Source organism: Astatotilapia calliptera, chromosome 3 (genome assembly GCF_964374335.1).
Source record: "Astatotilapia calliptera chromosome 3, fAstCal68.1, whole genome shotgun sequence".
NCBI lineage: Eukaryota > Metazoa > Chordata > Actinopteri > Cichliformes > Cichlidae > Astatotilapia > Astatotilapia calliptera.
In genome coordinates, this window is record NC_137424.1 from 52997685 (window position 1) to 53066143 (window position 68459).

The 68459-nt window shown below is 40.5% G+C and overlaps 3 protein-coding genes and 1 long non-coding RNA gene across 7 annotated transcripts; 2 read left to right on the forward strand and 2 right to left on the reverse strand.

The window, feature by feature from the left end:
* Window positions 1–11682: 11682 nt before the first annotated feature.
* On the forward strand, window positions 11683–19076 carry LOC113012762 (uncharacterized). 2 transcript variants are annotated; one of them, XM_080298536.1, is made up of 2 exons: window positions 11683–13642; window positions 13772–14047. In XM_080298536.1, exons 1-2 carry the CDS (start codon window positions 12977–12979, stop codon window positions 13895–13897), a joined length of 792 nt encoding a protein of 263 aa, XP_080154662.1. In that variant the 5' UTR covers window positions 11683–12976; the 3' UTR covers window positions 13898–14047. The 2 variants fall into 2 exon arrangements, with proteins under 2 accessions (XP_080154662.1, XP_026008877.2); XM_026153092.2 differs by lacking the exon at window positions 13772–14047 and adding an exon at window positions 14085–19076 and having other exon boundaries at window positions 11697–13642.
* Window positions 19077–42246: 23170 nt separating this feature from the next.
* On the reverse strand, window positions 42247–49486 carry LOC145425478 (uncharacterized). Of its 3 annotated transcripts, none has more exons than XR_013906178.1 (3): window positions 49246–49486; window positions 48510–49136; window positions 42247–44596 (listed from the first exon to the last, which is right to left on the reverse strand). It is a non-coding gene; the product is annotated as an uncharacterized LOC145425478 (long non-coding RNA). The 3 variants fall into 3 exon arrangements; XR_013906176.1 differs by having other exon boundaries at window positions 48510–49113; window positions 49246–49481; XR_013906177.1 differs by having other exon boundaries at window positions 48916–49113; window positions 49246–49475.
* LOC113019051 (uncharacterized) lies at window positions 43015–45816 on the forward strand. The gene is made up of 2 exons (XM_080298537.1): window positions 43015–43671; window positions 44114–45816. Exons 1-2 carry the CDS (start codon window positions 43015–43017, stop codon window positions 44231–44233), a joined length of 777 nt encoding a protein of 258 aa, XP_080154663.1. The 3' UTR covers window positions 44234–45816.
* A 5226-nt stretch (window positions 49487–54712) lies between the features above and the next one.
* LOC113012740 (uncharacterized) lies at window positions 54713–56835 on the reverse strand. Its single transcript, XM_026153055.2, has 2 exons — window positions 56095–56835; window positions 54713–55708 (listed from the first exon to the last, which is right to left on the reverse strand). Exons 1-2 carry the CDS (start codon window positions 56788–56790, stop codon window positions 55526–55528), a joined length of 879 nt encoding a protein of 292 aa, XP_026008840.2. The 5' UTR covers window positions 56791–56835; the 3' UTR covers window positions 54713–55525.
* Between the last annotated feature and the right edge of the window lie 11624 nt (window positions 56836–68459).

A 68459-nucleotide genomic window follows, 5' to 3' on the forward strand; every position in this document is an offset into this window, starting at 1 on the left:
TTGTTTCATTATTAATTGAGGGTGCAAAAGTGATGTAAAATCAATGTCAGATTTCAATGTTGATTTAACAGAATTACCTCATATTGATTTAACATCATTTCAATGTCTTCTTGCTATCTTAGTCTGCTCTTAAGCAAACACAAGTACATTCACAACTAATTTCAAAGCCACAAAATCACCGGCAAACACAGCCTGGCAACCAAAAATCCCTCACGGTGATGAGTCACATCGGAGACCGAAAACCACACCAACACTGCAAACCATTACTGAAGTGAATATTCTGTATAACTCCCTTTTTCTGTTTCCTGTTCATAAAACTGTTGCTAAAGAGTGACCAAGGGTTACCTGTCACTATATTTTTGCATTAGCGCTGGGTGGGTTGCACGCTGCTGTAATGAGCACAGCAGTGAATTCCCAAGGTAGATAAAAGGGTCTGCATTGAACAATCAAAAACTCTACCAGCTATGAACAGTAATTAAAAAGTTCTTGCACCTTTCCAAGTTGATGTAGACACAGCAGCCACGATCACAAGTCTTACCGCTCAGAGCTGCATTTCTACCACCAAGACATGCAGTGAGCCATGTAGCTGTCCAGAACTCTGTCACTGATCCATGTTTCTGTGAAATCAAAGATGCAGCAGTCCCTAAATTTCCACTGAGAGACCGGTCAGAGGGTTTACTCTGGGGTTTTTTTTTCTCATCTTTGGTCTGCATGCCAAATATCCTTGGGCAAGATACTCAATACTTAAATATAAACTTTATCTAACTGCATAAAGGGTGAGGTGGTTTCATGCATGATAATAACCCAGTTTACTGCAGTAAAGACAACAAATGCACATCCACACTGACATTTGATCATAACTACGATGTGTCATAAATAAACAACACATATATGATAAAAAACAGACTAGGATTTAAAAGCCAGAATGAAACATTTTATAGCAGTTACATACCAGTTAATAAAAAATCAATTGCAGCTCCAAGGGGGTTTTCGAGTCTGTTTGTCCAGTGTGTTGACATGTTGTATATACAGCCGGACAGAAGAGCTTCAACTCCTTCGATAAGAGGTAGCTGGAATCACCCTTCACACACTGGCACTTTTTCTGTGAAATAATAAATAATAATAAGAAAAAAATCCCATAAGGGAGCACATTAAGCTATGATAGGTGTTATGAATAACTGAAGCCCAGAGTGAGCCCACCCAACAGACTTTCACAACATTTAACAGTGTTTCACAGGGGTATAACCCACCCACTGCTGGCCATGGGGTCTGTCCACAGTAGCATGTGCAGGGGTGGATCTACAGACATTTTCTCAGGGTTGCATGGAAATCAAATGGAGTGGCAAAATCAAAGCATTTTTTCCAAAACAACAACAGCAAAAACATGCAGGTGTTACATGTCGTTAAAATGATTCAAATGCAATATGTATACACATTTCATATAAATACAGTCTATAACTTAATTATTTTCTGTGGCCCATATAATTACCTGCCTATCTAGTCTACTTTCGGACTTTCAGTGTGCCTCCCAAGTTTGTGATCTGTGCACTTGGTTTGTTTATAATAGTGGCCCGGAAAACAGGACCCAGGGATCTGGTCATTTAAAAGGGTGGAGAAAAGTGTAAGAGCTATTTATATGTATGTAAACTTTTATACATCTGTAGTGTTTCAGAAAGGGTTAAAAAATAATGTTCACAGTTTATAATTTTTAAATGCAATATATTTTATTTAAGTAATTTAGCAGGTGCAAAGCAAAAGCTGAATCAAATAATCATATAGCCAAATTAATTGCACTATACTAAAATCTAATCTACTCTGAGCTAACGCTGGTTTCCAATACTAATGTTGGGGTGAAGGAGAGAGAGGAGGGTGGACACACTCGGGCCACTGGTGCATTTATCTCCCTTCTGTGTGATACAGTCCAACAGAAAAGCAGTCAAGTGGTCAAACAAGGTAACATTCCAGCATCGATACAGACAGAGAAACTCTGAGCCCCAAGGAAAGAGTCGTTCAGCGTCTAAAGAGATCCAGGTGTTATTCTGTTCATTTAATCTTTAGGTTTTCCTTTCTCAAATATTCAGTTTATCCACGTTAGCATGACTTTAGCATTTTATCCATCTGCCTTTGTATTTCTACTTATTCTGTCTCCAAATAAACTCTTTGGTTGCTCCAGTGTCTTCTTTGCTCCCTTCAGTCTAAATGCAGTCCTTCTCTTTACATTATCAGGAGCTGTTTAGCTGCTCTATCACAGAGCCTCTGTCCACACAAAGGTTACACATGAAAATTAAATCACACCAACATTTAATAATAAGAATAATAATAAGAATAAGAATAATAATAAATAACAATAATAATAATAATAATAATAATAATAATAATAATAATAATAATAATAATAATAATAATAATAATAAGTGTTTTCGGTGAACATAATGACAAACCACAAGAGCTATTATTATTATTATTATTATTATTATTATTATTATTATTATTAATAATAATAATAATAATAATATTCATTAAATTAATAATGTAAAGCAACTTTCAGTGTTTTAGGATTTCACGGAATCAGTATTTTGTGCCACATTTTTGAAGAGGAGTTTAAAAATGAATTTCAGATGTAAACTGGAAGCATGAACTTAACATTACAAGGGAAAATGGCCCAGCACTGACTTCAGTGAACAAACCTAATAAACAATTTAATAAAATACTCTCAACAGTTCATTTCCTTATTTTAACGTTTACTAATTTCTGCTGCCCAGAATTTTCTTCCCCTGTTAAAACAAGTTTGCAATAAAGAGCCAACCAGAGAACAAATATTTCATATTTGAATTTACTTATTTTTTATTATTTAAAAGTGAAATCACCCCTAATTTCCTTTGTTCTGTTTGTCTTTACTGCAAAGTTCCTTCATGTATAATGTCTCAGCACCAGCAGCACAGTCCTGATGTTTACATCACTTACATCAGTGTGAGACTGAAGAGACAGAAGACAAAGATAAAAAACAAATAAACTGTTGCTGAGCTACACGTTGCACAGATGTTACTGTTAACTGTTCATGTCACTGATACAGCCTTGAGTAACTCCAGAGTGTAAACACTAAATCAAAGCTGAGAGAAAAATAAATACATCTTAAAAAGGCAGTTACATGTGGTCACTGCTCGGACACGAGCACTCCTTAACAAACTAGCTCAAACCATGCAGGGAAATCTTATAATGTTGCCACGTTCCTTTTAATTAAAAACAAAAAAGAAAAACTCAGGCAAATGCATTGTTTAAGTATCAGGTTTCTTTATTGCTGATATCAATGTTAATACAATAATCTACTCATGTCTTCCTAGTCAGGATTCCTTTGATCAGTTTCTGAAAATATCTGCCCCCCTTCTTCCTGAATAAAATGTGTTAGAAATGTCCCCAACCTTCTTCTTCTTCTTCATTCTTCCCGTTTAAGGTCACCACTGCGGATAATCTCCATCTCGCTCTATCCCAGCATGCTTCTCTGCCACACCAACCCTTTGCATGTCCTCCTTCACTCCATCTGTGGTTCTCCACTGTGGCCTTCCACAAGAAATGACAACATTTTAAACTCTGCACCTTCAGCTATTCCTTCTGTTTTTTTCTATATGTCACAGTGTCCAAACCAAACATCGCAGCAGCTCTCACCATCTTGTAAACCTTCCTTTTGAATTTTGGGCATGGAGCATAAAAATCATTGCTGACTTAAACATACAGACCTTCAACAATGAGAAAACATGAGTCCTTGTTTCCTTTTATAAGTATTTGAGTCAACACAGTGTGGCAATGTGACCACAAGACAGAGCTTGAGCAGAGTTGCTATTGTGTATTTCCTCTGTTTGTCAATTCAATTCAATTTTATTTATATAGCGCCAAATCACAACAAAAGTCGCCTCAAGGTGCTTCATAGATACAGAGAAAAACCCAACAATCATATGACCCCCTATGAGCAAGCACTTTGGCAACAGTGGGAAGGAAAAACTCCCTTTTAACAGGAAGAAACCTCCGGCAGAACCAGGCTCAGGGAGGGGCGGCCATCTGCTGCGACCGGTTGGGGTGAGAGAAGGTAGACAATAAAAGACATGCAATGGAGGAGAGACAGAGGTTAATAACAGATATGATTCAATGCAGAGAGGTCTGTTAATACATAGTGAGTGAGAAAGGTGACTGGAAAGGAAAAACTCAATGCATCATGGGAATCCCCCGGCAGCCTACGTCTATTGCAGCATAACTAAGGCAGGATCCAGGGTCACCTGGTCCAGCCCTAACTATATGCTTTAGCAAAAAGGAAAGTTTTAAGCCTAATCTTGAAAGTAGAGATAGTGTCTGTCTCCTGAATCCAAACTGGAAGTTGGTTCCACAGAAGAGGGGCCTGAAAACTGAAGGCTCTCCCTCCCATTCTACTTTTAAATACTCTAGGAACAACAAGTAGGCCTGCAGAGCGAGAGTGAAGCGCTCTAATAGGGTGATATGGTACTACAAGGTCATTAAGATAAGATGGGGCCTGATTATTGAAGACCTTGTATGTGAGGAGCAGGATTTTGAATTCAATTCTGGATTTAACAGGAAGCCAATGAAGGGAAGCCAAAACAGGAGAAATCTGCTCTCTCTTTCTAGTCCCTGTCAGGACTCTTGCTGCAGCATTTTGGATTAGCTGAAGGCTTTTCAGGGAGTTTTTAGGACATCCTGATAATAATGAGTTACAGTAGTCCAGCCTGGAAGTAATAAATGCATGAACTAGTTTTTCAGCGTCACTCTGAGACAGGATATTTCTAATTTTAGAGATGTTGCGCAAATGGAAGAACACAGTCTTACATATTTGTTTAACATGTGCATTGAAGGACATGTCCTGGTCAAAAATGACTCCAAGGTTCCTCACAGCATTGTTGGAGGCCAAGGTAATGCCATCCAGAGTAAGAATCTGGTTAGATACCATATTTCTAAGATTTTCAGGGCCGAGTACAATAACCTCAGTTTTATCTGAATTAAGAAGCAGAAAGTTAGCGGCCATCCAGGTCTTTATGTCTTTAAGACATTCCTGCAGTTTAACTAATTGGTGTGTGTTATCTGGCTTCATGGATAGATAGAGCTGGGTGTCATCTGCATAGCAGTGAAAATGTATGCTATGTCTTCTAATGATGCTGCCTAAGGGAAGCATGTATAATGTAAACAGAATTGGTCCTAGCACTGAACCCTGTGGAACTCCATAATTAACCTCAGTGTGTGAAGAGGACTCTCCATTTACATGCACAAACTGGAGCCTATTAGATAGATATGATACAAACTACTGCAGCGCAGTACCTGTAATACCTACAGCATGTTCTAATCGCTCTAATAGGATATTATGGTCAACAGTATCGAACGCTGCACTGAGGTCTAGCAGGACAAGCACAGAGATGAGTCCACTGTCAGAGGCCATAAGAAGATCATTTGTAACTTTCACTAAAGCTGTTTCTGTGCTGTGATGAGCTCTGAAACCTGACTGAAACTCTTCAAATAAACCATTCCTCTGCAGATGATCTGTTAGCTGTTTGACAACTACTCTTTCAAGGATTTTTGATATGAAAGGAAGGTTGGAGATTGGCCTATAATTAGCTAAGACTGCTGGGTCTAGAGATGGCTTTTTGAGTAAAGGTTTAACTACAGCTAGCTTGAAGGCCTGTGGTACATAGCCGATTATTAGAGATAGGTTGATCATATTTAAGATCGAAGAATTAATTAATGGCAGGACTTCTTTGAGCAGTTTTGTAGGAATGGGGTCTAAAAGACACGTTGATGGTTTGGAGGAAGTAATTATTGAAGTTAACTCAGAAAGATCAATTAGAGAAAAAGAGTCTAACTTAACATCAATGGTACTAAAAGTAGCTGTAGATAATATTACATCTGTGGGATGATTACTGGTAATTTTTTCTCTAATGATAAAAATTTTATTTGTGAAGAAGTTCATGAAGTCATTACTAGTTAACGTTAAAGGGATGGTTGGCTCAAAAGAGCTCTGACTTTTTGTCAGCCTGGCTACAGTGCTGAAGAGAAACCTAGGGTTGTTCTTATTTTCTTCAATCAGTGATGAATAGTAAGATGTTCTGGCTTTGCGGAGGGCTTTCTTATAAAGCAGCAAACTATTTCTCCAGGCTAAATGATGATCCTCTAAATTTGTGACACGCCATTTCCTCTCCAGATTACGAGTCATCTGCTTTAGGGTACGTGTTTGTTATATTTTACAATTATACCACGGAGTCAGGTACTTCTGATCTGAGACCTTAGTTTTCACAGGAGCTACAGTATCCAGAGTTGTACGTAGTGAGGAGGTAAAATTATTATTAACAAGATAATCGACCTCTGTTGGGGTAGCGTTCAGATAGCTGCTCTGCTCTGTGTTGGTACAGGGCATTGAAGATGATAACAGTGGGTGGATTATATTCTTAAACTTAGTTACAGCACTTTCAGAAAGACATCTACTCTGATAAAGTCTACTCTCCACCGCTGTGTAATCAATTATTGTAAATGTAAATGTTATCAGGAAATGATCAGACAGGAGAGGGTTTTCAGGAAACACTGTTAAATGTTCAGTTTCTATGCCATATGTTACAGTTTTTCTCAGTCGCTTTGGTGCGTTTCTCAGAACACCATTAACATTTGCACAGCAGTTAGTGCATTTCCCAAAACAATTAGTGCAAACTGCAAAACCTAGTGGATAGCCTGCAAAAGCACGTCACATGCACAGAATTGATTATCCATACCTCAAAAGCAAGTATCCATGTCAATGAAACTGTCAGTGCCATCAAAATGAAAAGTCTTGACACCATCTTTATGAACAAGATAGTCAAATGGCATTGTCATGTTTCCACTATGACAGTTTATAATTTCAGTGTTTCCCATTTCAAAAACAATTGGTGACACCTGAAAATGCTGACGACAGCACTATGGCCTACCTGTACAGCCATCTGAAATGTGCAGTAAAGTCACTGTAGATGTTATGGGAGTCTTGGGAGTAACTGAGACACTGAATACGTACGTTTCACATTTCCATTGTGTAGAAGTGTTTGTAATCCTACAGAATTGTGCAAAAGAAAAATATGCTACAGTCACTTGTGCACTGTAGAATACATGTAAACATAAAATCACCCATTTGGTAGAGCTGTGCACTAATGTGAACAATAAACAGCACATGTAACAGTACAGTAAATCATTCTGGCACATCCAGACGTTCCTGTCTGTCTGGCCACATATTTTCATCTACATCACAACAGATGTTATCCCTCGCAATGCAGCGAGGAAAGTATCTCCTGGAGTGGCGAATCCATCCTCTGCAGGACCCTGCTGTGATGTCGTCACATGCTGCATCCATGGCTGCTAGCAGGGCCATTTTCTCATGTGGATTTCATTTTTCTTGAGTACTCTGTCAATTGTTGAAATTGGAACAGATTCAATATTGCCAAATACCGTGTAATTCTCTATGACAGCGCTTTGTATGTCTCTCAGCTTTATTGCATTGTTTGCAATGACCATTGCACAAATGGCTTCTTCTTGCTGTGGGGTAAAAAGGGGCCCTCTTCCGCCTCCGCGAGGTTGTCTTACAATCCTATGTGGTGCAGAGTGAACTTCTTGTGAAATTGCAAATACAGTACAGTAACATGTGATGTGTCTGAGATGGCACAGTACAGTACAGTGTATTACTGTTTGCATACCTGTTTTCCCTACGGAATGTTTGAATGATTGAACTGACAGTAGTTCTTCCAATATTGGGTTGCACCCTTCGACCAGCCTCCTCCATGGTGAGGCCGTGATTGACAACATGGTCCACAATTGTAGCCCTTATTTCATTAGGAATCCGCCTATATCTGCCTCTTCTCCCTCTTCCCCTTCCCCTTCCTCCCCGCATCCTCACCCCTCTTCCACGGTGCTGACCTTCCATTTTGTGTCACAGAAGTGTAGAAATGGTACACACTAGCTCCTGCGCAGTTTATATATGCTTGCCAATTGGGGATTCACAGGATTCATCCATAATTGACAGTGAACAAGTTGTTTGTCATTGGTTACAACTAAACTTTCACACGCCTCCTCATGAGTGACAGCTGTAATTCACCCGAGATCAATTGTTCAATTTCCAGGAACAATGATACAGAAAGGTATAGGATTTGCTTGACAGATGGCCAATATTTGGCATGTGATAACTAGTTCAACAATTTTGTGTGTGATGACTCAAGCAATGGATGTATGACTATTAGTTTTATTGGGAACGACTATTCAGCATCCATAGGTATGATTACTTTTGACTGACATGACATAAGCAAATGGAAATGTCAGAAAGCAGCAGGGAAATGTATGGAAGCAACTGATTCATGTCCAAAATCATTTGCAGTTTGTTCAGAGAGAGGAGAAATTGCTACTATGATGTGCACAAATGACTGAGTGTTGTGGAGGTTGAACTAATAGTTATGAGAATTTCAATTCTGATCTGAGAAACGCACCAAAGCGACTGAGAAAAACTGTAAAACAAGATCTAGAGTGTGATTAAAGTGGTGGGTGGGTTCTTTTACATTTTGAGAGAAGCCAATTGAGTCTAATAACAGATTAAATGCCATGTTGAGGCTGTCATTTTTAGCATCTACATGGATGTTAAAATCACCCACAATAATTATTTTATCTGAGCTCAGAACTAAATTAGATATAAAGTCTGAGAAATCAGAGAGAAACTCTGTGTAAGGCCCAGGTGGACGATAGATGATAACAAGTAAGACTGGTTTCTGAGTTTCACAGCTGGGGTGGACAATGTTAAGCATCAGGCTTTCAAATGAATTAAAAGTCTGTCTTGGTCTTTCATTAATTAATAGGCTGGTGTGAAAAATTGCTGCCACACCACCCCCTCGGCCTGTGCTTCGAGATTTCTGGTAGTTAGAATGACTCGGGGGTGTTGATTCATTTAAACTAACATAATCATCCTGCTGCAACCAGGTTTCTGTAAGGCAGAGTAAATCGATTTGTTGATCAATTATTAAGTCATGTACTAACAGAGACTTGGAGGAGAGAGACCTAATATTTAATAATCCACATTTCACTGTTTTACTCTTTGGTTCAGATGTGGATACTGTATTGTTCTTTCTTTGTAATTGTTTATGTTTAAGTTGTTTGTTGCTGGTTTTTAGTTTGTTTTTTGTCCTTTTGGGAGCTGACACAGTCTCTATGGAGATGGGTTTTTGGGGGGGGGGGGGGGGGGTAGCAGGAGGAGAGAAGCTGCAGTGAGGCATGTAAGACTGCAACTCTGCTTCCTGGTCCCAACTCTGGATAGTCATATTTTGGGGGGTTTAATAAATTTGTCCATATTTCTAGAAATGAGAGCTGCTCCATCCAAAGTGGGATGGATGCCGTCTCTCCTAACAAGACCAGGTTTCATCCAGAAGGTTTGCCAATTATCTATGAAGCCCACATCGTTTCTGGGACACGTCCTGCTGTATAAAACACAAACTGCTTTCATGTTTAAACTGGACAGAAAATGTTCATACTGGTGCCTTGAAGACTACAAGAATGAGATACATGTCTGTTTCTTAGCAGCCAAACACACCTGATGAGCCACACCATCCTCAGCCTCCACCTCTGCTGCCTCTCCAACTACATAGCTGAAGATGAAGATGAGCAGCATCATCGTGTCAGCTGAATACAGCACCTGCAGAGAGGGAGCACAGACATGTGAACCAGCTTAGAGCTGAGCTCAGCTTTGGACCAAAGCATAGAAAACAAGCAGTGAGAACAACAGATCAGTACAGCTTTGACCTGATGTGGGGCCTCAGATTGCTAAGATCATTGCTGAGGGATTCCCAAGATGCATTGGGTATTTCTTCTTCAGTCACTTTTCTCACTCACTATGTGTTAACAGACCTCTCTGCATTGAATCATACTTGCTATTGATCTCTGGCTCTCTTCCACAGCACGTCTTTTATTGTCTTTCTTCTCTCAACCCAACTGCTCACAGCAATTGGGAATTGAGAGACCTGATGACCAGTGATGGACATTAGATCAATGTTAAAATTGGATGCAGTTTGTTTGCACTAACCAAAACAACTACCGTCTTCGTCTCATACAGCTGCCCTGGCGCCAGCTGGATGCTCGCGGCCAAAGCTGACAGGAATAACAATTCTCGCTTAGATAACAAGACTGTTGTTGTGACAATCTTCCTTCCAGGCCACCTGCATTCACCAAAGATTGACTTTTGCCTAACCAGCTGAAGGGACACTTTCTCTCGGCTAAACATGGAATTCACACACGCGTGTACACTGTTACAGACCTTCACTCCCCCCCTCCAAACGTTATGTTGTGAGATGTGACGATTCATGTGCTATGTGCTGAGGTGTTTTTTTTCTGTTCTCAGACTGATTTCCCTGTTGGAGCTCAGTCTGGGGGGAGTTCTTATTTTCTCCTCGCTTCTCCTGTTCATTTCATTTCACTACATGTTGTACTCTGTATGATTGTGTATGTGACAAATAAAGGTTGTTTGTTCGCTCAAGGCTCACTTTCTGTCAGGGGCTTTCCCATGTTGCACAGGAGCACGTTCAGTGAGAGACTGAGATTACCAAAAAGCAACACTGACCGATGGAGGAAGTCATTTGTTAAATATCAACACTTCACCAAGTTCTTTTGATTCCTCAGAGGCATCCGATGGAAGACACACTGTTCATAGGCCATTTCACACTTTATTCTATCACAAATTTACTTCTAGAAGGGAGATGCGTCCTGCATGACACAGTGCCGCGGATCTCAAAATGGTGACGCAAGCTTAACAGTTTTATTACCAGCTCTCTTATTCTAGTCTAAACAACAGTGATCCAGTAACTTTCCACTAGAAAATGGTCCCGTGTTATGTACTTTTTCCCAGACAAGTGTGAGTGAGAGTCTACAGCATTCTACCCCCCAAGGACACGTAGTCTAATGCCTTTATTTTTCAGGGCTGTGTCCACTTAATACTACACTATATAACTTTACAGCACTTATTAATAAAAAGCATAGCATTATTGAGGCACTTCAAATAATTACTTCTCAACACTCCTGCCTGTGGCCATAATAATGTATTGTTTGGAGTTGTCGGAACCATGCTGAATTTCTCCAGAGAAACACACACATATGAAGTTAGAGAGAGTATGCATAGTATGCAAACAGCTACCAAACAGCCATCATAATTCGTCATACAATGAGAACAGAACAAATCAACAATTGACAATGACTCATTAATATTAAAATCTGTAACATAATGTATTGTTTGGAGTTGAGTCTGTTACTGTTGCTATTTTTACCATTTCTTTTTGGAGCAACTGTAACCCACATTATTTCCTTAGGGATTAATAAAGTATTCTGACTCTGATTGTTTCAGGATTCATGACCTGCCATTATCCAATGACACATCTGTTTACCTGTATCTTTTGCTCGTTTCTCCTCCTCTTCTTTTCTCTTTTTTCTAAACTGAGCACCTGATGACTTTGAACTTTTCTTGTCCATCTTCCATTGGTTTTAGTTTTACACTCCAGTATGAACACCCATCCCCCAACCCGATGATCACCACAACATAACCTAATAGACCTACACCTTAGTTCACAGATTCACTTTGTCTAAGGTGTGTTTCTGGGATTTCGCACAACCCAGGATTCAAATCATGAATACACAATGAGCTTGGATTTACAACATTATGAATGAAATGTACTCTATTTGGAAGCAGCAGGGCCCCTCCCCTGTCGACGGGTTGTGTGTGAGACTTTAAATCATCAAACTGTAAATTATAAATTGTTCTTAATCCCTTTACCTCTAGTCATAAAGTGTATATTTATTTTCTTACTCTTCTTATATTTAATGTTTACTTGCACTGCTGTAACTGGAGCCTCGTCGTCTCGTCTCTCTATATACTGGACTGTAGCGGAGATGACAATAAAGTTTACTTTGACTTCAGCAGCAAGCAGGCGCACCGAGGGCTCTCGAGCCGCTCACGCATAAAGAATTTAGAAAAACATACAATGCAAGGACACATTAAGTGCAAATTATAAGTCTTTATCATAATTTCTGGTGGTTTTTTTTTGTTTATTTTACGAGCTAGTTATAAGATGCTGCTTCAGCCACCCAGCCTCCCCCTGGTGCCCGCCCTGTCCTCCCTGTGCCGCAAGCAGCAGGCGCACCTCGCACACGGAGACGCCCTTACTCCTCGCAAAACCGACCGGTGCCTATTCCATCCCCACAATTCGCTGGCATGATGTCGGGCAGCATGTGTGCGAACAACTTTTTTTTTGCTCGTAATGCGCCCCCACCTGGATGCCACCCTGGGCCATCGCCCATATCAAAAACCGCTACTGCTTTCCGATTAGTAGAGAATCTGCTGACCTCCTGAGCCTCAGTCACCAACACATTAGCAGAAGTCACATGACCCCCTTTTTTTTTTTTTGCTCTGATGGGGTGTTAAACGTTCTTGATTAATCAGACCCAGTCGTATCAATGACCTCATAGTACTGTAAAACCCCAATAGAGCATCGGAAGTCTCGCACTGCAGGCTCCTCCAGTCAAGTCTGGCCAACACATTTTAAAAGTTGGCTCACCGTAATTTTTCCCACGTAAATTAATGATAACAAACTATTACGATTATTACGATTATTATTATTATTATTATTATTATTAGTAGTAGTAGTAGTAGCAGTAGTAGTACTAGTATTGTCTACAGTGTTTATAGCATCACTGAACAGAAAGTGATGATCAGAATATGTTTGTTAATATTAGCACCTTGTGTTACGTCTTATTGCCAGCTTCAGTTACACGGGGCAGAAATCTATTTAGGCTAGCGCCATTTACAATGCGGTGTATGCCGGTTGGGCGGACCCTGACATCACATCAGTTCATGCGCATGTAGCAAGCCTTTCTCTCAGTTTCTAAACCTCACGGAGCTTCGCGATAACGCAGAAGAAGGTTGATAACGGAAACACTTCACTGTCAGATGGTCAGGATGAGCCTTTCATCAGTGTTTGTGTTCTTTCTTCCTTTTATCTGTGAGGGGTTGGGAGCACTGATCCAAACCACTGTGGGGGCAGATGTGGAGTTTCCACTCTCAGAGGAGTGCAGGAAGGGAGAGGGCACACTGTATCAGCGGCTGGATGATGCCAGCACTCAGCTCATCGCATCTCTAAATGGTTACTGGAAGCCAGGACGAGATTACACTGACCGCGTGGTCGTAGGACGCGATTCGTTAATCTTAACAAATGCTAACTTCAATGACAACGGACATTATGAGTTTACCTGCAACAGGAAACACTTGGAAGCTTACAAGCTGGAGGTATTTGTGCCCTCTGAAGTTGCTGTATCCCAGGGTGGGGATGCCATCCTCCCGTGTCGCTCCGTCACAGCGGGCCAGTCGGTGAAGTCTGCGCGCTGGAGGAGAAACGGGGAAGTACTGCTGGAGCTGAATGGTCGGACAGGGGAAATCACATACGGGGATGACTTTAACAGAAGCCGGGTATCGATACCATCTGACTGGGACCGACGGGCAGACCTGTCCGTCACCATAAAGGGAGCTCAGCAACAAGACGGAGGAGTTTATTACTGCGACATAGAGAAGGCCGAGAAACACCGCTCTGCTGTCCGCCTGCGAGTGCGCAAACCACCGGTAAGTGCACCACACCCTGCTCTGTCTTGCAAACCGATTGATTTAGAGCAGAAACGCTTTAAATACAACATCTGCACTTGATGCCTTGATGACTTTCTGAGTGTGAATAACTTTACCATACTGTGTCAGGGTGACTCTGCTGTGACAGCATCGATTACAACAACACTGATCTCTGTCCTGGCAGCAAAGACTCACAGTTCAGGTTTTAACTATGTCATTCAGGAATTTAACAAGATAACAGGCACCTACAGGTGATTTTGTGGCTTAAACTGGGATTAACCCCTTTTTTTCTAGTCAGATCACAGATTGCACATGAACATTTCATCTTGATGTTTTGCTGTAAACTGTGTGATCTTTGATTTGCTGTAAACTGAAAGACATTTAAAGTTTAAACAAACTGCACTGACTAACACCGAGTTTCATGTTTTCTTGCCGTCTGCAGGAGTCCTACCACTGGATATGGATCACAATCATCATAACAGCAGCTGTGACATCTGTGATTGTTTTTACTCTCAAGTTCTTTTGGGGCTGGAGAGAGAAGACCAAGGGTGTACATGCATGAAGAGAGCAGAGGAGACAGTGTCCGAAACAGTCCACTAAATGACCAATCATTTATAATCAGGAGAAAAGCACATCTCTAAAAATTGCCCTGCCAAGCCTTCTGATGTTATACTGCCTATAAAAATGAATAGAAATAGCTTTTTGTAGTGCATTACTTTTAGTACCAAAGTCCAAACCTTTATTTCACTGTGTAATGAAAGTCTTCATGGCAAAATAAACAGCAGATATCTGCACACTGCTAACTTACAGTGTAAAGATAAAATACACACATACAGAGATTTCTTTCTGACTTTTGACTTGCTGATTTATTTGTGTCTTCTTCTTCTTGGCAGCTCTTCACTTGGTACAGTTGAAGGTCTGCCCTGAGAAAGAAGGTATAGCTTGGTTATAGCAACAGCTAATAATCAATTTTTTTGATTTCTTCATAGATCTGTAAGAAGCTGGAGCTTATAGTTAATGAATGCAACAGTCTGCGTTGAGTAGTTAAATTTATTATCATTGTGTTGAGGACAAAAGAGTCTTCAGGCCTCCAAAAGACCTTTTAAAGGTTCCAGGTGCCACCAAGTGTGACTGAGCAGGAGACTGAATGAGAAATAGTGACTCAATCCCCTACTTAGTGGAGTCCTATACACAGACAGAAACATCTTTAATGAAAAAGAGAGCAACAACCAGGATGAGATAGACCTTTGACCTCTACATGTGGAGTCAGGAGTTTACATCCATTCATCATCGGCATAAATGTCATGACAATTATATATAACAAAATGTATATATACCCTTCTCACCCTGGACACAGTCTGTTTGACCTGCTCCCCTCAGGCAGGAGGCTCCGGTCCATTCGCACCAGAACCTCTCGCCATAAGAACAGTTTCTTCCCCTCTGCTGTTGAACACATGAACAATAAACGTACGACTGTTCCCACCACTAACACATGACCCTACGCTGTGTTCACTGCATCATTCCATGTTTGGCACTGATCACCACCTGCACTCATGTCATGTATATATCTATCTATCTACTTAGCACTTTTAATTCTTATTCTCATTTTTATTTTCATGTCTATTTAAGCTTAATTTATAACAGTATGTTTGCACTGAAGCACCGCAGCAATTTCCTAATGTTGTAAACCCGCTCAACATTTGGCAATAAAACCCTTTCTGATTCTGATTCTGATTCTGATGCAAAGATTGGTAACAGCGCTTGGAACCATAAGGCAACAAAAAACTGTGAGAAATAAACTCGGCTCTGCCTGTGAATCATTCTTTGCCTCTCTTCCCCTTCTATTTCCTCATTTTATCTTTCACTCTCAACTTGCTGCACATCTGAGAACAAGGCACAACTTGCTATTGCAATAAACTATTATGTAATTATCCACACTTAACAACTCTTGCACTTAATCTATAATAATATGATGACAGAAAAATGTTATAGAAACAAAACATTCCAGTTGTGCTTATCATTATTTTTTTTATACTGGAATACCTCTCCAACAACTGGTACGCGTGTTAATGTTATCTGTGCTCTTTGTAATCCAGCTGCTTTTTTTTTCTGCCTGTCCCGTTTGGATCTTTAGCCATCAGAATTGTTGTCTTAAGGCCAAGAAAGATGCCAAGCGGATTTACTTTACCAAGTGGATCATCATGGCCTCGCCATATTGGTCCATTTGATTGACCTTTATTATAATTATGTATTTATTTTATTTTATTTTCGGTTGTTACAGATGGGACAGACATGGAGAAAGAATGAAAGAAAGAGAGGGAGAGAAAAAAAATTGAGGGGAGAAGAGACGGTGAGAAAGGGGGGAAGAAAGAAAGAAAAGCAAACAAAACACCTGGATCACCTGTATGGAGAAAAAACAAAACAGAAGAGAAAACAAACAAAAAAAGACCAACATAATAAATACAACACCATTACAATAAACTAGCTAGCAGTAGATAATAGATACTAAATATTAAATGTTATTGTGCAGTACACAAGATCGACAGCGCACCATGTGCTTTGAGGTAGCAGTCAAGAGAGTGTACACCTGTGAGCATGAACGCGCTTGTTTTTAAAAGGTTCCTTCATGTAATGATCTGCTAGAGGGTGTGGGGGGCCACAGCCCCGTCCACCAGGGCATGAAGCAGGTATGGAGGAGATCAAAACTCCAGACATCCAGAGGCCCTCAGAACACAAGAGACCAAGGAAGACCAACAGAGGGGCATTCGCGCCACTATCCCAGAAAGAGCTGAGGAGAGTCCCAGATGAGGGCTCACTCAGCAGCCGCGGAGCAGAAGCCAGGGGGAGTTGCAGTGACGTGCCCGGGAGCTCCGCCGGCAGCCAGCTGCTGAGGGATCCACTGCCTTTAGTAGCCTCACACAGCTCCCACTGTTTGCTCCTCATGTCCTTACCAGCCATGTCTGGACAATGTTATATCATGAGTAATAATTTAAAAAATGCATATACATAAAACACACACATGCACACACAGTGACATTTTAGACCTTCTTCAGAATACTGTATATATTATGGCCACAAGTTTCCATCATGGTGCTGATCCACAACACAGAATTTGGTATTGCATGAATCTATTATTTAATTACCCACATTTAAAAACTCTTGCACCTCATCCGTAATAAAATAAGGATAGAAAATGTTATAGAAACATCCTTACACTGTCACGGTTCTGGGTCATTTTGACCCAGCTTTTTCAGTTTCTTGTATTTTGGTATATTTCTGTATCATGATTTATGTTCTGGTTCTTTAGTTGTGCTATTTTGATTATTATTCTAGATTTAGTTCAGTGTCAGTCTGCGTCTTTGTAAATTGTTTCTTGTTCCCTGTTTTACTTTGAAGGTTCCTGTCTGATGTCAGTGTGTTCAGTTTTACATCCCCTCTGTCTCGTAAGCCTTAATCTCTCCCAGCTGTGTCTTCCTCGTGTTTCCTGTTCCATGATTACTCCCCTGTGTATATAAGCTCTGTTTTTTCCTCTTTTCCTCCTTTTCCAAATTTCACTGTGTTCCTTTTGCCAGCCTGCCTGCATGTTTAGTTTGTTGTGTATTCTCAGTTTAGTTTTTTTTTTTTTTGTTTAGTTGCTTTCCAGTAATAAAGCTGAGGATTTTGAGTTACGTTTGCCTCCATGAGTCCTGCATTTTGGGTCCTCTCTTCCTGCCTACCTGCACACAGCCATGACATACGAGGAATGTCTGGACTGTGTTAAATCATGAGTAATAAGTAAAATAAATCTATATACATAAAACATATGCACGCACACTCAGTGACATTTTAGACCTTCTTTAGAAAACTGTATACTGTAGGCACAAGTTTGCATCATCTCATATAGCAAGCAGGGGCCCGTTCTTCGTACGTCGCTTACTACATCCAAGATCAAATGACACATCCAAGATCAAATCATCGCGCTAACCGTGAGCTCGCTAATCCGGTTCCCCGAACACACCTGCTGTTGACGATTACTACAGCTGGACGCAGGAATGTGACATCACTGGGTGTCGTAAAAGGGGCTACGCATCGATAGTAGAAACATTGATCGGCAACCCGCTGATTGGTCGGCGAAAATGTCCAAGGGGCGTGCTCGGTATTTTCCGGCAGCAGAGCAAGAACTCATGAGTGAGGGATTACAGGAGTTTCAGAGTTTAATTAAAACGCAAGAGAACACTGCAAAGGCTGCAAAAGCAAGGAGAGAGGGCTGGCAGAAAGTTGCTGACAAATCAAACTCGTAGGTAATTTAATAATAATAATAATAATGGATTGGGTTCATATAGCGCTTTCCAAGGCACCCAAAGCGCTTTACAATACCACTATTCATTCACTCCCACATTCACACACTGGTGGAGGCAGCTACGGTTGTAGCCAGGCTGCCATATCGCGCCATCGGCCCCTCTGGCCAACACCAGTAGGCGGTAGGGTAGATCTATCATATGACACTATATTGTCCAATATCATATGGCATTATATTATATTATAATATGTTATATTATATCCCCTTTCACATTAGAGCCACAACAGGACCCACAAGAACATGGGAACAAGTAAAAGTGGAATACAGGAGTATTCTACAGAATGGTAATATTTATCTCTTAGATTGCTTTGCGTCTCTTGGCAAGGTAATACTGGCCTGTAATACTCTGTTAGTTTGTTCATAACAGCAACCAAGAAAAGGGCAGAGGAAAAAAAGACAGGTGGTGGTCCTGCACCCCCTCGTCAACAAGTTGGTTAAGTAAATAATACCCTCACGGGAATATCGATATCTCTCTATGAGCACACTGTCGCGCTGAGCTAAAGGATCCTGTCTATCCCGCAATATACGCTGAATTCTGAGGACTCTCCTTATCAATCTTGCACCTTCCGCAATGGGTTGGTCGCGTATACGGACAGGACATGGCTGCGACAGGCTTCCCAAATCCACCTTCGCTTTTATAGCCGTGGTCTCTCATCTTGATTACACGAAGTAATTTACAATTACTACTCTGAAATATGAATTACATCTGTAATAATCACATACATGTAATAGAATGTTAATAGTTCATTTCCCTTTTTTAGGAAATGACCTGTATGTATCTGTGTGACATCAATAAAAGGATCAAGTGCTGCATTATCTTTAGTTACATTGATAATATTTATTTATGGTGAAACAGTGGAAAAATATCGCTGTTGCTTTCGTATAAATGAAGCGGACATACCTGCGTGGCCGCGATCTAATCCTGTTTACATAAAGTAAACCTGCTCCCGAGCAGGTTTACGCTTACGGCTCTGTTGCTATGACAGCAAGTCCCGGATGAGCTTCGGGGAACCGACTGATCCAGGATCACGCGAAATCGTCAACAATCTAATCCAGCTAACCTACTTAGCGAGGTACGAAGAACGGGCCCCAGGTCTGGCGCGGATCTGGTATCAAGCTGGCACTGCTGGCTGACTTCTGGAATGATAAGTGGTATATCATCCAGATATGGGCCAAGCCTGCCGTAGATGGCACTGTTTATGCGATGGCATGCCATATCTGGCTCGATTGTGGTTTGGTGTGTGTGGCCCAGGCTCATAGAAAACAGGTCTTGCCCAGATCTGGCATCAAGCTGGCACTTCTGACTGACTGGTGTCATGGCTGAGTGTATGTCAACCAGATGTGGGCCAGGTCTGGCAATGATTCACTATTTATGTTCCTATTTTCCTATTTTAGTTAGAAGACCCAAATGCCATGTTGCAATACTATACTGCCATGGTAGCCAACGTTTCAAATGCAGGTTTGACAGGTTTGTGAGTGTACACTTTATCCAAAACCTAGTGAGGTTTTACTCATGTTTACCACTGGTTGGCTGTAGATCAGGAGGTAGAGCAGGTCACCTACTGATCAGAAGGTGACAAGCAGACTGATTCCTACAGTCTGCATGTCAAGTGTGAATGTTTATGAATGTAGTTAGGAAGCACTCGGTTTAGAGAAAGTGTGTGATTGGTGAACGTGGCATGTTGTACGGAGTACTTTGAGTAATCCGGGAGAGTAGGAAAGCGGTATACAAGAATCTGGCTAGAGTTTTGTCATGTTACTTTTGCACTATTATGCACATGTTTGTATTATGTGGCTTGATTATGGTACACATTAGGCTGACACAAAACTTACACATGGCCCACATACTGCAGGGAATGACGGCCCTTTGGTGGCCCACACATGGGCCAGCACAGGATCACCAGCGTGTCTACTACTGGCCTTGTGCTGGCCCATGTGTGGGCGACCTCTGGCGAATCAGATCTGGGCCACCAAAGGGCTGTCATTCTTTGCGGTATGTGGGCCACGTGTAAGCACATTGTGTGGGCCAGATCTGGGCCTTACCAATTTTGCTATGTGGGACAGTGCTGATAAAGGAACCTCCCCTTATTATTTATTATAAGGGGAGGTGCTATAATAATACATTAAAAAGAATACAAAAATAAATAATAAATATGTATAAAAGGCTCTGAGATTTTATGTCTATGTTCTGCAATATTGTGTGGGGTGGAGTTGTGGGAAATGACATTGGCATAAGTTTGGGGTACAGCGCTGCTACTCCAGGAGGGGAGATTGTTTTTCCATGTTAGTTCTGTTTTACCTCATCATGTAAGCTGTGTTCCTAGTTGCCATCCTTCACGTTGGTGCTCAGAGTGTTAAGTTCATGACTGGAAACTGCTGACAACACTGAGCATATAGGTGGCAATAAAACAGCTGGCGCTGACAATCCAGCAAAGTGAAAGCCTCTTGTCCTCCTTCCTGTATCCTGACCGATTCACCATCTTGTTAGCTGCTGAACCTAAATGAACTAGCCCTCACCAAGTACTCCTCAACAAAGTAAAAAAAAAAAAAAAATGCGTGTGTGACTCTCCACTCTGTACATGTAACTGTAGAGATACAGTAATTTTGCTGCTGTAAAATAAGCATTCTGTCACATTTAAAATATAAATCTAAATCAAATATAATCTGTTTCTTAATGTATGTTCTTTAAAATACAGTTTGTGTTTTTTAGATATCATAATTATAATAATCCATGATTATGTGAATATGCATATTAGATTTTTTTTGTAAAATATAAGTCCCCCAGAAAGGCAGGAAAAGCCTTACTATAAAACTAGCTAGCAGCTATGACCAGCAGCACTTGTGCAGTTAATAAAATGACAGATCATGTTTGTCGCGCTGTTGCACACAGCAGAAAATGCACCTGTACGTCTTTTTGACCTTGTTCCCAGCTCATAACCAGCACGTTCTGCCGTCAAGGGCGATCATTGGTTAATGGTCATCATGTGACTGATGCAAGACAGATCCTTTTATTTAGTAAAACTGTGATTAATAGTTAAATGTTATTCTTGAGGGGCACAGACAGGACTCTGCACGCACACACAAATTTAAAAAAAAATTAATTAAAAAAAAAATTGCCCCAACAAAAGACCACTTTGGGCACCCACGGTGACGCTGGTGTTCCAGCAGTTTCCAGTTCATGGCAGGCTTGTGCCTTGTTGTTCCTGAACACTCAAACAAATTTCCTCTGTCAGAAATAATGTTGTATTTGTGTTTGTTCTAGTTAAAAATGATGTGGCCAGGAGTTCAGCTAGTTGGCAGGGGCTCACAGGTTAACAGACATCTAGGGTGGTCTATTCACCTGAAGTGTTAAATGCTTCCTCAACTTTCATCTTCGTAAATGGAGTTGTTGTTATTCATCCACTGAATGAGTCAGTACTGCAGGGTCTAATCATAAAGTCACCTGGGACAAGCAGACGACATGTATCGTCCCTGTTATAAAAATATCACTATTATTGTCATTGTTATTTTAAATTATTGTTCTGTTTAGTTTTATCCTGCTGCTAAACTAATTTCCCCTTGTGGGACAATAAAGAATTTGAAAAAAAAAAAAGTGCAACGCACTGCTGTTATAGATCCTGATTGATGAGCGCATATTTTGAATCTAGTAATGTGGATTTTTGAGACCGTTCTCATTCCCGACGCTTAACATAATGAAGATTTGTCACCTAGCGTAAAAAGTTACACTTTAGGAGTGAGAAGGTGCTGGTTGTTAAAGCAGCTTGTCGGGTGGTGCTCACTGGTTTCCAAACACTTAGACTGCTCAGAATACTGACACGGAGGGTTTCACACTTCCTCGCCTGTTAGCTTTGTGAATTGTTGTTGTTGTGGAGTCACTGAATTTCTTAAGGTCTTCAAGTTAGCTTTCGATGCAACATACATGCACTGTCCCTGTTGTATAAATGAAAGAAATACAAAATAAATAAATAAAATACAACAAAACAACATGTCTCTGATTACCTCTGACATTAAACAGTCACAGTCGCATTAATTTAATCAGTAGACGTGGAAGTCATGCAGCATGTTTGCTGTGTGCCTTTAAGGTCAACGATCATTTGTAATTATAGATGACATGGTTGGAAATTAATTCTGTCAACAGGTGATCTCCCAAACATCGAACTTATGGGCATGTTTTCTGTCCTTGTAGAATGCAGCTGTTGCAAATGTGGAAAGGATGGATGACCCAGCATTGGCACACGTAGAAGAATTAAAAAAGAACCTAAAAATGACCAGCCTGTAACAAACAAACAAACAAACAAAACTCTTTAAGGGGGTTTGAACTCCCGCAAAGAGGGGAAGTAAGACATTGTGCCTCTCTGTAAATCTCTGTAAATCAGTTTGCGCTCAAACGCTGACACGTCTTCCAGCATGTGCCTCCTTTTCCCTGAATGTTGTATTCAGCTGGTTCAGATTCGCTGTCATGTCCACCATAAAATGCAGCTTTTCCAGCCATTCTGACTGTTTCAGCTCCCAGACATGCAGTAATGCATTTCAGCACCTCTCCTCTGGACAGCCACCGGACTCGGTTATGCAGCAGGAGATCAGAGTACGCGCTCTCCAGTTCATCTAGCGAACAGTAGTGACAGCAATTTAAACCTTTTGCCATCATTTTATTGATAATCTGAACAACATTCACGATCTCTGTGCATTCTGGAGGGAAGGTTTGTGTGCACAGTGTGTCTATGTGCAGGATGCAATGAAACGTCGGCAGCTCCAGTGACTTCTGCATCAAGGCCACAAAGTCCCTGTAAGCTCCACCCATAACTGGTGCCCCATCAGTAGCCACTGACACTGATTTTATTTATTACTCTTAAACAATCAAGCATAGCCTTGCAGATGCCCCCTCCCCCCGGCAGAAAATATCCATCTTTGACAGTCTTCGCACAGAGGCATCTCTCAGATTTTCTGCACAATTTCACTCTTGCTTTCAAAGTCCGAGGGTAGGTGTTCTGAAATCTTAATGTGTGATTCTTTCATACATTCTCTGTCCGTGAACGGCTTACCGTGCCTTTGTGGCCACAAAACTTGCATATGTAGTTGAATTTGCAGAATTCATCCAACTGAATTGATTTTTCTCAGATCAGCCTTCCGCATCAGTTCTGAAAGTACTTTTCCCCCTCTTCTCCCTCCCGATATTTTTCAGCGAAGGCTGTGTGTTTATTTTGGAAATGTCTTGCGACATTTGACTTTTTATTGTTACTCAGTCTCTCTCCACAAATTAGGCATACTGGTAGAATCATTTAACCTTTTAAAGATAATTTAATGATGCCTGGGAATCCGTTTTCTTCAGATACTTTTGTTCTCTTATATTTCTCCATACTTGGCTTACCTGGGGTTGAAAGTCTCGAAAAATACATGGCGTTTTGACCGGTATACCGCTTTCCGCGAGTGTAACACTTATTTTGAACGACGAAAATAATAAAATATAACTTTATCTTAGTATTTCAAGATCACATAATCTTCCAATTTAGAACTACACTTTAAAAAACAACTAACACAAATAAAATAAACTTATAATTTATTTTCCCAAGCCACGCGGAGCCGCAGGATGAAAGAGCTGCATGCGGCTCCGCAGCTGAACCGTTGTGGTTTACATTCAGTCCTGTAGATAAACTGATTTTACTGCATAAATGAAATGTTCTAATAATTGAGTTGTGCTCTTGATTCTCTGTATAAATGAACATGATGCCAAACCATCGATTGCGAAATGAATAATATTCCTGCCTCCATAAATATAAGGACACATTTCTGCCTCGTACCAAAATGATGGTCAACTGATGGAACTAAAAATAATAATAATGAAGTCTGGTTACACATAGTGTTTTACAGAAAACACACATGTAATTATGTAATGCTACAAGTACACACTTTAGGCTTTTAAACTCATTTATTAATATAAAGAGAAAGACTGTATGTAGACTGAAGGCACCAAAGAAGACACTGGAGAAACCAACGAGTTACAGGATGAGTAGAAATACAAAGGCAGATCGATAAAATGTAAAAGTCATGCAAACTAATGATAAACTAAAAATCAAGGAAGAAATGAACAAAATATAAAGAGATATGAATGTCCTCTTAGAACACATTTCTTATGATAATAAGTCTGAAAAACTTTATTGTTTCCAAGCTAATCTGGCACTTCTAACTTGTTGTTTTTAGACGCTAAAAATGAGAAATATGTGTAACGGGTGGCACTGATGAGCTAAAGAGAAGCAGGGAGGTCCGTGTGACTGGATCGTGTGTGGATGTTGCACAGCACAGCACTGCTCCTCTGTCAAGCTGACAGCAGCTCAGGCTTGTTGTGGTTTCTAATGACAAGATTTCAGAGAACATGAAACATATATTCAGTTAAACTCAGACACAAGTGGACACTGTGGTGTTCACATTTCAATCTCATGTGTAAAAGGGAGGGATGCTCACCGACGCAGGCGGTGGAGTGGATGTCCCGTTGACCTTTAGCCTCACAACAGATGCGAACCGTTTCCCTTCACACTGGATGTAACAAAGATAATCTCCTCCGTCTTGCTTCTTAGCCCGTGTTACGTTTCGGCAACAGTCTCGTTTAGGTGACACATAGAGTCGGCCATCAGCACACGTGTTTCCTTCGTCTGTGGTGAAATTCTGCTTCCCGTTTTTCACACACTGCACAGTCTCGGACTTGCTGCAGTTACGTTGATAAAAGCACGGGAAGGTTGGATTTTCTCCCTCTTTGACTGTTACGTTAAAGGGAAGCAGAACTTTAACTTTCATTTTGATTTGCACGCCTTCTCTACACCTTAACACAAAATCCCCGGTATCATTGTAAAATGCGTGATAGAAGATAATGGAGGAATTGTTACTGATACGGTCTTCGTAGCCTTGAGCAGGTGTCCACACACCTTGCTGGAGAACAGCCACCTCCACCTCCCCATGCGGCTCACACCGGAACAGTTTTCCTCCATCATTGCTGCAGTTTTCTGGAAATGTGAACTGCCTTCCTAAAACAGCTTCCACACAGACATCACACAGAGAGGCCGCTATTAAGGAGGAGACCACGACAAAGAGCTGCAGAGGCCGGGCCATCCTGAGTCTCTGTCCTTCTGAGTGGAGCAGGGGAACGATGGATTAATATAACCTAAAGAGCGTGACCCTCCTCCACACACTAGCCCATCTTTACTGGCGTCTGATTGGTCATCCAATCCTGGGATGTGAAAAAAAATCAACTGCATGAATATAGTGAACATCAACGTTGGAAAAGCAGTCAGAGCAGTGATGATTATCAGCCTGATGTGGATAGTCTCATTTTTGAAGGAAAAGGCAGGAAGAACTCAGTGAACATCAAATTATCATCTCCTACTACATCACACGCCATGCCAATAATCACTGTGTCAGGTTTTGGTGTTTTGACTTGTCTGCACTTTTTAAAAATAGAAGTTCTGATACTTTTCTTCCCCATAGCATCTAGTTCAGTTACATTAAAGCTTCATTTTAAGAGTTCTGGAATTTCCGATTTTACAGAACCTACTAACGAGGGCTTTGATGAAATGGTGCAATGGATACACGTGAGAATGCAGACAAGGTCGACACAACCGTTGTTTGTGTGATTTTTACAACAATTTCAAGAACATTTGTTGCTCAGCTGAAATATATTTCCAGCCCGATGATCATAGTTTTATTGCATAAAACTATTTTCTACTATTATCTACTTTCTGGCTTCCTGGGAAGAATAATTCAAATTCAACAGCTTTTTAAAATCCTCGTAACTGTGTATGAGATGAGAAAAATTAGTATCAGGCTGGGGGTTTTTCATAAAAAACCAACCTCACAATAACGTGTTAAAATGCGCTGTCTCTTAACAAAGCATTTACATTTAGCTCTATTGTTACGGGATTGGTGTTAATGGACTCAGTGGCGGTCTTAGCCTGTTTGGCGCCCTGGGCGTACACTCCCTCTGGCGCCCCCCCCCCCCCCCCAAACACACACACATAAAACATATTAAGGATTATACATTAACATAAAACTGTTGTTGGAACCATACTGAATTTCACCAGAGAAACACACACACACACATATGAAGAGAGAGAGAGTGCGCATAGTATGCAAACAGCTACCAAACAGCCATCATAATTCGTCATACAATGAGAACAGAACAAATCAACAATTGACAATGACTCATTAATATTAAAATCTGTAACATAATGTATTGTTTGGAGTTTAGTCTGTTACTGTTACTATTTTTACCATTTCTTTTTGGAGCAACTGTAACCCACATAATTTCCTTAGGGATTAATAAAGTATTCTGATTCTGACTGTTTCAGGATACATGACTTGCCATGATCCAATCACACATCTGCTTACCTGTATCTTTTGCTCGTTTCTCCTCCTCTTCTTTTTTCTTTTTTCCAAACTGAAGACATGATGGCTTTGAACTTTTCTTGTCCATCTTCCATTGGTTTTAATTTTACACTCCAGTATGAGTGTACACTTTATCCCTAGTCCTAAAGTGTATATTTATTTTCTTACTCTTCTTATATTTATTGTTTGTTTTCTTGCTCTGCTGTAACTGGGGCCTCGTCGTCTCGTCTCTCTATATACTGGACTGTATGTAGCGGAGATGACAATAAAGTTTACTTTGACTTCAGCAGCGAGCAGGCGCACCGAAGGCTCTCGCGCTCACTTTTCGCTTATAGAATTTCGAAAAAAATCGGTGCAAATTATAAGTCTGTATCATGATGTCTGGTGTTTTCGTGTTTGTTAGTTTGTTTTTATTTTGTTTTATTTTGCGAGCTGGTTATTAGATGCTGCTCCAGCCAGCCAGAGAATCCCCCCGCCACCCCGCCCTCTCCTCCCTGTGCCGCAAGCAGCAGGCGCACCTCGCAAACGGAGGGCGCCCTTACTCCCAGCAAATGGGCCTGTGCCACTCCCAATATGCGCTGACATGATGTCAGGGCAGCATGAGTACGAGCAATTTTTTTTTTATTTAAATTTTTTGTCCATGCGCGTAATGCCGCCCCCCACCACGATGCCGCCCCGGGCAACCGCCCGTGTCGCCCGTATCAAAAACCGCTACTGAATGGACTAAAGACTGATTCTACAGAGTTTCTATTTTTCTCTCACTGTCTCTCTCTCAAGGTCGACAACTGGTGCCTAATCTGACATCTTGGAGTACGATAGTTAACAGAGAAAGGAGCACGGTTTGTTTATTGGACTATGCAGAGACAGGCGCAGAGATTACGTGCCAGCAGCGGAGGAACTTATCACCATAAAATATTGTTTGCTTCAAAAACAATGTGTTTGTTTGCTAGCATCCGTTTTTCTTTTGAATAACAAAGATTAAAACCCAGTCCTCCTCCGACCCCACCCCGCCCATTTTTTTGTTTTGTTTCCTGTTTTGGTTTGGTCCAGGTGCACGCGCTCTTAGCCATCTGATGACTTTAGGATGGCTCCGTGAAAAGTGAAGTCAGGGTTTCAAAGAAGAGAAGCAACACCGGTGGAAACTAAACTTATAGTTGAAGTATTAGTTAGCTTCATTTCTAATATGTTAGCGTTGTTTTAGCCAACACGTCCGAAACCAAAAGTTCTTTAAATGTGAACAAAATAAAAACGAAAAGACTTTCAAATCACAAGAGCCAACATTTTATTCACGACAGAACATAAATAACATAGGAAATGTTTAAGCTGGAAAATTTGACAATTTTATTCACAAAATTAGCTCATTTCAAATTTGTTTCTTCCCTTGGACCTTCGGAATGTCAATAAACACTATCCTCCCACACCGCACTAATGTGAGCTATCGTCCGAGTAATCGTCATCACTCAGGCAGCCACTAAACATAGACTGTGTACTCAGACCACGTCTTTCCTTTGCACTGCTTCAAACACTTTGAACTTGTTAAAATAAATAAATAATAAAACTTTATTTATATTACACCTTTCTAGACAGAGTCACAACGTGCTGGACATAAGATAACAAATAATAAAAAGGTAAAACAGACAATATAAAAGAGGCAAAATTTAATCAAAAGCAGTTTTAAAAAGGTGAGTTTTGAGTTGCTTTTTAAAAACAACTACTGAGTCCACATTTCTTAAGATTTGGGGGAGAGAGTTCCACAGTCTCGGGGCCACAGTGGCAAAAACTCTAATATCCTTAGTTTCCATCTTAGTCTGTTTTATAGCAAGTAAGCCCTGATCAGATGACCTCAGGGACCTGCTTGGGACATAGGGCTGTAGGAGATCGAAGATGTAGGCTGGTGCCAGTCCATGCAGGGCTATACATGTAAATGTGTTTCACATTCTGATCATGAATCACTTTGGAAAACAATATATGATGAGGTTAAGGTGATGGTTAGGGCTGGAATGGAGGGGCTCCAAGCCTGTGTTACCGCGAGCGGCATTCTATAATCCGGAGGGTCTCACAGTGAGGTGGAAGGGTATTTTTCACGTTACTAATCTGCACTTTACATGGGATTCATAACTCTGACATCTATCTGCTGTTTGGCACGACTCACTGATAGATGTTTCTGATTTGGAGCAAGCATGTTTCATTTGTAGAGACAGTCTCTTAATAAGTGCTCACTTATAGTTGTATTGCACCGGTTCGACTCCCTCATTGAACTGTTTGGTTACTCTGGTCTTTTCATCTCCTGGTTCTCTACTCTGTTTCCGGCCCAGAAGGAAAGCAATCCCAGATGTTACGGCTGCTATTTTAAGGACTGTGAGTAGGGATGGGTATCAAAACCCGGTTCTTGTTGAGAACCGGTTCCCACTGTTTCAATTCCTTGGAGTTGTTTGCCATTTTTGCAAACGATTCCCTTATCGATTTCAGTCGCCCCGAATGACGTCACCACGTTGCGGAGCGTCATTTACTTGGCAGGAAACATGGTGGCTCAAACGCTCAAAAGTTTGGTTATACTTTACGAGAACGGATGACAACAGGACAATTTGCAATACTTGCAAAGTAGATATTTCATTTAAGGGAGGAAACACTACGAATATGTAAAAGCATTTGCTCACAAAACACCTTACCTTGCACCTATTTGCCACAATAGATGCCCCCGATTTTCGGTAAGTGAATGTGTTTAATTGTAGGCAGGGACATTACTGGATATTCTTGTGTAATTGCTACAGAATAATTTATGTTATACTTTGTTATTGCTACAGAAGAACATTTAATTTATTATTTTACATTTAGAATTTTTTTTCTGGGGACCCTGTGACACCCCATTGAAGAGCCGTAAGCTGTGGATCTCTTAAGATCTCACTGTTGGGTTTGTAAGGCCATGTTACTCCTAAATTTCTATCTTGTTCAAAGAGAAGATCTAAAACAAAGTTCTAAGCTAATCGACCTTAGTGTTCTCCTTTTTAAAAAAGAATCGATAAGAGAATCGATAAAGAATCGAATTGTTAAACAGAACCGAAAATGGAATTGGAATCGTGAAAATCTTATCAATACCCATCCCTAACTGTGATCCATGTCTAGTGAGAGGACTCTGATGGCTGCAGAGGGAAAGCAAATGGAAATCAGACATGTTAGTGAGTGGAAGTTTCAGTTACAGTCCTGCATTTTTTTGAACAGAAATCCAAAGATGATACAGTTCAAAGCTCAACATAAAGATACAATGAGATGTTTCTATGTGACCTAAGTGTTGAACCTGAATTGGATTTCCAGAACATGTTTAACTGTAAATGCTCCCCTTACATATAAACAATCATATCACGCGCATATCAGAGTGAGTTGGCTCCTGAAGTGCTGTGCTGGTGTGTGTGCCAAGTGTATGGGAATTACGACAAATGTTCGCTGTGGTGAACGGTGGGTAGTGTTCACATTTCAATGCCATATGCAAAAGGGAGGGATGCTTACAGACACAGGCAGTGGAGTGGATGAACTAGACCTTGTCTTGTTGATCTTTAGCCTCACAAATGCTGGATGTAACAAAAACAATCTCGTCCATCTTGCTTCTTAGCCCGTGTTAAGTTTAAGCAAAAGGCTTGGTCAGGTGATACAGAGAGTCCACCATCAGCAGACTTGTTTCCTTCGTCTGTGCTGGAATCCTGCTCCACCACAATCTCCTGTAAATGCCCATTGTGGGAATACATTATTATAACTTTAGGGATTTCGCCGCATAAGCGTTAGCAAAGCATTATACTTTTTATTCATTTAAGTAGGTCATAGGTCAGTAGGTCACACTAACACACACACAGGATAGAGAGAGAGAGAGAGAGAGGTAGAACTGATAGAGTGAGCACAGCGTGCATGGAGGCAGACACTCCCTAGTCATGTGACCAATTAACCAAAGATAAAAGGGCATTATACAGCAGTTGTTTTGTTTCCTCTGAATTTTGAAAGCTCTATTAACATCAGTCTGTACAGGCTCCAGATAACTTTCCTCGAATTCTTTAACTCTCACTCGCTTTTGCAACTTTGTACTTTTGTGTTACTCGCAGAAACAACTCCACCTCATTGTTAGTCCATTTAAAATCTCAACACCCTGTAATGGGAAAATTAAAGTTAACCCTCACATTTAGATTTAGGTGGTTAGAATTTCACTGTATGATTTCTGTATAACCTTTGCATGCGTAAGATGAAGTAAGTATGTGTCAGCATGACCTTGTGAAAACTGCTTAGCTGCCTAATGATGTTCACTATGCTATCTGCTAACTGTTTTGCTCAGACAGATGAAGCTCAGGGTCAGTGCCAGGTGCTGGCCTGGGAAAAGATAATGGGAGTCTTCTTTGTTCAGCAATAGCCCGGGTTGGACAAAAGACTGTTGCAACTAAAAGATACACAGAGTTTGTGCGATGGTATGAAAGGGGCGCTGCGACGCCCCATGGTTAGAACGCTCATTGCTGTGAACCTGTTATGTTTTGATGTGTATGTGTGTTCTCCTGCACGTAGTAAGAAGTAGCTTGACCACAGCCCTTTTTGTGTTGCAGACTTTATTTAGAAAATTCCACAACACCCCAAATGACACCCTCAGCACCTTTTCTTAGACTTGATACATAACAACAAGCCTGAAATACTGAGTTACTGACAGCATGCTCCTATTGAATGAAGCCATTTCCTCACCAACACTTTTGCCTGAAACAGTTAACCTTCACAGCCTTTTTACTCTAGAAAGTCAAAAGAAGAAAAAAACCCTCAGACTGACCAAGAGTAAGATCAGCCAGCGGCCCAGGTCCGCATACATGTGGAAATAGACAGGAGTAAGTAAGACAGAGAAAAGTATCAATTCCCATATGGCTCCTAAACTTCAGGCCTTCTTCCCTCTCTGGGCACATGGTGTGGAAACAGCTCTCAGGCTTAGATCACCTTTGAAAAAACACATCTAAGCTGCAATTTATTTATATAAATAGAGCAGAACACACTCACGAACGTCTCGAGTAAATATAATTGTTGCTAAACTCCCATCGCGTCTGTGTGACTTTTGGATCCTCTTCAGGGTACCTCAGACCACCATTCACACCTATGGGCAATTTACAACCACCAGTTAACCTAACCCCACTAACTGCATGTCTTTAGAGTTTGGGAGGAAGCCGGAGAAGCCAGACAGTACCAATGCAGAAATGGAGAGAACCGTGACACTCCTCACAGAAAGGTCCTGTCCCAGGCCCTTCACTATGCTAGCCACGTCACTTGTGTCATGTGAGCCAGTCATGCACCTCTTGATTTTTGCAACTTGTCTTGACAAGTCTTGATTTGTGATTTTGACTTCTCCTCCGTATCAGCATGTCTGATGTAACATTGTCTGAGTGGTGACAGCTGTCATTTAGGAAATTACTGTAGCGGCTTCTTGTGCCTTAATGGTGGGTATAAATGACTGCATGTGCTTGATGATAGCATGAAATTGAGTGATGCAACCACTGCAGAGGGTACATTGGGACCTTGACCCTGACTAGAAACCTCCCTGCCTAACTGCTTCACCACATTCTAAACTTTCCCCTTGGTTTTCTGCTCTTAAGAAAACACAATACATTCCCAGCTAATTTCAAAGCTATAAAATCACCTCCATACACAGCTTGGCAACCAAAAATATCACACCGTAATGACTCACATTGGAGATGGAAAGCCAAACACTACAAACCATGACTAAAGTGTTCATTCAGCAAAATCACACGAAGCATCTGTGCTGCATAAACCTGAATCAGGAAGCCAAGAAACACAGTTTCTCACAACAAAGTTCAAAGACTGTGAGAGCAAGTCAGTAGTGCATCTGTTGCATACCATTGAACTCTCTGCCAGCTAACTAAGATGAAAAGGCTTTGTTACGATTCGATGTTGTTAGTGTTTTGTTTTAGGCGTGACTGTTATGTGTTTCCTGTTTTACCTTATGCGCTGGTCCTTACTCCTCCAGGACTTCAACATTGACAGCCGGTACAAAAAGGGCTTAGAGAACATCATGGCTGATGTCCTCTGTAGGTCATGAATCAAACATTTCATTTGGGGTTAAATGTTCGATTTTTGGGTGAGGGGAAATGTTATGATTCGATGTTGTCAGTGTTTTGTTTTAGGCGTGACTGTTATGTGTTTCCTGTTTTACTTTGAAGGTCTGTCTTATCTCAGTGTGTTCGGGTTACGCTTCCTTGTCTCGTCAGTTCTGATTTGCCCCAGCTGTGTTTCCCTCCTGTTGTCCATTCCCTGATTGCTCCCTCTACGTATTTAAGCCCCGTGTTTCAGTTTGTCATGGTTGTGCGCTCCCCCTGTGTTGTAAATGGTTTGTTGTATATAGATGGAAATAGTTGTTGATACTTTTTCCTTACTCGGTAGCTGTAGGGGTGAGAAGCCATTTTTCTTTGGGAACCTTTTCTCCAGTTTTTGGTTAGGGAGGCAGGTAAGATGCCTATAATTTTCGTTTGGGGTTTTCTGTGAAGGTAAGCCAGCTGCATTTCATTTCTCGAGTTTTTGTTTGTTGTTTTGGCCATGCTCACCCTGATGCCTGCTACCTTTTGGGACTTGATAAATTGACTGGCTGTTGTGAAATCCATGGTAGCTGTTTTTTGTTGGTTCGTCTTCCTTGAGAGCAGGGAGTGTGGGGGCATTTCTCCTTATTTTTATTTTTCTTATGTTGCACGCCAGTTTTCCCTGGGCTGGGGTGTAACAGCTTTGGTGTCACATTTTTATGGAATCGTTTTGCTCAAACCGCTAACTATTTATTTTAATTAGTGAAAACAGATCTACACTGTACTTTGTTGTTTTCTCTTCTAAGTTCACTCCCTTGCTCGAAGTCGTCAGAAAGTAGATGTGATTGTGCAAACACCGCTCCTCCCATGGAGGCACACTTCACTCTGCTCTGCTATATTTAGTTTACTTAGTGACTCAGTGGCACAGAGCAGCCACAGTGAGTAAATGAAATCACTGACTACACTGATTTGTGTGGGAACACAGCAGAGTTTTGTCCCAGCTCATTTAGTTAGCCAATTTAGTGGAGAAAGTCATGTTTTAGTCATGACTCATCCCAGTTCTTAAGCATAACTTAGTGTTATTGACCATTGCCAATGACATTTATTGAATATAATATAGTTACTTTTTTGGATTGTCTATTTTATTTATTTAGGACATTTAAACAACAGATGTTGACCAAATATGCTTTAAAAATATGCACTTTTACATTCTACAACAAAACAAAAACACTCTTTCAAAATACTTGGAAATCTCAGTGATCTGATCTCAGTCTGAATAAAATGTATTTTTATTTGGCAAATTGATGATAATCCATCACATTCACCATAAGACTCCACTCTCATGTATATAAGCTGCCTTTATAGATTAAGTGCATCAATACTGGTATTCGTAATACTGGCCCTGTATTTACTTGATGTCCAATCGATACCAAAACTTGCAGTATCTCACACCACTACATGTCCCAAGACCAGTGGCGGTCCTAGCCTGTTTGGCGCCCCGGGCGAACACTCTGGCGCCATCATACCCTCCGACCTACACCTTAGTTCACAGATTCACTTTGTCTAGGGTTTGTTTCTGGGATTTCGCACAACCCAGGATTCAAATCAGGAATACACAATGAGCTTGGATTTACATCATTATGAATGAAATGTGCTCTATTTGGAAGCAGCAGGTCTTCCTCCCCTTTCGACAGGTTGTGTGTGAGACTTTAAATCATCAAACTGTAAATTATAAATTTTAAATTGTTATTGATCCCTTTACCCCGAGTCCTAAAGTGTATATTTATTTTACTCTTCTTATATTTATTGTTTGTTTACTTAACTGGAGCCTCGTCGTCTCGTCTCTCTATACTGGACTGTATGTAGCGGAGATGACAATAAGGTTTACTTTGACTTCAGCAGCGAGCAGGCGCACCGAGGGCTCTCGCGCTCACTTTTCGCTTATAGAATTTGAAAAAACATCGGTGCAAATTATAAGTCTGTATCATGATGTCTGGTGTTTTCGTGTTTGTTGGTTTGTTTTTATTTTGTGAGTTGGTTATTAGATGCCGCTCAAGCCACCCAGAGAATCCCCCGCCGCTCCGCCCTCTCCTCCCTGTGCCGCAAGCAGCAGGCACCTCGCAAACGGAGGGCGCCCTTACTCCCAGCAAATGGGCGATAGAAAACCGTTCGGTGCCTATGCCATTCCCAATATGCGCTGGCTGATGTCGGGGCAGCATGAGTACGAGCAATTTTTTATTTTTATTTTTTGCCGATGCCCGTGATGCCGCCCCCCACCACGCCCTTGTCGCCCGTATCAAAAACCGCCACTGCCCAAGACTGGTGTCAAGCCAGCCTCCAATTCGAGACTTGCAGTCAAGCCAGCCTCCAGTTTGTTTTACGTTCCCTGTGTATTCAAAGTATTACGGGAATGGATGTGGAAACCGGATTTCAAAAGAAAAGCCAACTTCGAGTGAATTAACAGATATGTTAAGAACATAATAACATATAATTTAGGCTTCTTTTTTTTTTTTTTTTTTTAAACAAACTCTAATGTTAGATCTATATGACACAGCCTTGTACCCTAATTGTGCCCTGTCACTATCAAGGCCATCTTATTTTGGATTTCAAAGTAAAAGCCCTGTGAATCTTCATTTTTGAACTACTCTTTCAATGACTTCATAATGCTCTTAAAAGCAAAAGTCGTATTTCCAAATACTATTTGAACTTTATATCAACACTTTCCAACCACAGTATTTTTACAGTGATACCATATCAATATCAAGTCAGTCTGATTTTGCCTTTCATAGTAATGGCCCTTTGAAATTGTCCATAATTGACTTAATCTTCTAACGATTCAAAATGCTCTAAAATGAAAAATTCTTGTTTCCACAGGGTAATTCCACTCCAGATCAACAGTATACAACCTCACGATGTTACCATATCAATATCAAAACATTCTGATATTGCTTTCAAAAATAAAAGCATTTTCAAACTGCCCATATCTGAGTTGCTCCTGGAACAATTTCAAAATGCTCTAAAATGGCACATTCCTGTTTCCACAGGGTAATTCCACTTTAGATCAACAGTATACAGCCCCACAGTGATACCATATCAATATCAAGTCATTCTGATTATGCCTTCCAAAATAAAAGACTTTTCAAATTGTCCACAATTGACCTAACTTTCAGTGATTTCAAAATGCTCTAAAATGGAAATTTTGTTTCCACAGGATAATTCTACTCCAGATCAACAGTATACAGCGCCACAGTGATACCATATTAATATCAAGTCATTCTGATTTTGCCTTCCAAAATAAAAGACTTTTCAAATTGCCAAGATACGACCTACTCTTTTAAAGATTTCAAAATGCTCTAAAAGTGAAAATTGCTGTTTCCACAGGATAATTTCACTTTAGGTCAACAGTATACAACCTCACGATGTTACCATATCAATTTCAAGTAATTCTGATTATGCCTTCCAAAATAAAAGCCTTTTTAAATTGTCCATAATTGACCTAACTTTCAGTGATTTCAGAATGCTCTAAAAAGGAAGATTTCAGTTTCCACAGGGTAATTCCACTTTAGATCAACAGTATACAACCTCACGATGTTACCATGTCAATTTCAAGTCAGTCTGATTTTGCTTTTCAAAATAAAAGCTTTTTCAATTTGCCCATATATGACTTACTCTTGGCGCTAATTCAAAATGCTCTAAGATGGAAAATTGCTGTTTCCACAGCATAATTCCACTTTAGATCAATAGTATCCAACCCCACAGTGATACCATATCAATATCAAATCAGTCTGATGTCATTCAAAATAAAGAAATTACAAAACAGCTTGCAAACCAACCATGACATCTTTCCACAGACTTAAAATATAAACGTACTATCAATTCCAACCTAGTGGCAATTTCAGCTTCCTTTTACATCATCTTTATGATTCAATTCTGTCATAATCAATTGAGTCTGATTTTGCTTTTCAAAATGAAAACCCAATATGTGTTGAAACAGCAATTTTCATTTTTAAAACATTCTGAAATAATTGAAAGAGTATATCACATATGGACAAATTCGACGGGCCATTAATTTGAAAGGCGAAATCAGAATGACTTGAAATTGAAGTAGTACCATGGTGTGGATGTACACTTTTGATCTAACATGGATTCATCCTGTGGAAAGAGCAAGTTTCATTTTTAGAGCGTTCTGAATTCTTTAAAAGAGTAGGTCGTAAATCGGCAATTTGAAAAGTCTTTTATTTTGGAAGGCAACATCAGACTGATTTGATATTGATATGGTATCACTGTGGGGTTGGATACTATTGATCTAAAGTGGAATTATGCTGTGGAAACAGCAATTTTTCCATCTTAGAGCATTTTGAATTAGCTCCAAGAGTAAGTCATATATGGGCAAATTGAAAAAGCTTTTATTTTGAAAAGCAAAATCAGACTGACTTGAAATTGACATGGTAACATCGTGAGGTTGTATACTGTTGATCTAAAGTGGAATTACCCTGTGGAAACTGAAATCTTCCTTTTTAGAGCATTTTGAAATCACTGAAAGTTAGGTCAATTATGGACAATTTGAAAAAGGCTTTTAATTTGGAAGGCATAATCAGAATGACTTGATATTGATATGGTATCACTGTGGGGCTGTATACTGTTGATCTAAGGTGGAATTACCCTGTGGAAACAGGAATTTTCCATTTTAGAGCATTTTGAAATTGTTCCAGGATCAAGTCAGATATGGGCATTTTGAAAATGCTTTTATTTTTGAAAGCAAAATGAGAATGACTTGATATTGATGTGGTAACATCGTCAGGTTGTATACTGTTGACCTAAAGTGAAATTATCCTGTGGAAACAGCAATTTTCACTTTTAGAGCATTTTGAAATCTTTAAAAGAGTAGGTCGTATCTTGGCAATTTGAAAAGTCTTTTATTTTGGAAGGCATAATCAGAATGACTTGATATTGATATGGTATCACTGTGGGGCTGTATACTGTTGATCTAAAGTGGAATTACCCTGTGGAAACAGGAAATTTCCATTTTAGAGCATTTTGAAATCACTGAAAGTTAGGTCAATTATGGACAATTTAAAAAGGCTTTTATTTTGGAAGGCATAATCAGAATGACTTGATATTGATATGGTATCACTGTGGGGCTGTATACTGTTGATCTAAGGTGGAATTACCCTGTGGAAACAAGAATTTTTCATTTTAGAGCATTTTGAATCGTTAGAAGATTAAGTCAATTATGGACAATTTCAAAGGGCCATTACTATGAAAGGCAAAATCAGACTGACTTGATATTGATATGGTATCACTGTGGGGCTGTATACTGTTGATCTAAGGTGGAATTACCCTGTGGAAACAAGAATTTTTCATTTTAGAGCATTTTGAATCGTTAGAAGATTAAGTCAATTATGGACAATTTCAAAGGGCCATTACTATGAAAGGCAAAATCAGACTGACTTGATATTGATATGGTATCACTGTAAAAATACTGTGGTTGGAAAGTGTTGATATAAAGTTCAAATAGTATTTGGAAATACGACTTTTGCTTTTAAGAGCATTATGAAGTCATTGAAAGAGTAGTTCAAAAATGAAGATTCACAGGGCTTTTACTTTGAAATCCAAAATAAGATGGCCTTGATAGTGACAGGGCACAATTAGGGTACAAGGCTGTGTCATATAGATCTAACATTAGAGTTTGTTTAAAAAAAAAAAAAAAAAAAAAAAGCCTAAATTATATGTTATTATGTTCTTAACATATCTGTTAATTCACTCGAAGTTGGCTTTTCTTTTGAAATCCGGTTTCCACATCCATTCCCGTAATACTTTGAATACACAGGGAACGTAAAACAAACTGGAGGCTGGCTTGACTGCAAGTCTCGAATTGGAGGCTGGCTTGACACAAGTTGCCCAAGACAGACACAGACCCCCAGCATAGAGACAGAGCTAAAGTTTAAAGACAGACACTTTCACATTCCCGTTTGAAAATACATGAAAAGGTTTTTTTCACTGTCTAACTAATTATTCTGGGAAGTAAAGATCCCAGTGATTTAGTCTATTAGAATCCAACTGATGTAATTAAGTAACTCTTATGCTCCATCGTGTGTTTGTTTGTCATAAACAAAAATAGAAATACTTTCAGATATAGGGGTTCAAAAAAAATCCTGACTATGAAGAGGTGTAGATTATTATTATTATTATTATTATTATTATTAACAATATCAGCAATAAAAGCTGATATTTAAACACATTTTAAGATTTCACTGTTCGCAGTGTTTCTACATCCTCAAGTCCATTATAAGGTGTGCTCTCCATCCAAGTGAGTTTTGTTGGACCGTCATATGCATTGTTTTAAAATGTTATTTTTTTTTTTAAATGTCTGAACAAGAAATTATGCATTTAAAAGAGATGTTAAAGAAAATGTAGTGAGAGAAACACTTCCAGTAGCCTTGGCTCATCTGAGCAGCTGAATATCTTTGAGGGCCAGCTTACCCCCTCTGGGTCTAGTTCCCCAATAGCTGGAGGATCATCTCCAGTACTCAATAAATTGCAGTCTTGTGTAACAGCATTTGCTAGGGTGGTGTGTGTATAACAAGAGAAATTAAGTGTTCACTCTTCAGCAATGGTTTTATGAAAGTAAACAGAAAAGGGAAGTTTTACAGAAGATGTTTTGATGCAGTTGTGCTAGTGATCCTTCTAGTGTCCCTTATCATGAATAGTTCTTCAGAGATCAGTTTATGCTGTTTGTTCAAGATGTACCTTTACAAAGGGAGAGAATTGTTAGAAAGAAACTAGTACGTCACACTAACACGCTGGTGAAAAAAGCCTGCTAGCGTTTCTTCTTCCTCAGACAACTCAGACTTCCACCTACCTCAGAAATTGCTCAAGAACTTCTACTCATGCACCATCCAGAGCATCCTGATGGGAAATATCTGCACCTAGTATTGGAACAGCACCAAGGAGGAAAGACGAGCTTTCCAAATAGTGGTGCACTTTGCCAAATGCATCATTCGACAAATGGAAGGTAAAGAAATGCTGCTGGTTAAAACCTAGTGCAGCTAATGGCTAAAGTATTAAGTCTCTGGGAACATGTGACCAGCAATATTCTGTAGACCTTGCTGAATCACGTATAAATAGTGTAACATATCCTGTCACGTATCTTGTCATTACAGGCCAGCCCACCAGGTGCTCTCTGTATTGCTCACTCCCAAGACCTGACTCCAGGACGTGCAGGAGAAATGACATCTCTGAGCTGGCCTAGGAATGCCTCAGTGGAAAGAAAAAGGTCTGGGCGTCTTTGCCTCGGCTACTGCCTCTGTTATCAAGCCACGGATAAGCAGAACAAAATTGGTGGTTGGACCTTTGGTTCTGTTAAAAATGAGGAAAAAAAGGAGTAAATCTTTTGAAACTCATCCAGAATATTCATGTGACTAAGTGGAGTTTTCTGATGTACAGCTCCACAGGGACAACTCTTCAGCATGTCAGTTTCAATCTAAGATGCAGACAGAGCAGACTTGTTTCAGAGAGTTTGAAACAAACTCAGAGCAGAGTTTTATCGATTCTATGGAGTGCACAAAATCAACTTCCAAGTGAAAGGATAAGACGGGTCCATTTCACTATAGACGCACAAGATTAGTTAGAACTCAAAAAACTTCTACCCTACCCTATTTAAGAGTTTTCATTTTTTAAGTTTGTGGCCGTGGCTCAGCGGACCCAACACTCTAAAGGAAAAGAAAGACAACTCTAGAAATTCCCTACTTTGCTAATGAAAACTTATACTTCCCAGTCAACACATACACAATATTGACAAGAACAGGAGGACTTCACAACCAAAGACAGTCAAGAAAAATGAGTGAAGAACTTTTCACACCGGAATCTCACTGAAGTCCTAGCCACAGAACTCAATTTTGCCATTTCTCCTCAACAGTTACCCATAGTGGACTTCAAAACAGACACAGAAACAACCATAATGATTAATAAATGAACACAAACAGGATCAGAGCAAATAAGGAGGAAAGTTTTAGCCACCCTCTACAGTGCAAAAAGTTCCTCTGTCCAACCTCACAATACAAGAAAAGAAGGCTGTCCAGCCGATAAGAGGAGGTGCACTGTTGTTCTAAACACAGCAGCTTATTACACAAACATTACTACACTCTGCAGTGACTTCAATACCTATGAAGCCTTAAAACGAGACCCCAAAAGCAAGCACAAATAACGTATAAGTTGCCTACAAAAACTTGAAAAGGACAAAGTCATTGACCGCCCTACATACCATCGTCTATACCCAGGGGATGCCAGTCTTACAAAGGGTTCATCCTAAACCTTGGCTGATTGTGACTCACAGCCGTTTTTACACCTTTGCTTAGGCAGAGGATCAATAGGGGTCCATGACCCTCTTAGGGACACTTCCATGGGGCTTAAATCTGGGACTCTCCACCAGTTCCTCTTAGAACTGATGAAGCTTCTCAGATGTGAGGTGAAACGTCTTCAAGAAACTTAAAGAAGTCCAGATTTTCTTTCCATAGACTAAGATGACCTGGATGACTAGAAACCTCTACAGAAATAAAGGATTATGTTTTCTCTCCCCACATGTTCACAGCTAGACTAAACTGTTTATAGTCCAAAAAATATATAAAGGGCTCCCCCGTGTGGTCTGAAATGATAACAGCTTGATATTGTAAAATAAATATTGTAAGGAAACATTAGAAAAACGTTTCTGCCCCGTAACAAAATGATGGTTAACTATAATGGAGCTTACAGCTGTAGATGTTTCACTCTGTATGTAACAAAAATAATCTCCCCCATCTTTCTTTGTATCCTGTGCCACGTTCAAGCAAAAGCTGTGTCACAGATATCTGCATCAGCAGTCTCGGAACAGAAGAGTGGTATTTTCTTCCTCTTCAGCAGTTACGCTAAAGAGAAACAGAACTTTAACTTTGAGATGCATCTTCTGGGTGCCACATCTTAACACAAATCACTACTATCACTGCAAAATGCGTGATTGAAAACAATGGAGGCGTTTTCACTGATGCATCTTGAGCCCGCCCTGAGCAGGTGTCCAAAAACCTTGCACCTCCAGCCACCTCCACCTCCCTGGGTGGGGAAGTGTTTCTTCTTCATCATTCTTAGAGATTTCTAAAAGTTTGAATGGCTTTCATAAAACAGCTGCACACAGACATCACACAGACTAGCAGCTATTAATGAGGAGACACTGATTAAGAGCTGCAGAAGCCTCTATCATAGAGGCTCCGTCCAAAGTTAAGTACGAAAAATGAAATCACATCAACATTTACATGTAAAAAAAAAATAGAAAAAAAAGAATAATATTCCAATTATGTTGTACTAAGTATGACAAAAAGTTATCTTTAATAGCAAAAAATAAACAATAATCACAAAAAGTACAGAAAATGTTTTTCTTTCCTTTTTTATTTATTTCATATATAGCTGAAACAAATTACTTTGTAACCTAATTAATAATTTTATGTCCTGTGTAGTAGTAAACAGTCTTCCATCCATCCATTTTCTTCCACGTATTGACCGGTAAATCGAAGGTACAGCGTCCACATCACTGTGGTTGCGGCACTAATCCATCTGTCGATCTCACGCTCCCTTCTCCTCTCACTCGTGAGCTTAAACTTCTCCATGTAAGGCAGGAACTCTTCCATGACCTGGAGTGTGGATTAGGACCATGGCATCTCTACCTTTAAGATTAGGCTTAAAACTTTTCTTTTTGACAAAGCATATAATCAGGGCTGGATCAGATGACCCCGAGTCCTCCCTTAGTTACACTGTAATAGGCCAAGGCTGTTGGGGAATTCCCATGATGCATTGAGTGTTTCTTCTTCAGTCCCCTTTGGGGCTTTTTTTTTTTTTTTTTTTTTTTACCTTTATTTGTGTTTGTACAAATCTCTCTATTTAATTATTAGTTACTATTAATATCTGTCTCTCTTCAACAGTGTGCCTTTGTCCTGACTCACCCCAGTCAGACACAGCAGATGGCCTCCCCACCACGGGCCTGGGGTTCTTGCTGGGGGTTCTTCCTTCCCATTGCTGCCAAAGAGCCTGCTCATAGGGGGGAAACCTGATTGTTGGAGGTTTTCTCTGCATCACTGTAGGCTGTATAAAAAAACAGAATTAAACTGAGCTGACCTTTGACCTCACAGTAAACCTCTCAGGTCCACACAGCACTTGTTTAAACTGCTCAGCACTCTCACACAGCCTCCTGTCATGTAGCTTCTCCCCAACACATTTCACAACTTGGCTCACTTTGATTTTTCCCACGTAAATTAATGATAATAAAATATTATGAACAATATAATAATGTTATGGACACTGGAGTGTTCTGTGGCTACAGCACCACCAAACAAAGTGATGATCAGAACATGTTTGTTGGATTTCAGCACCTTGTACATGTAGTTACGTCTTATTGCCAGCTTCAGTTACACGGGGCAGAAATCTATTTAGGCTAGCGCCATTTACAATGCTGGTGTATGCCGGTTGGGCGGACCCTGACATCACATCAGTTCATGCGCATGTAGCAAGCCTTTCTCTCAGTTTCTAAACCTAACGGAGCTTCGCGATAACGCAGAAGATTGATAACGGAAACACTTCACTGTCAGATCGTCAGGATGAGCCTTTCATCAGTGTTTGTGTTCTTTCTTCTTTTTATCTGTGAGGGGTTGAGAGCACTGATCCAAACCACTGTGGGGGCAGATGTGGAGTTTCCACTCTCAGAGGAGTGCAGGAAGGGAGAGGGCACACTGTATCAGCGGCTGGATGATGCCAGCACTCAGCTCATCGCATCTCTAAATGGTTACTGGAAGCCAGGACGAGATTACACTGACCGCGTGGTCGTAGGACGCGATTGGTTAATCTTAACAAATGCTAACTTCAATGACAACGGACATTATGAGTTTACCTGCAACAGGAAACACTTGGAAGCTTACAAGCTGGAGGTATTTGTGCCCTCTGAAGTTGCTGTATCCGAGGGTGGGGATGCCATCCTCCCGTGTCGCTCCGTCACAGCGGGCCAGTCGGTGAAGTCTGCGCGCTGGAGGAGAAACGGGGAAGTACTGCTGGAGCTGAATGGTCGGACAGGGGAAATCACATACGGGGATGACTTTAACAGAAGCCGGGTATCGATACCATCTGATTGGGACCGACGGGCAGACCTGTCCGTCACCATAAAGGGAGCTCAGCAACAAGATGGAGGAGTTTATTACTGTGATATAGAGAAGGCCGAGAAACACCGCTCTGCTGTCCGCCTGCGAGTGCGCAAACCACCGGTAAGTGCACCACACCCTGCTCTATCTTGCAAACCGATTGATTTACAGCAGAAACGCTTTAAATACAACATCTGCATTTGATGCCTTGATGACTTTCTGAGTGTGAATAACTTTACCATACTGTGTCAGGGTGACTCTGCTGTGACAGCATCGATTACAACAACACTGATCTCTGTCCTGGCAGCAAAGACTCACAGTTCAGGTTTTAACTATGTCATTCAGGAATTTAACAAGATAACAGGCACCTACAGGTGATTTTGTGGCTTAAACTGGGATTAACCCCTTTTTTTCTAGTCAGATCACAGATTGCACATGAACATTTCATCTTGATGTTTTGCTGTAAACTGTGTGATCTTTGATTTGCTGTAAACTGAAAGGCATTTAAAGTTTAAACAAACTGCACTGACTAACACCGAGTTTCATGTTTTCTTGCCGTCTGCAGGAGTCCTACCACTGGATATGGATCACAATCATCATAACAGCAGCTGTGACATCTGTGATTGTTTTTACTCTCAAGTTCTTTTGGGGCTGGAGAGAGAAGACCAAGGGTGTACATGCATGAAGAGAGCAGAGGAGACAGTGTCCGAAACAGTCCACTAAATGACCAATCATTTATAATCAGGAGAAAAGCACATCTCTAAAAATTGCCCTGCCAAGCCTTCTGATGTTATACTGCCTATAAAAATGAATAGAAATAGCTTTTTGTAGTGCATTACTTTTAGTACCAAAGTCCAAACCCAAACCTTTATTTCACTGTGTAATGAAAGTCTTCATGGCAAAATAAACAGCAGATATCTGCACACTGCTAACTTACAGTGTAAAGATAAAATACACACATACAGAGATTTCTTTCTGACTTTTGACTTATTTATTTGTGTCTTCTTCTTCTTGGCAGCTCTTCACTTGGTACAGTTGAAGGTCTGCCCTGAGAAAGAAGGTATAGCTTGGTTATAGCAACAGCAAATAATCAATTTTTATGATTTCTTCATAGATCTGTAAGAGGCTGGAGCTTATGGTTAATGAATGCAACAGTCTGCGTTGAGTAGTTGAATTTATTATCATTGTGTTGAGGACAAAAGAGTCTTCAGGCCTCCAAAAGACCTTTTAAAGGTTCCAGGTGCCACCAAGTGTGACTGAGCAGGAGACTGAATGTAGATATAAATGTTCATTTTAGATTATTGGCTGTAGGGTAAGGTTTTTATTATGATTTAATGCTAACAAGTTTAATTTAGTTCACTGGTTTATTTGTCACGGGGTGAAACGGGACAAGTTATTTAGGGTTTTATTGTGCATGTTTTGCAATGTTTTATCTGTTTTAATATTTTAATATTGTATATTGGGTTTGTTTGTATGAGCTTTATTGCATGTTTTTATCTTATTTAAATTGAACACCTGTCCTGTAAAGACTCCGCCCCTACCTGATAGTAAACTGATCACACCTGCGAGAGATCCCAGAGAGGCCAATAAGAGGGCCTGGCAGACCATAGAGCAAGGGGGGAGAAAAAGCTTGAGAGAAGGCTTGAAAGGAGGAGAGACATGGCATGGTAACAGGTGTGGGCGACGGCCGCGCAGAGCGGCACAGAGGCCCGGCTATAGGCAGCTGGCCAAGGCGTGCGGCAAAGGAGAACGAGACCAGAGATCGCGGACGACCGCGCACTGGAGGGAGTGATCGGAGCTGAGCGGAGAGGTCTGTGCTGGTGTTGACGGGAGGTAGCTCCTCGCCGAGAGAGGCCCACGGCAGGGGATAGAGAGGCAGCGGGATGGCGCCTTATGCCCCCGGGACGGCGAGTCTATGGCTACGCGTGTGAAGCACAACACAGTGGTGGGCGGAGTTAGGAGCTCTGCCCATCTGGGGTAAGTCCCGATTCATCCCGTCTAAGACGAACCTCCAGTGGAATTTAAGAATGGTGACTGCCGCTGGCCCTCTCTCCTTTTTCTAGTTGGCATCAGAATGAAGAGGCCGACAGGACGGCGACAATCCTGTTGGTTTCTGCACCGTTTGGACTTTTATATCGTGGCGGATGCCACTGGACTTTTAACGTTGTGTTTTATTGCTTTTTATTGTGTTATCCCTTGGCCAAGGTTGTTTTAATTTATCTTACATTTTTAACTATTTAAATATAATAAATTATATTTTTAATCTTACAGTTTAAATTGTGTGTTTCCCTTGGCGGCTCCACTGCTCTGCCCGTTTTTAGGAAGGTCTCCTTCCTTTTAAAAACACAAAAACAACGTGGAAATAAAATCAGCCTTTCCGCTCCGTTACATATTTCATGAGGACACCCTGTGCGCTGCTGTGGTTTGTGGGTCAGTTGGTTGCAGTGAGTGTATGAAGGGCTGCTGCTGAAACCATAAACCACCAGCCAGTAAAGATTTACAGTTTAAGGGTCCTTCATTTGTTTGCTTTAGGGTTGTTTACAGGCCACAGTGACAAAATGTGATGAATTTGCTTGCACGATGAAAACACTACAGTTCAACTTCAAACACCCTCAGAGGTTCAAGCTGGACTTCTTTCTATGTCTAGAACTTTAAGGGATTCTGTTTTTTATTTAATAACTGTGACTTTACTTTTTCCATATAATGAAGTTACACATACATTCTTTTGCATCAAGTTCACTTTTAATAATTCTACCACGCAGTAAATCTGTGTGGTTTTGATGTGTGGCTAACTCAGCATCTTTTAGAAATAGAGGAGTCTGAAACTCAGACAATCAGCAAATAGGGTTTCTGGTGAAGCTGGAGCCAAATAACTGCTTTTAAACTGATTCTTAGAGTCCAGAGTGAACCGTTAGTGTCCTTAAACAACTTGTTCATTGCCCACATGATATTTCCTGCATGTTTGTAGAGTTTGAACAATAAATATATTCATTTACAGTGAGCACTTGTCCTGCTCTGTTTTTTAGTCTGTACTCTGTTTACTTTGTTCTTTATAAAAACTTCAAGAAGCTTCTTGTAAAATAAAATAAAATCTTCAATAAAGTACAGCACTTAGGTTCATTAATATTCCTGTTAAATTAATGTCAAAATCAGTCAATAAACTGCTCAAAGAAAATCAGCACCATGAGGGAGCAGCAGGACAACAAACCTATACACAGACAGAAACATCTTTAATGAAAAGGAGAGCAACAACCAGGGCGAGACAGACGTCTGACCTGAAGCTGTGGAGTCAGGACTTTACATCCACTCATCATGGGCATAAATGTCATGACAATTTTAGTCTTTTCATTATTTCTTTGAACTGCCAGCAAAACAGACCCTGATGCTACCAGCACTATGATGTTTTTAACGAACACCTTTTATTGCCTCACTGGCGACAGCCTCCTCAGTACTCGTTTGTCTTTCACCCGTGTGTAGTGTCACCCAAACAGAGATCATTTTCACTTTGTTTGCATTTAAACTCTGTTTCATTGAAGACCACATCTCGTCGAATCAGTATTTTTCCTTTTTCCTCATCCCACAGTCGGTAGCCTTTTGCATTGGTTGCATATCCCAGGAAACGAACTTTCACTGCCTTTTTGTCCAATTTCTTTCTCTCTGTGTCTGGAACATGAGAATAAGCAACACAACCAAATACTTTCATATGGCTAATGTCTGGGTTTTTTTCCCATCCCATCTCTGACAGGGTGTTTCGTTCTTTAAAGCAGATGTTGGGAGCCTATTCTGTATGTAAGCTGCAGTAGCAACAGCTTCTGCCCAGAATGTGTTTGGCAACTTTGCATGTGATAGCATACTTCTAGCTGATTCCACTAGAGTTCTGTTTTTTCTCTCTGCAACACCATTTTGCTGTGGTGTGTGTGGTACAGTCATTTCATGGTGGATGCCTTGAGCTTTCAAATATTCTTGAAACTCTTTAGATGTTTATTCCCCACCATTGTCAGTTCTGAGTCTTATTACTCCCTGTCCACATTCATTTGAGAAGATTCTTTCAAACTCTTTGAACTTACTCAGGACTTCGTTTTTTCCCTTATAAAATAGACTTTACTACATCTGGAGTAGTCATCAATGAAAGTTACAAAGTACTTTTTTCCTCCTAGTGACTCAGTTTGAAAAGGATCACAAACGTCACTATACACTAATTGCAACTTGCGTTTTGATCGTATTTCTCCCACTGATTTGTAAGGTTTTCTTGATAATTTGCCCTCAACACAAGCTTCACAAAAAATGTCCTCCTCTTCTTTTGTAAAGGTAACTCCTTTTACCAAGTTTTTGACTTTTTTCAGATTTGTAGTGTGACCTAGATGCTGATTCAATTCAATTCAATTTTATTTATATAGCGCCAAATCACAACAAAAGTCGCCTCAAGGCGCTTCATAGATACAGAGAAAAACCCAACAATCATATGACCCCCTATGAGCAAGCACTTTGGCGACAGTGGGAAGGAAAAACTCCCTTTTAACAGGAAGAAACCTCCGGCAGAACCAGGCTCAGGGAGGGGCGGCCATCTGCTGCGACCGGTTGGGGTGAGAGAAGGAAGACAGATGCCACATACTTGCTGGAACTTTTTCATTGTTATGACCTAAAGCCTCAACCACTCTGCCATCACCGAGTTTCACCGTTTGTGGTTCTGAAAACTCTTGGTAGTTTTGTAGTGCTTTTTTATTCCATGTCATGTGTTTTGACGATCCTGAATCAATTAACCATTCTTCTTGTTGTGCATCACTTTTACATGACTCATTTACAACAAAGGTTCCCTCATATGAGTCCTCTTTGTCCTTATACACCTAGCCTTGAAATAGCTTGTTAGCAACAGTATCTCTTTCAAACTGTGCTTTTAGCATCTCCCATGCTTCTTTGGGGGTCTTACAGTTTGTTATCAAGTACAATTGGGGTGCACTTACATTCAGTACCAGCACTGAAAATGCTTTTTCTTTCTTCCGTTCAAATTCAGCTCGTGCTTGGGCATTAGCTGCTCCGTCTCCTGTACCATACCCCACAGTCCTTTTGCCTTCAACACGTGCTCCAGTTGAAATTTCCACGTTGCCCAATTCTCCGGTCCACTCAGCTTGTCATTAAACAGTCTATCTTCCATTGTGAATCCCATAACTCTGTTTATGACTCCCAAAAAACGTGTTAGTGACCTCTGGGCCCATAACCTGATATTTTTAACGAACACCTTTTATTGCTGTAATGCACAGACACACCAACAGAGGGCAGTAATATCATTTCAACATACATTGTAAGATTACTATTACAACACACCATACTTGACAGCTGATACAGCGTTCTGAAGTCTCAAAGCCTCACCTTCACTCTCCCAAACACACCTGTTATCACTGTGGCCAAATAGCTCAGTCTTTGTCTCGTCTCTGCACATTTTTTCTACAGAAGGCACTTGGCTCGTTCACGTGATCAGCTGAAAACTTGGAGTGGAGCATGAAGATGCCGATCTTGATGTAAAACTCACAAACTTCCAGTTCATGGCAGGCTTGTGCCTTGTTGTTCCTGAACACCCAAACAAATTTCCTCTGTCAGAAATGAAATAATGTTGTACTTGTGTTAAAAATGATGTGGCCAGGAGTTCAGCCAGTCGGCAGGGTCTCACAGGTTAACAGACATCTAGGATGATCTACTCACCTGAAGTGTTAAGTGCTCCCTCGACTTTCATCCTCGTAAAAAAAGTTGTTATTATTCATCTACTGAATGGGTCAGTATTGCAGGGTCCATCATTAAGTCAGCTGGGATAAGCAGACGACATGTATCGTCCCCGTTATATAAATAAATCAAATAGAAAAGTCCTTTCAGTGGATGATAATCTGATATAATCTTGTTGAGCCACTTTTATGCGTCACTTCCCTTTGTTGTGTAACCTTCTCTATTCTATGTGTTTAGGTTCTGCTTGACTGTTCTGGATGACTGAGCTATCTGCTCACTGATTCAAACTGAGATGTGATGACATCGATCAGACGATGCACTTGAACTGCGAAGGTTTATTGAATGAACTGGTTGTGAAAGGAGGGAGATCCGGACCCTAGGTTCGTGTGATGCATTAGCACAATAGCGTATGCGTCGATACCATACAGAAAAAGACCGATAGGTCGATCAGTGAGAATAAAAATAAGGATGTTTATAATCGTCGCAAATGTTCCAGGTTTGACTGTAAATTTTTGTAAATAAATATATGTAGACGCACTGCTGTAATAGATCCTGGTTGATGAGCGCATATTGGAATTTTTATTTTTAAACCAGCTGGTCGGGTGGGGCTCACTGGTTTCAAACACTCAGGATACTTACCCGGAGTGCTTCATGCTTCCTCACCTGTTAGCTTTGTGAATTGTTATTGTTGTTGTTGTTGTGGAGTCATTAAATGCAACAAGGTGCTCAAATTAGCCTTCGATACAACATTCATGTATCGTCCCTGTTGTATAAATAAATAAATAAATAAATAAATAAATAAATAAATAAAACCCAACAAAACAACTTATGACCTGGCATCAAACACGATCCCTTGTTTTCAATCAGAGTCACGTTAATGTAATCAGTAGACGTGGATGTCAGGAATGCACCACGAATCTTTACTGCAGCTGCAAAACAGCTTCTAGATCCACGTCTTAATCTCATAACACTCTTGTGTTGTTATACGATTAACCGCAAAATCCGCGTCAGCAGTGAAACTGATATTTCATGCAGCGCGTTTGCTGTTTGCCTAAGCTCAGCAGTCTTTCAAATGATCCATTTCAAATGAATCATTTGAAATGAAACACGTGCTTTGTAGTTTATTCTGTCAACAGCCCCCCCCCTCAAGAATTGAGCTTAGGCACCCATATAAGAATATGAAAAGAACCTAAGAATTACCTGTCTCTATTTCCTCGCGTCTGTTTTCATGCTTTCTTATTTTAAAATGATTCGTTGTGCTTGATTAATCTGGAAAGGCCAAGGGGGTTATGCTGTGATAATCTCTCTCACATCAGCGTTGTCCTCCTGGATTGGGGTTTTTTTAGTCTATGCTTGAAATAAACTGCGAGCGGAAATTTAGCGTGCAGGGACTGTGCCACTCCTCAGAGATATGATAACAAATGCGAGAGGAATGAGAAAGTGGCCCAACAGGTTGATATCAATAAAATACAAGTCCTGTTGGTGGATGGCAATCTTCCAGCTTCTCATTGAACAAACACCGATTTACACATAACAATCCTTTGGTGTGTAACATTATTCTCCCTGCCTGTGTTTCTAATGTCACCTGATTTGTCTGGATGAGAGAACAAATAAGGTCATTGGAAGACCCGGGAGAAGGCACACAGATTAAAAGGAACAATCACAGCACCTTCTCAGCACTCCCACAGAAAGTCCACCATCTGATGTTTTAAGGTTTAGGGATTTTTGTTTGTTTTATTTTATGCATTTCTACATTGTCGAAAGAAAACTGTCAACCAATCAGCGTTTAGTGTTTGCTGTGCAGATGATTGTCCACAAAAACAACCAAACGTGGCCTTACTGTCTCAAACAGTAAAGTACTAAACAGTTTAAGCACTGGTTTAGTAACCTCAATGAGACTCCAGAACTTTGCCCTCGTAGTTCTGTTTCTGATGATTCATTTTCGTAAAGTGTTTTTTTCTTTCTCTGATATCATCATAGTTCTGCTCGGGCTGCTTCAGGCAGAAGCATATGAGTGGCTACATGTTTAAACTTGGCTGGGCGATATTGTGAAATGTGACATTTTGGTTTTAATGAGGTTTTCTGGATGTCGCTTTCATTAACATCATTGAAGAAGGTTACCCCTGATCTGTTAATACCTGTGATTTTCTCCTGTTTGACTTTATACACACACAAGTGTTTTCCCCCCAGTGTGGCGTTGTCTAAGCAGCAGGGCCTTGAATGTGGACAAACTGGTTAGACTGTGCATTTTTTAATTTTAATTTTTGCAAAGAACAAAGCCAAGAGATGAGCACTGTCACACACAGCAGGCCAGAAACATGCAGCTGAAGAATGAAGAAGGACAAAGAGTCAAAAGATGGCAAAATGAATGCCACTCCGAGAGGAAACCCCTCACAGACAAATCAGAGATATGATAAGAAATGCAGAGAGAATCAGAAAGTTTCCCAGCATCTTCACCTTCAACCTACTTGGCTTCAGGATTGACAGTAACGTCACAGCCTGACTCACTGTGGAGTGGACTGCTGCTGTAGTGACAGAAGAAACGAGCATCCCAGCGTTGTAAGAAATCTATTTATTCACTTACATGCATACAAATAAATGCTAACGATGTAAACAAAATGACAGAAGTTTAAATAAAAACAGACTAAATGAAAGCAGAATCAGAATACTTTAATAATCTCTAAGGAAATGATTGGTTGCAGTTGCTCCAGTACAGTACCAGAAACAGACTATTTAACAATACAATATATTACAGATTTAAGAAAGTGTAATAATATATACAAACCATTCTATAATAAATATCAAGAACTAACAGATGTGATTATAAATAAATGTCAGAAATATTTACAGCAGCACTAAATAAAAATGAGCATGTTAAAAAAGGGTGTAACTATTTCAGTGTTTACAGTGTGTTAGACTGAGACTGCTCAGAATACTTGCCTGGAGGGTTTCATGTTTCCTCGCCTGTTATCTTTGTGAATTGTTGTTGATGTTGTGGAGTCACTAAATGCAACAAGGTCTTCTAATTAGCTTTCAATGCAGCAGTCATGTTAACATGTATCGTCCCTGTTGTATAAGTAAATAAAATACAAAATTAAATAAATAAAGCACAACAAAACAACATGTCTCCGGTGACCTCCTGCACACGATTGCTTGTTCTCAGTCAAAGCCACTCCCTCACTGGGCAGCCTGCCAGAGTCATCAGTGATGACATTTGGCGCTTTCTTTTGCTCACATTCCAATAAGTTTTTCTTTTTACTGATTAAAAACAATAGAAAAACAGCAACAGTGAGGGATGGGCGGTAATATTGCTGTAACTGTAGCTGTTAATCCTCTTCAGTCTAAACTATTCACATTCAAATATGAAACGTAATTGATGTAATTAATGTTTATTGAAGTAAGTTGGGCGTGCGCGAGTCAAATCCTGCAGAGCTTGATGGTTAACAAAGCGTGCAGACAAACAACCACAAGTCGCCAACAGTCACCGAGTAACGGAGAGAGAGAAACGTGGAGGACTGACGACACTTGCTTGACTAAAAGGGAAAAAGCAAAGCGACGCACCAACCTGAGAGATGCATGCTGCACTCTGCTGTGGGTTAGACTGTGATAACCTCTCTCTCATCAGTGTTGTCCTCTTAGATTTTTGTCTGTGCTTGAAATAAACTCAGAGCACAAATTTCACCGGGGGTTGGGGGGATTTCTTCTTTAGTTCAATGTCCGGTAGCAGTCTGCTGAGCTATCAGTACTTTTGTCACAAACTGTCTCCTCTGTGTTTGGTACATGGTTCGTTTAAATTATCGTTTACATATCATGTCCTTGTAAACTCACTTTTCACCAAAGAGACGAGAAACATTTGAACAAACAAACAAACAAACAAACAGAAAATGATGTTGACGGAGTGCCTTTTAGTGCAGATTCTAAATTACTCACCCACCACAGTAAAAAGATCACACAACTTGTGGAAACATGACGCTGTCACAACACCAAATATGGCCTCGGTCCCTTGGCTCACTTACTTTAGGTTAACTCAATAGAAAGCTTTGTGGATGCCACTTTTCAACAACACAAACCTCCTCTGATGACATTGAGCATGATCACTGTTTTCAGTCAGACTCTCTCATCATGCCAGTCTTTATCAAAGCGTGACATCAAGCCCAAACGATAACATTTTTTTGGCTCCTTCTGTTCGTAATGATCTCTCCATCCTCTTGTGTGTGTTCGGCTTTGTACTACACACAAACAGTGGCGTGAGGGATAGACGATTCAATGTTTTTACTTTTAAATCCCTTTTAAATCCCTTTTTCAGTTGTTGATTAATTTCTCTTTAGAATGAATGATTCATATTAAAATATTTAACCTATGCTTTAAGTCACATTATTTTACTAAGTATACCTGACAGACCGTATAATCTTTACTGAAGCTCCAGAACAGCCTCGGGGTGTTATCATAACTACAACACTCCTCTGTGTTTGTTAAGATTCACCGCAAAATCCGCCTCAGCGGTGAAACAGATCAACCAGGCAGCGTGTGCTGATTGACTTTAAGCTCAGCAGTCATTTGTAATTCTAGATGACGTGATTAGAAGTTCATTTCTTCGACCTGTTGAAGTTCAGCAGCGTCTGGTTTTACAGCAAATCACTTTATCTCGTTGCTGCTCTGGTATCAGCATTTACTGAGCTTTAACACCAATCTGGATTTCTGGCTACCTTAGCGTTAGCATGCTGTCTGTGCCGGTGCTTGCAAGCTGCGTTAACATTATACTGCTGTTGTATCTGTCCTGGAGCAATCTCCCTGTACCATCGCGCTCTCATCCGTATGTGCAATACAAAGGCTGTGCGTACATACATACATCAAAAAGTAAAAACCACAGTAAAACAGAATTTTACAAAAATGCAAAAGAATTCTGTGATTACCTGTACCCATATTATTTTACGTGTATGGCAATTTTAAAATAATATGGGTAAAATAATTCGCTAGCATTATTTGAACAAGTTACTAAAAAAAAGTCATATTCAAAGTAAATAAGTCTGTTTTGTATATTGTACTTATCAAAACTGGGATCAGATGAACATGTATTAATTCTCCCTTTTTTGAAATCTCCTGTAGATATATATATTTTAATTATCATGTTTTAAAACAGCGCCGTTCACCTCTTTGCTCTGGTAAACCTTAAGTTTACACCTCTTGGCCTTACTTCAGAAGAGTGAGGGCTAATGACATATGAGAGGGATGGCAAGAGGCTGTGACAGGATGAACAATGTCACATCACAGGATTCACGAGTTTGTAAAGCCTGAAAGTTTTTTGGTAGCCTCTCCCTTCTCTTTGCTAGTGCAAAAGAGTTATTCAGACGTCACGGCAGACAAACAAACAATGAAGGATTCATTGTTTTCTCTCACTTGTTATTTATTCAAATGTCTTTGGTGTGAATTTTTCCCTCGCTGTCTTTCTTTCACACAAATACCTGCAGCCTTTCTGGCTGGAAACAGTTTTGTCAGGATAACAGAGCCGACTGCAGAGAAACACCTGGGCTGAGTTTAGATGAAGCTTCAGGTTTAACTGGGATTATGGCAGCAGATTAATGCTTCTTACTTTGTTGTATATTCATTGTATGTCAATGTGATTTTGTTAAAGGTTTTCAGTGTTTATTCCATCAAACATTTGAAGTCATTTAATGTGCAAAATGAATAAAATCATGACTGTAATCTGCATCAGGTTACAGCGTCACTTTGTTACCAACTCAAAACTTTATTGGCTTTTTACAAAGAGAAAAGTAAACAGAGGAAAGATTATAAATCTGTACAAACAAGCAGGACAATATACTGAGTATATAATAATATAAGCAGAATAAAAGTGCTATAAAATGTTACAAATAACAAATAATTTAACTGTTCCATGAAGTTTTGACACAGATTGTTGTGCTGTTACATTTTAGGGTTGTGTGCACAAAAGTGTGACGCTCATATTTTTTGTGTGAGGGATAAATGTTATTATTGAAGAGATCTCATTCATCCATCTTGAAGCTAAATTATCCACTGAGTATGTAAGCAGAGGACTTACAGGTATTACTTCATTGATTGGAAGACAAACGCAAAATAATAGAGACAATCTCAAACATTGTAACAGCAGTCAGCCTGAGCAGAAGGAAAACGGAGGATTTCTAAACCTGAGAAAGTGGAGTTGCACAATGGTGCCGTCATAAAGGTGGCGAGGTCAAATACTTAAAGGGATGAGCTGTTGTTGTTCTTCATTCATCAGTGGTGGTTAAAGTAAGGGTTCCCGTCTGCCCTCTTCAGCCCCTCCTCCTCCCTCCTCTGCGCCGTTGCAGAGAAATCCTCGAGTGCGCACATTCCTCAGAAACCAGCAAAGCCAGACAAGCAGGGCAACGATCACAAATACAGCCGTTATGAAGAATGTTCTCCACGACCAGTCGGAGCACTCTGATGGCTGCAGAGGACAAGAAGACAGAGATATTAGTTAGCAGTTTTAACTGGCGTCTGTTATGACGTGGACTGTGAGGCTCTGCTAAAGCTTCCACTAAATTACAGGGACCTGGCTACCCTCATAACCTATATTAACTCATTCCTACAGTGTCCCCCCCCCCGCCCCGCCTTAGTAGATCTGTGCACCTGCATTGCACTTTACAACCTTATAATAGCTCAGCAGTGACTAACTACATTTGTAGTCACCGTTGTCTGTGTGCTTGCTGATCTGGGCTGTTATCTGCACTGTGTGTCTCTGAATGTGGGATTTTGCATGCGGAAGAGTAACTGAGTGGACTTTTAATGCTTACTGTCAAATGTGAACCATTTAAATGCAGTCTGTGTTCTTACCCTCTCTGTGGTTGTAGGCTGTGATGTGGTGCTCGGTGGTGTTGGTGGTGTGGAGACGTGCAGGCGGACAGCGGAGCGGTGTTTCTCCACTTTGTCGATGTCACAGTAATAAACTCCTCCGTCTCTCGCCTCGGCTCGCTTTATGATGAGGGACAGGTTTGCTCGTTGGTCCCAGTCTGATGGTATTGAGACCCGGCTTTCATCAAAGCTTTTTCCATATGTGGTTTTCCCCGACCGGACATCCAGCACCACCTCTCCATCTCTCCTCCAGCGCATAGACTTCACCCACTGACCTGCTGTGATGGAGCGGCACGGGAGGATGGCATCCTCACCCTCGCGTACAAAAACATCAGAAGGTATGAATACCTGCAGCTGTGCACTCTCTTCTTTCTTGTTGTTGCAGTCAAACTCGTAATAGCCTTCATCACTGATATCTGCACTTGTCAGTATCACAGAGTCGCTGCTTTGGAAAAACCTGTTAATATAACCTGGAGCCGGCTTCCAGCTGCCGTCGAGATCCCCGACTGAATGGAGGCTGTTGTCCTGCAGGCGACGTTTCAGCGTGCCTCTTCCTTTCATGCACTCCTCTGTGAGGGGAAACGTTACATAGTCTCCTGCAGCGGCTTGAATCAGTTTCCCAGAAACGCCGCTGAGAAAAAGAAGAGGAATGAACACAAAGAAGGCAGAAAGTTTCATCTTGTCAGTGCGGGAGCGAAGTGAGCCGCACAGTAGCTGACTTGCTTTTTATCTGCTAATGCCTTACTTACGGCAGCCTCTGTGCGCCGCCCTTATGAGTCATTCATTAATGTTAGTGCCTGTGGGTGTGTTTGGGTTAGAATATGAATGCGGTCTGGAGTTACATCACACTGAAAGCATTTTTTTTTTTTTTTGCTGGGAGTTGATCAGTATTGCTGAACTATGAAATATTTTGTGTGCATTGTATTTGTTGCCTACAGGTTTAACATAATAGCTTTAGTGTTTAGAATGGAGTATGAACTTATACGAAATGCAGCGAGATATTTTTTAAACAAGTTTTATTGATTATAAAATACACTAAATCGGATTCATATCTTATTGGCAGATATCCAAATTTATGACATCAGTATCGGACATAAAAGAGTGGTATCGTGCCATCTCTATTCAAAACGTAGGCTCCCGTGGCAATATCTCCATGAATCCCACACAGTGCAAATATTCCTGAAAGCAAAAGATGGCAACTTCAAAACCCCAATTCTAACCCGTGACTTCTCTCCGTGATGAGACATTCCTCTCCCGACTCCTGGTGACACAAAAACACACAAATACATAGCTCAGCAGGTAATCCACAATTGGAAGCAAGCGCTTTACTCATTCATACATATAAGTGAACAACAGGTTTAACTCAAGAATGCTACACTGCCTGGGGCTCAGCCAAACTCTTAAACAGGTTGCTCCTGATGAGAATAATTCACTACAGCTGGCTGTGGGTGACAAGCGGCAGGTGTGGCTGCCTCCAGCTCGACCAAAGCAACGGTGTCAGGCCGTCACACTGATTTCTAGCTTGAAAGTAAAATTTTCCGATTTCTTTCTTAGATCAGTTTTTCCAAATTTCCACCTGACTGATTTTTGTTTTTACAAGCTTTTTTATTTATTTATGTACTTCAGATTTCAGGAGAAGAAGCAAAGAGACCTTCTAGAAGACATGAAAACTTGACACAAACATAATCAAACATTCAAGTCTCAGATATTTATTGGCAGAAAAGCTGATTTTATCTTATTAAACTTATAACCTAAAGAAACAGTAAGTGCGGCCAAAGCAAGGAGTGAGATGCCAAAAACTACAAAGAGTGTATCACATCACAGGTCACACACAAATACAGCCAGGTTTAGCACAAGGGTGTGAGAGATTCAGGTGATGTGATAAACTTGGAAGTTCATTACACAACATTACTCCTGAACTCGGAAGTTCAGCACAAGGGTGTGACAGATTCACTGTCTGACACTGACACACCCTTGTGGCACACACCCAGGTTTAGCACAAGGGTGTGACAGATTCAGGTGACTTCATAACTCAGCCAGGTTCAAGACACACACACTCCCAGAGATAACGTGAGAGTGAGAATGCAGACGGGGATGACAGAATTCATGTTGGTGTGACTTTTAAAAAACTTTTCAAGAACTTTTTTTTGCTCAGCTAATATGTATTCCCAGCCTGATGATCATAGTTTTATTCAAATCAAATTATTCAAATGTTATTAACCGCTTTTCCTGAAATAATGATTCAGATTTAAAAGTTTTTAAAGTCCCACTGAAGAGTAACCACAGAATATATGAGATAAATGTCAGACCTAATGGTCTAGGAACCCTAAAAAAACAAAACAAAAGTGAATTACTCTTTTTTTAAGCTTATCGCTGTATGTTTGCTTCACAAACAACATGTTTGTTTGCTAGCATCAGTTTTTATTTTTGGTAATAAAGAATAAAATCCAATCCTCTTCCAACCAGGTCGCTGCCAGTACTACCTAGCCTGGCCTGTCTCCCCAATGTGATGTTTGTGTATTGTATGTACGTCTATCTTAATTGCCCCTTGGGGATAAATAAAGTCTCTCTGACTGTCTGACCTCGCATCCACCTTTTTATTTCCTGTTTTGGTTTGGTCCAAGGTGCACGCGCTCTTAGCCAGATGATGATGGTAGGATCGCTCCGTGAAAAATGAAGTCAGGGTTTCAAAGAAGGTAAGCAACACTGGTGGAAATAAAACTTATAGTTGGAGTATTAGTTACCTTTATTTCTAACAGGAAACATTGTGTTAGTGTTGTTTTAGCCAAACAATATCTCCAAAAGTTGATTCTGTTCATCTTTATAAAACGCTACGTCCAGATGAACAGAATCAACTTTTGGAGATTTACTTACCTGGATGATTGAGCGTGCATCAGGAAATAAAACAACATGTAAAATCTGAGGTGCTGCTACACTGTTCGGTACCACAAGCCCCTCAAAATATGATTGGCCCCCTTCAGGCATGAACAGAACCACCTGTGGGATGTAACTGAGTACATTTACTCAAATACTTCATTATTTATTATTTACAGGTAAAGTGATGTATCCATTAATATGTATAATAACAGCTTGGTGGTGAGTTTAGCCACAGGACATGAAGTGCAGATTTGGTCAGATATAACCAACCTTGCTTCCTTTCATCAGCTGCTGTGACAAAATCTAAAACCTCAGATAAAAATAACAGGTATCACACAGTAACTGTGAGATGAGCTGTATGTGCTAATGAGAGGCTGAGGTGGAGAGGGCTAAATGTGGCTCATCAGCTGCTTTGCACAGTGCAAACCCTTCATCTGTAATTCTGCCCTGGTCAGTGCATCACATGTGTCAGTTCCATGTCAATAATACTGAGAAGATTCAAGATCTTTTAGTGAATCAGTAAGCTGCAGTAACAGTCATGTTAAATAAATATTTGTCTCAATCACAGTGATTATTCTGTTCCTTTTGTTATGGGATTTTCTAAAGCGAATCTGAAGTCCAGTTTTTATTTTCAAGGTCATCAACTATTCAGAGACACGTTCACTGAGTTCAGGTGATAAAAGGGACTTTGTGACAGGCTGCCAGATCATAGCTACTGATGGTTTTCTCATACACAGCTGGTGCTAAACTGGGATTTACCTCATCGGTTATGTCAAGACTTGTTCTTTTTTTTTAAATCACTGTTTGTAGTGAAGACAAACAGTGGGAATGCACACAGTTTAAAAGGAACAATCACAGCACCTTCTCAGCACTCCCACAGAAAGTCCACCATCTGATGTTTTAAGGTTTAGGGATTTTTGTTTGTTTTATTTTATGCATTTCTACATTGTCGAAAGAAAACTGTCAACCAATCAGCGTTTAGTGTTTGCTGTGCAGATGATTGTCCACAAAAACAACCAAACGTGGCCTTACTGTCTCAAACAGTAAAGTACTAAACAGTTTAAGCACTGGTTTAGTAACCTCAATGAGACTCCAGAACTTTGCCCTCGTAGTTGTGTTTCTGATGATTCATTTTCGTAAAGTGTTTTTTTCTCTCTCTGATATCATCACAGTTCTGCTCGGGCTGCTTCAGGCAGAAGCATATGAGTGGCTACATGTTTAAACTTGGCTGGGCGATATTGCGAAATGTGACATGTTGGTTTTAATGAGGTTTTCTGGATGTCGCTTTCATTAACATCATTGAAGAAGGTTACCCCTGATCTGTTAATACCTGTCATTTTCTCCTGTTTGACTTTATACACACACAAGTGTTTTCCCCCCAGTGTGGCGTTGTCTAAGCAGCAGGGCCTTGAATGTGGACAAACTGGTTAGACTGTGCATTTTTTAATTTTTATTTTTGCAAAGAACAAAGCCAAGAGATGAGCACTGTCACACACAGCAGGCCAGAAACATGCAGCTGAAGAATGAAGAAGGACAAAGAGTCAAAAGATGGCAAAAGGAGTGCCACTCCGAGAGGAAACCCCTCACAGACAAATCAGAGATATAAGAAATGCAGAGAGAATCAGAAAGTTTCCCAGCATCTTCACCTTCAACCTACTTGGCTTCAGGACTGACAGTAACGTCACAGCCTGACTCACTGTGGAGTGGACTGCTGCTGTAGTGACAGAAGAAACGAGCATCCCAGCGTTGTAAGAAATCTATTTATTCACTTACATGCATACAAATAAATGCTAACGATGTAAACAAAATGACAGAAGTTTAAATAAAACCAGACTAAATTAAAGCTTTAATCAGAAAGCCTCGTTGGTCATCAGCACAACAAACTAGAGATGGACCGATCCGATATTACGTATCGGTATCGGTCCGATACTGACCTAAATTACTGGATCGGATATCGGAGAAAAATAAAAAATGTAATCCGATCCATTAAATATCACGAAAGCACCTCACAAAACTTGCAACATGCTGTAACTCACCTCAGAACGTTAGCACGTTGGAGCAGTATGCATCACGTGATAGAGCGGCTGTGGCATGCGGGACCTGTCGGTGGTCTGGATAGCATTTGGAGCTTAGCTACCAACCCGGCATTTCATCTCCGACAAAGTTATCCCCGAGAGAAGTAAAGCAAGTGTGTAAGTCCATCTCTGAATGTTTGTAAAGCATAGGGATGGGTATCGTTTAGGTTTTATCCGATACCGGTGCCAAATCGGTACTTTTGAAACGGTGCCGGTGCTCAAACGGTGCTCGAACCGGTGCTTAAAGAATGGAGAACACAAAATTGGTCCAAAAACCTCTCATATTCAGCTGGTTTTTTGTAAAAAGATAACAATGTTAGCCTTTTCTGCAGCTATGGGGCATATATGGTATCACTCTTAGCTGGAAACAGTGCTTAAACAATGGAAAAAATACAAACTTTGTCCAAAAACCTCTCATGTTTAGCTGTTTTCCACTTTTTCTTTGGTCATTTTAGCCTTTTTGGCCAGGGTGAAGGGAGCATCTGCCATCAAACAAGAAGACAGCCGCATGTAGCTATGATGATGTTTGTCATAGCTACATGCTTGATGTTTGCTAGTTCACCTTACATGCATTAATGTAATAAGTGGTTAGCCTACTCAACGTAAATTACACACGAACAACATTAAGCTACTCACGCAGAGAAGAACGGCTGCTGCTGCCATCCAATACGGCGCATTTCTCGGCTTTTAAAAAAAAAAAAAACGCTATGCGTCGCCAGGTGTTTCATCGGATTCGAGGTGTTACTTCCTTTGACAGTATCACAGTATCAGCTTAAAGCACTTGTTGCAGGCTGCTGAGTTTGCATATTTTGCTGTGAAGTACAGCCAGACTTCTGACCGCTTCGCCTTGGGCATTTTTAATCTGTAGCTCTGCATAAAAGAACGTACGTACCTGGACCCGCCTACTATCCTCGGAAACGTAAAATGATTGGCTAGAAGTGTATCACAGCTCAGGAAAAAAAAGCACCGAAATAAAGCACCGAAATGTGCACTGCTTTTCGGTCTGGTAGTAAAGCATTCCTGCGTTAAGCTTAACAAGCGACTGCCTCTCGCTCTCCGGCTGCTACTTCAATCATGAAACTGCTTAATGATCAGCTGATCGGCTTTTCTGTCGCTAGTCCGTCTCTCTTGTTTGTTTTTGGCCTACTTTGCACCAGAAAGAGGAAACCAGCGGCTGAACAACAGCAGCACGTTTAAGCTTGATAAGCTGTTGTTAGAATTTATTTAATATTACTTTCTACACCAGGATCTTTTTCTACGTAGCTGACGTAACTGTGCAGGGGCGGATCTAGCAAAGTTTAGCCAGGGGGGCCGATAGGGCATTAACTGGGAAAAGGGGGCACAAAGACATACTTTTCTTTCTTATTCTCATTTAAAATGTCTAGCTTTTAATAAATAATTATCTGACACCCAAAGTTTTAATTTGATGTAAAATGAATAGAAGTCAATTACTGTATATAGTGACTATTAAGTCGAATATATATACCCTAGTAAGCTATAGTACTTTTTACTTTGGGAAGGTACCATCTGTGCAGTCTGCAATTTTATTGAAGAAAGATGTTGAATCTATTTAATATTTCTTGAAAAATAATTGATTTCTGTGCATTTTTTTCCACACTGCATCAAATTAAGGTTGATTACGTCGGTTAAGCATCATGAGGTGGCGCGTGAGGGGTGGTTCCCTATTTTTTATTTATTTATTTTTGTTGTTGATGGGAGTTGGAACCCTATTAGTTAGGTTGCTTAATATTTACGCTAAGTACTGTTTAAAATACCAGAATAGGGAGGATGGTGTAGGTTTAAGTTTATTAGATTGATCAGTATTGCTGAACTATGAAATATTTTTTTTTGCATACAGGTATAACAGAATACCTTTAGTGTAGTTGTTGTTTTAAACTTGAGTATGAACTTATACAAAATGCAGCAAGATATTTTAAAAAACAGTTTTGTTGATTAAAAAACACTATATCGGATTCATATCGGTATCGGCAGATATCCAAATTTATGATATCGGTATCGGTATCGGACATAAAAAAGTGGTATCGTGCCATCTCTATAACAAACCACTGATTGAAAGACACTTTTCTTTTGACAACGTAAATATTCATAAAATAAAATTTTTTTTTTTTAATTTAAAGTATTTGTAGCTGTTGAATTGCAGTCACATAATTACATTTCAAGTTCAAAATTAGGTATTTAAACTGGTTTCATGTTGTGTTGTCGCCACCTACTGGTGGACTTAAGAGTTGTGCTTATGGCACGCATGCTTTTGGCGGGTGTTCAATTAAGCACATATTCCACCAGAGACTCAGGACTCTGTGTATAAAACGAAAATATGAACATTGTTTATCTGTGTTTTCATTTTGTATTTCACGGTAGTTTTTCCACACTGTTTGCTGGTGAAAAAAAAGATTAAAATACTGGACAAACTCCGTGTTGGTGCGCAGCGACATCCCGGGACTGAGGCTGTATTTGGCTAAGTTTTCCCTCTTCTTCACTCTCATAGTTTCCAGGAAGAACAAATGAGTCTCCTAACATCACTTTGACATATAGTATACTCCCCTCACTAAGAACACTCATGGCCGATGATTTTTTATTTTTTTGATAACGGTATGTAGCCTGGGAAATGGTTAGCCACACAGGACACAAATACTGGGTTTCTTAATGTGCAGTTTTATTGTCAATGACAACTGAATAAACAAAAAAAATGTCCTTTGACTTTTACTTTTGTCAAACAGCGGCCATATGGACTTGTACTGAACATCGACGGCACGAGAGGTAACGTGGCGAAGTAACAGAATAACCGACTAAACAAAGATGCGCCAATACAATACGAGGAATAAAGGAAATGAAATGAAATGAAATACAAAACACAAAAATACGGCAGTGGCCTCTGTCTGTGCAGAACAGAATACAAAGAGCTAAATCACACAAGGCTCCTTTAAAAAAATGTGGAAGTGTTACATACATTTTTATAAACACTTACATTCCACAGAAATCTCACTTGGAATACTGGAGCACACAGACGATCTCGCAACTTATTCGTTGCATGGAGAAAATGGCTGCTCCACGCTGCACATACGGGTCCTTTGCATCATACATTTCAGAAATACATCATCTTGTTAAAAATAATGACGCTTTGCCACGGCACTACAATTATACCAATATGTTTCAATGAGTTATGTGCATATTTAACAATTCCTTACCAACAATTTAACTCCTTCACAACATTCCCGTTCCACATCCACAGCAGAAAAGCAAACAGGAAGTCCCAAGATGCATTTCTTGTTAAGTTTTTTTTTTGGAAAACTGCAGTTAACCCTTAAGCACTACCACCCCCCAGTGACCACAATATGCAACTACACCAACCTATAAAATTAACAGCTTCAAGTGCACGTAACTATGGAACACCAGGACTGCCATAATGAATTAATTAAATACACCATTAAATAATTAATTAAATGTGTCAATAATTAATTAATGTGTCATACCTATTTATTTAATTAATTAATTCCAATTTAATTAATTATTGCCACATTTAATTAATCATTTAATGGTGTAGTTAATTAATTCATTATGGCAGTCCTGGCGTTCCATACAAAACATGCAGATAACAAAAGAAATAGCACAAGCAATAACATTAATTTACCCAATAACATTCTTGTCTTACCATACATGGAAAGAAAGAAACAACATTTTAAGACCCCTTTTTGAACCTTAAATGGAAAATATTATTATTAATTTACCACTCGGCTACAGGTATAAACAATGAAAGGTGGTGGATTGGCCAGATGCTGACCGGTGTGTAAAAATAACCCAGTTGTTTGGTGGTGGCTATCGCGGAGCTTCCACAGATTCAGTAACATTAGCAAGTGGTGGAGGCCAGCAGGTGGATGAGAGAAAGTGGAGGTAGGAGAAGGAGAGACCTAGGATTGCCAACCATCCCTTAAAAAACGGAATCGTCCCGTATTTAGAAACAAAAGTACACAGCTACAAAGGCAGACTAGCAGCACACTGCACAGAGTGGTGCATTCAAGGAGCGTCAGCATAGATATGGTGAGGTTAATGACGTAGGACATATCAATTTCCAGAGCTCAAACACTATCTATAAACAAACCACAACACTTCAACCAAGCAAATAACGTGTAAACAGTGGGCTTTCTAACACCACCCGATGCTCTGATGCGACCTGAGTGCTCACACTGTGCCTCCATAATATGAAGATTATAACAGAAATTCTGTCGCTCGCTCTCCCTCTCTGTCTGTCTTTCACTCACACAGACACACACACCGCCACCATCAACTTTGCTAAATCAAAAACATTGATCAGGCAGCTGTGATTGAGCAGCAGTGTAAATCCAACTATTTTCACGGTTCTTGTAGTCGTGATAATTTTGTGAGGCCACACCGAAAAGGCTCGGATGAGCTTTCGAAAGTTCTACAAGTTGTGCCTCCATCGCTAGTGTCCAGATCACACGCTGCACAGCTGTGCTGCTCCGTCTTTTTCACCGTTTACGTGTGAGCGGCTGCGGTGACACCCTCACGAGCGATTGATGATCGGGAGCTGGTCGTGAGGTGTTAATCACTTCTCGTTACCCCACGTATACTACACGATGCACGATTAAGGCCAGAATCGTGCCGATCACCAAATCGGTCGCACGACTGAAAAATCGGCTCAAAATGTGCCAAAAACCGCACAGTGTAAGCCCAGCACTGGGCTAAATAAAGGACACTCTTTCGAGGATGCCAATGTTCACATTTTGGACAGAGAGGACAGATGATTTGAAAGAGGAGTGAAAGAAGCCATCTATGTCCACTGTGAGCGACCATCTTTGAACAGAGGCGGTGGTTTACGACACCAACTCTCTGCCATCTATAATCCAGTTTTGAGATCCCTCCCCAGACGCCTTAACGCCCACTTACATCCTGGGCCATCTGACCTCAGGAATTCACATGATAAGGTGGGGCCAGGTTTCACAATGAGCTCATCCGAAACCCTGGCTGATTGGGACCCACACCCAGTTTCACACCTTGGCTCAAGCGATTAGAGGATCATCAGGGGGTCCTTTTGTCCCTCTTTGTTGTTTGCCAAACTCAGTAACTTTTTTGAAGAAGTAACTTTATAATTAATTGCCCAGCATTGGTCATTATATACTGTATTTTGTAGACAGAGTTACAGGACTCTCTCCCAGACCACAGACTCATAATACAAGTCAGAGCTTTATTTAAAAAAAAGAAAGAAAGTTGTGTTTTTAAAATTGGAGTTCAAGTTATTTTTCCTTCCAATAGTGTTAACATACTACATGTCAGGCGTTGTGTGGAGGCGAGGAAGAAGGAACCGAAACGCAGGACTCGCAGGTAGGTGAAGACTGGTGAAGGTTTATTATAAGGAGTGGATGAACAGAGGGTGAATGGACACTGACTGGCTGGACAACTGAATGGGAACTGAACTGAGGGAACACACATTGTAAGTGGGATAAAGCAGTTAATTAAAAGTAGTCTAAAATAAATGTAAATGCTGTAATTTGATTATTTTAATAAACCATGTAACTTGGATGGATTAGATGCTGGCGTGACCACAGTGCACACGTCTGATGTCACTCACAGTGGTCCAAGGGATCGCTCAGTGAGTTTGTGCGTTCGCTCAGACACATGAAAAATTAGAAGGAACATTGCCCCCAGGTTTATAGGAAAAGCCATAAAGCCTTTGAATGAAAACAGACGCTGTTGTGAGAGTGATGTACACTGTCTTGTTGGTATATGTATGATTTCTATACATTTTACGTTAGATAAAAACTTTGGTTGTAAGCTTCAGATAATTATTTAATAAAAGCCAGACATTCTAAATGAGAATAAGAACGTATTTCTTTGTGTCCCCCTCTCTCTGTTAATCCCCTACTGGCCCCCTGGCAAAACTTTGCTAGATCCGCCCCTGCACAGTTGTCAGCGTAACCCTGGTGTTATTTGTCTCTCAGAAACAATTCATAACTTCCCTTCAACTCATTCATGTCACCTAAAAGGTAAACCTGTTTCTCCATCACCTGTTCAGCTCTGATGATTCAGTAAGGACATCTCCTGGTTTCATCATGTTTCCCTCTCACCACATATCGAAACCAACATCATGACCAGCAGCTTTTACATCTGTGGCTCCAGCAGCCATCAGCTGATACTTGAAATTAATATTAAATAAATTCTAACAACAGCTGATCAATATGTCTGTGAAGGTTCTCAGTCATCCAGGTCCAGTGTTGGGAAGGTTACTTTTAAAATGTATTCCATTACAGAATACAGAATACATGCCCCAAAATGTATTCTGTAACGTATTCCGTTACGTTACTCAATGACAGTAACGTATTCTGAATACTTTGGATTACTTAATATATTATCATGCTTTTTACAACAACGTGAATGTACTATTGCTGTGTGATTTATTACTATTACTCCGAACTGTAGTAAAGGGACCTCTGACTAATACGGCGGGGTCCCTGTCGGCTCGTAGCCGAAAAATAGCTTTACTTTGTTGTGTGGGTCAACTTTTCTTGCGAGAGACAGAGAGAGGCGTTGAAAGGCTGCTCCAACGGAACTTATTGTTTCGGAGGAAAACACGAACACAGCGTACAGTCGAGTCTTAATAGCTTACTTACAACTGGGCTCGTCAGGCACTCTTCTTGGCTGAAGTGGTTATTATTATATTTACATGCTTCCAGCTCCCGTTTTTCCTCGATGACAGCTCGTACCTTTCCACTCACCTTTTTCTCCCTCCTCGCGCTCACAGACCCCTAACGTGTATGGCAGTCCATTCTCCCTGCAACACGGACTACACTGCCCATGATGCTACATTCTTTAGAGCTATGCTTGTAGCATTCTACCTGTTAGCTTAGCACAACAACAACAACGAAAAGGCGTTCTCTCATGCAGGAAACACACAGTCGCAGAGAGAGAGAGAGAGCGTCGCCCTGTAACCATGGCAACCGTAACCCTGCCGCCTGGAACTCTCACCCAGGAAACACACAGAGGTCGCCCTGTAACCATGGCAACCGTAACGCTGGCGCCTGGAACAACAGAACGTAGCTGTCAAACAAAACCCAAACAGTCCTGACCCGCGACAAAATGAAACGGGGAAGTACCGCAGTGTAATCCATTTATTTCAACAAAGTAACTGTATTCTGAATACCACCTTTTTAAACGGTAACTGTAACGGAATACAGTTACTCATATTTTGTATTTTAAATACGTAACGGCGGTACATGTATTCCGTTACTCCCCAACACTGTCCAGGTCATCGTAGTCAAAGGAGCTTGCAAAGAAAAGCGTCTGGACTTCTTTAAGTTACTTGAAGACGTTTCACCTCTCATCCGAGAAGCTTCTTCAGTTCTAAGGTCAAATGGTGGAGAG

Coding starts and splice junctions, on each gene's coding strand:
- LOC113012762 (XM_080298536.1), top strand. CDS start 12,977: ATGGTCAGGATGAGCCTTTCATCAGTGTTTGTGTTCTTTCTTCCTTTT. Junction 13,643..13,771: donor TGCGAGTGCGCAAACCACCG/GTAAGTGCACCA, acceptor ATACTGTGTCAG/GGTGACTCTGCTGTGACAGC.
- LOC113019051 (XM_080298537.1), top strand. CDS start 43,015: ATGAGCCTTTCATCAGTGTTTGTGTTCTTTCTTCTTTTTATCTGTGAG. Junction 43,672..44,113: donor TGCGAGTGCGCAAACCACCG/GTAAGTGCACCA, acceptor TGCCGTCTGCAG/GAGTCCTACCACTGGATATG.
- LOC113012740 (XM_026153055.2), bottom strand. CDS start 56,790: ATGAAACTTTCTGCCTTCTTTGTGTTCATTCCTCTTCTTTTTCTCAGC. Junction 55,709..56,094: donor AGCCTACAACCACAGAGAGG/GTAAGAACACAG, acceptor TGTCCTCTGCAG/CCATCAGAGTGCTCCGACTG.